Source organism: Girardinichthys multiradiatus, chromosome Y (genome assembly GCF_021462225.1).
Source record: "Girardinichthys multiradiatus isolate DD_20200921_A chromosome Y, DD_fGirMul_XY1, whole genome shotgun sequence".
NCBI lineage: Eukaryota > Metazoa > Chordata > Actinopteri > Cyprinodontiformes > Goodeidae > Girardinichthys > Girardinichthys multiradiatus.
Window position 1 is genome coordinate 1,495,250 of NC_061818.1, and position 72,089 is coordinate 1,567,338.

The following is a 72,089-nucleotide window of genomic DNA, read 5'->3' on the forward strand; positions in this document are numbered from 1 at the left end:
CACCTTATCACAAAACGGCAGCTCCCTGCTGAATAGCAGAAAAATAGCCATACAGGAAGCCCCGAAACCAAAAACAAAGCAGCAAATGATGTCCTTTTTAGGACTTTGTAATTTCTGTAGAGAGTGGCTGCCCGACTATGCAGCCATAGTGCAACCATTACAATCTATGATTTATGGGACAAACATGATATTAAGGAACAAAATTATTTGGACACAAGAAGGGGAAAAAGCATTTATTAACTTAAAGAACTTACTGCAAACCACAGTTACATTAGCCTTACCAGACTGTCTGTCTCTAGTCAAACTATGGATGAGAATAACTCCAAATCAAACTGGCCTCACTCCGTTTGAAATAGTACATGGCAGACCGTTCCCTCTGCCCTCTGACATGAATGAAATAGAGAAAGCACAACAGGAAACTTCATTAGCTGAGTGGATGAATAAAATGCTGCAGACAAAAGAAGCACAAATGTCCAGTTGTCTGCCGATAATCTCTGCTCCTATCCCACAGAACGACCTGAGGCCTGGAGACCTGGTCCTGATTAAGACACTCCACCGGAAGGATTGGAGCACTCCTCGGTGGAAAGGTCCGTTCCAGGTGCTCCTGACAACGCCCACAGCTCTGAAAATAGCAGAGAGGCCTTCCTGGATCCATAAAAGCCACTGTAAGCCAGTTTTCCGTTACAGGAGCCAAACCAACCGACGGGGTAGCAGAGGAAGCCCGGCTACAAAGGGGCTGGAGGACCCATAGGGCCCAGCGTCTCAAACTGGTGAAGAAAACAGCTGATCTGCGCCCAATTATAAAATGGCTCTCTGTAACATGTGGACAGGACTGATAAGCCCGAGCTTTATACTGGCAGCAGTACTTATTCTTCTATCACTACAGGACCCAGGAGAGAGGACACCGCAGAAAAGATGGACAACAGATGGGACGCATCTCAGACCACGGATGGGAGAACATGACGCACATTATCCCATGTTGCAAATGCATGGTACAAAGAATAGTAACTCAGTCAGTCATGGTGGCATATGCAACACTTAACCAGGTAGAAATGCACAAAAATGAAGGGGACGATTATGATGACATGTTGTAAATAAATCACATCGAAAGCCTGAGTGTACTCATACATTGTATTTCATAAAATTACCTTACAGCAGAAAATCGAAAGAAGTTGTTGTTTAAGTGACATAAACAGGGCAGATTTTTTAATTCCTTTAATATGTTTCACTGTTTTCATTAAGTATTATTCTTTTATTTTTATGTTTTCAAATATACGCAACATTTAACTTTTAATGGTCGCCGAGGGCGGCGGGGCCGTATGAGTATTTCCCACAAAATATAATCTGTTTACTGTCCGTGGGTATCTGCTCATATAGAGTATTTTTCTTATTTGTTTTTATATTAAATGTTTTTACTCATGATAAAAAGGAGGGACTGTTGGATGGGTATGAAAACTTGTTATCACTCATGTAAAAACTTTGTGCTGTAGTGCAGCTGCACTCCGCTTTGTATCATGCTCTGGTATGCAGTCCTCCCTGTGTGTGCGGGATCATCGTCATGTATTCACACACACTCACACACACACACTAGGCTGAATCACATCCCGTGGGAACCAGCCTCTTTTCAGCCTCACACACACACACACACACACACACACACACACACACACCCTGTCTGAACTGTCTGTTGAACTGTGCATATAAATAAAGAGATAGGGTGTCAAAACTTTGTAGTCTGCACTGCAAAGTGAGCTACCCTTGCTGCAAGTAAAACTGACTGTATCGTTCTTGCCTCTGAGTTGACTTAATAATACCTAACAATTATCCACACCTGTTATCAGGTCACTGAGCTCTCTTCCTGCTTCTGAGGTGCAGAATGGAGGAATGTAAACACCAACCAGAATAAATGAAGAGAACTCCCTCGGTGAATAAAAGGTTTTGCAGTTTATAAAAAATGACTCAGGGTGAGGACTACATGTCTTTCGTAGCAGTGTGACATCAGACTGCTAGCCTTCGTTTATGAAAATGAGACCCAAATGATCAGAAGTCTTAATAAACAGTTTTTTTAATGTTTTATTTGATAGGCCTTCGAATAGATTTTTTGACTTGGAACCCAGAAAATATGATTTTACAAAGTGAATGAAGCTGTAGTGCGGAGTCAAAATGAAACTTCTCCATCAATGTCATAATTGAGACATTGAGAGAAAATGTAATCTTGGCAGGAACACTGGAGTGGCTCAAGAGTCCTTTCCACAAAGGTTTTTTCCAACCATTGCATTAATAATGAATTGATCCTAGTGCAATGGGCATGACATCATTATTGCAGCTGCTGCATGTGGTTTGTTTTTAGGCATCGATTAAATGTGGACTTTAAGAAGTAGTAACCTTTATGAGGATTCATACCTTTTGCACACCTGGTCCAGAGGCCTTACATTGGTGTAGTTTGAAAATAATTCTTCTACCTGCTAATATTTGTTTTCTTTAGGCTTCATAAACTGATGGCTATGAAGTTTTTATAAAAAGCATTTTCAGTGGACAGTGTTTAATTTATAGGGTCATAGATATTTATAGAAATGATTCATATGCGGACTGCACGATGGTCCAGTTGGTAGCACTTGCCTTGCAGCAAGAGGGTCTCTCCGGGTACTCCGGCTTCCTCCCACAGTCCAAAATATGAGTGTTAGGTTAATTGGTTCTCTCTCAGCTGCCCTTAGGTGTTAATGGGTGTGTGCATGGTGTGTGTCTCTGCCCTGCGATGGACTGACTACCGGTCCAGGGTGAACCCCGCCTTTTCATAGACCGCTGGAGATAGGCACCAGCTTCCCCGCGACCCTGTATGTAAGAAGTGGGTATACAAAATGGGTGAAGGGATTCATATGCTATAATATAATGTTGTTGCATTGATAGATGATGCATCGGTTCTGTTCCATTAAATCGCTTTTTACATTATTAATTGACTCCTTCGTTATCAGCATCTATAAATGGCTTTTTGGTGCCCTAAACATACATTAAATTTCATCAAACTTTACCCAAAATTGTCCCCACTGTGAAATTTTGGATTGAATTGAAAACAGCTCTACAGTGCGCTCTAAACTGAGAAAGGCCAACTGGTAAGTTATACAAATTTAAAATCTGGTAGATCTTTTCAAATCAGGAAAAAATGTCTCTTGGAGATATGCCCAACACAAACAGGAAGTCGGCTATTTTGGATTAAAGGGTAACATTTGGGCATTTTTGATGTTTCATACATGTCAAACATTAGCAAATTCCTCCTAGGGATTTTGAGCTATTGACTTTAAATTTGGTCATTATGCTCTTAAGGCATGTGGGAACAAAAGTCATCAAAATTGTTTGGTTTTGACGGAGGTGCGGCAAAGCGCGACATCATGTTCCTATGTTTGGCTCTAATTTTCATACATATTATATTTTATTAAAGATTGTTGAAGTGGTGTGTATTTACCCTGTTCCTCCAGACATCTTACCACCAACACTTTGGATTTTTCTGGTGTTCCATTTAGTTTGATAAACACTTTGCAGTTGGATGTCCATGAGCTTTGAAATGTCTTCAATTTCCTTAGCTTCTTTACTTTCCTGGTGATATCAGCATTTTGTTTGGCAAGATGTTTATTTAGATAAACATTGGAACCCTTCATTATCCTTCCTTCGCTGAGATATGCAATATTATGCTTGCTATTAACAAACCTGAGGATAATGGGAGGTTTTTCTCCAGAGTTTCTTCTGGGTAGAGAATGACTTGCTTCAATGTTACAACAGTCCAATGCAATCCCTTAGACTGGAGAAATGTGGCGACTTGTTGCTCGGTGTCCAGGTCCACAGGCTCCCCTTCACTGTCACCGCTCACAACCCAATCACGTCATAAATGCTGTTATACTGTTCCAGTTCGGTCACAAGGGTTAGGTTTAGAACAGCTAGTCTGAAGAAGCTACAAGTATTTGACCTAGATCTTCTCCAATAGGGTGTGTAGTTGTTTTTGTCTCTAGTGAACATGGGAGCAATGTGATTTGTCTGCAAATTCAACTCACAAGGGTTTCCTTATCAAATATTTATCCTCATTTTGCATTCAGAGTTGTGAATGTGTAGAGGATGTGAGTTAATAATGTGCAGATTGTGTCCTTCTGAAAGCATGAGTGAGATTATCTACCTGCCGATCTATTCATCTATCCAGCTCTTTCCTGCACTGTATTTTGTCAGTTTAAAAACTGGGCCTGAACCTGAGAGCTAAAAAGCCAGCTGTCTGGTTTGGTTTTGGTGTCTATCACAACAGTATCTACATCATATTCATAATCTAGCCCTAGGCTAAGAGCACTCTCCTCCTTTGCTTTGTTCATATGCTCTTTGTAGCACACCTACTATATATCTATCTTTATTCATAGAGTCTTTAACACAATTTTTTTTAAATAATACATAGAAAGGCAGATGAAGTTTCATGAATATGGTTAAGAAAAGCTCAAAGCAGCCATGTGCATGCAGTGTAAAATGTAATATACCGCTACATTATATGTTGAATCCTATTTGTGTTCTGCAATTCAAAGATAAGATATTTAATCTGTTTTTAGTCAAGCAATACAAACTGGACTGTCTGACAGTAAATCCGACTAACTTTTTCTTTTTTTAGGTCAGTTAGGACTTAAAAAGCTAATAGAAATTTATTTTACTGTCACAATAATTAAATAACATTTTTGTTTAAGTTTCTTCAAATCCAGAAGTTTACATAGGTTTCCTTAGTATTTGGTAGAATTGCCTTTCAAAGTGTACTCGTACTCGTACTCGTCGTCTTCTGCTTATCCAGGACCGGGTCGCGGGGGCAGCAGACTCAGCAGAGACGCCCAGACGTCCCTCTCCCCAGACACCTCCTCCAGCTCTTCTGGGGGGAGCCCAAGTCGTTCCCAGGCCAGCCGAGAGACATAGTCCCTCCAGCGTTTCCTGGGCCGTCCCCTGTGCCTCCTCCCGTTGGGACGTGCCTCGAACACCTCCCGAGGGAGGCGTTCAGGAGGCATCCGATATAGATGCCCGAACCACCTCAACTGGCTCCTCTCAATGTGGAGCTCCTCACCCTATCTCTAAGGGAGTGCCCGGACACCCTTCAAAGTGTATGACGTGTAAACATTTTGGGTTTCCTTCTACAAGTTCCTAACAATACTTCACTGGTATTTTGGCCCATTCCTCCTGAAAGAACAGGGTAACTGGGTCAGGTTCGTATGCCTCCTTGCTCACACACTTTTTCTGCCCCCAAATTTCTATATGACTAATATCAAGGTTTGTGGAGACCATTCAAAAACATTGACTGTGTTTTCCTTAAGATACTTGGGAACTAATTTAGTGATAAATTTAGTTGTTTAAATTAGATTAGATTAGATTAGATTCGATTAGATTCGATTAGATTAGCTTTAACCTCATTGTTGATGTCTTGCAATATTTCCACATAATGTTCTTTCCTCATGATGCCACATATTTTGTAAAATGCACCAGTCTCTTTTGCAGCAAAAGATCCACACAGCATGCTGGTGCCAACCTTATACATCACAGTTGAGATGGTGTGTTCAGGCTTGCAAGCTTCTGTCTTATTCCTTCAAATGTAGGGTGGACAGGTTTCCAAAACCTGAAGTTGTTCTCCCTGTGTGCATTTGTACTGTAGATAAAGTAAGTAAGTAAAATTATATTTGTATAGCATGTTTGAAAGATAAAATAACAAAGTGCTTCACAAAACACATAAGAAAAATACATCAAACCTAAACGTCATATTAATGAAACCCAGTCAGTACAAATATGCTTTTAGCTGTTTTAAAATAATCAATGCAATCGACACTACGTAAAAACAACGGGAGAGAATTTAACAATCGGGGTGCAATGGCCTGAATCAACCAATCCCCATAGGTTTTAAACTGCGTAGGTGGGGCTAACAGTAGACTCTGATCAGCATACCTCAGAACTCTGGCAGAAGACTGAAGCCTAAGCATGTAAATAATATATTGGGGGGCCTGACTATGCTGGACCATAAAAGTTAGAACAAGTATTTTAAAATTAAACCTACAATTAATTGGTAGCCGGTATTTGAAAGTAAGACAGGAATGATATGTGCTCTCCTGTTTATACCTGTTAAGCCTGCCATGGCCTTCTGAACTTCTCACTTAGACATCATACAACTAAGCTTAGAAATATTTCTTAAATGATACAAATTATTTTGAGCTAATTGCTTGAAAAGATCATCACGAGACATAAAACTATCAAAAATGACACCTAGATTTATGAGAGTACATTGAACAGAGGAACCTAAGAGACCGAGGTGTTCCCAGATTTCAGGAATTTTTTCTACAGGCCCACTGATCATTGTTCCAGTTTTGTTGGTATCTAGCAGCAAGCAGGTTACATTTAACCATTTTTTTATCTCAACCAAGCAGTCACTTAGATTTGTCAGTCTTAACACATATGATTCAGAAATTAGAGCAGTTATCCATCAATAGAAAGGATGACATTTTGACCAGAGGCTTCCTTGACCTACTGAATGTTTTAGGTCTTTGGTTCTTCATTTGTCCCTATTTTGTTCATTGCTGTCTGTACATAAAATATATTTTAAGAAAAACAAATATACACACAAAGGTGCACTGAAACAACTGCAACAATTTAGCACCTCATACAACAGAGTGGAAGGATACATTTGAGTGCCAAAAGTGCTGATGGTTAATGGACTCTATTCAATCATTAATTTTTATTGGGGTGCGGCGGTGGTAAAACACGTGACCCGTATTCAGAGGCTTCAGTCCTCAAAGCAGCTGTCAAGTAGCACCGCCAGAAAGCATAATAAAAATAATTGGTTTTAATTGACAGCTATGTTTAAAGAAGCCTTTTAAATCTGCAGGGCTCCTTGAAAACCTATAGTTGCCCCCATCCAACTTTTATTTCTCAGCCAGCAGAAAATCGTCATCAAAAAAAAGCATCTGGAATGCAAAACCTTTTGATCCTGTTACTCATCTGCATTTTTAAAAAGGCCTTATTTAGGGCTGAAACAATTAATCGGATTAATCGAATTATCGATCCATCTATCCATCCATTGTCTTCTGCTTATCCAGGGTCAGGTCGCAGGGGCAGCAGCTTAAACAGAGAGACCCAGACTTCCCTCTCCCCAGCCACTTGGGCCAGCTGGTCCGGGGGAATCCCAAGGCGTTCCCAGGCCAGCTGAGAAACATAGTCCCTCCAGTGTGTCCTGGGTCTTCCTCTGTGCCTTCTCCCAGTGGGACGTGCCCAGAACACCTCACCAGGGAGGCGTCCAGGAGGCATCCTTAGCAGATGCCCGAGCCACCTCAACTGGCTCGTCTCGAGGTTGAGAAGCAGCGGCTCTATTCTGAGTCCCTCCTGGATGACCGAGCTTCTCACCCTATCTCTATGGGAGAGCCCAGATACCCCGCGGAGAGAACTAATTTTGGCTGCTTGTATCCGTGATCTCGTTCTGTTGCTCATCACCCAAACCTCATGACCATAGATGAGCGTAGTAACGTAGATCAACAGGTAAATCGAGAGCTTCGCTCATGGGCGAACTCCCATGAACCCTCCAGGACCCTGCTGAGGGTGTAGAGCTGGTCCAGAGTTCTACGGCCAGGACGAAAACCACACTGCTCTTCCTGAATCAGAGGTTCGCCTATCTGACGGGCCGTCCTCTCTAGAACCCCCGAATAGACCCTACCAGGGAGGCTTGAGAGTGTGACTCCCTTACAGTTGGAACACACTCTACGGTCCCCCTTTTTGAATAGAGGGACCACCATCCTGGTCTGCCAATCCAGTGGAACTGCCCCCAATGTCCACGCAATGCTGCAGAGTCGCATTAACCAACACAACCCTACAACATCCAAAGCCTTAAGGTACTCTGGGTATCTCATCCATCATCTTAATCGGATTAATTGTAATTAATAGATTAATGAAATATTTGCCCACTAATTTAGTAATCCAATAATCATTAACTGGAGTATACAGACGTTAAAACATGCTCAGAGAACAACTCACTCAGCAGTATTTAGGGCAAATTTCACAAAAAATATATACACTTTGCATTTAAGATGAAAAACTCTTTTTCTGTAAATATGCTCTATCCAGCAGTCCTCAAGTAGCATAGTTTTCCCTTCACCTGGATGAAATCCTATTAATCACCTTTTGCTATCTGATCATTAATCAATTAATCAAAACAATTGTCAACAGATTAATTGATTAGTAAAATAATCATTAGTTGCAGTCCTAGTTTTATTTCTGCAGCGTGTGGATTGCTGCATGTATGAATGTGCACATGTTTACCATTAGGTAATAATAGAAAAGTTTTAAACTTATTCAGGTTACATTGTCCAGAATAATCGTAGCTTTTCAGAGGTTTAGCTACATTTTTATTCATGAAGCCTGAGTGCTTCATAAAGTCCCTTTCAATGTTTTATTTTCAATGTTTAAATGCTTCTGCCTCTACTGTGGCAGTGGAACAGTCTCTGTGACTGTGGCTTCATTGTTCTTGTCGACTTCACACCTCTGAAGGTGTAGAGACGAGGCAAGCTTGGCAGAGTTAGCAAAGATAGAGCACCACTTTAATTGAAGAGTCACAGTTATTCAGAGTTGCTTTGTAGTGTTTAGTTGTTTCCCAGATGGAATGGCTTTTAAATAAAACTCTAATTTGTATGTCCAGTGTGCATTTCATTGTTGGTGGATAACAAATCAGGTTGTAACAGTGTCAACTAAAGCTCATTCCCTCTGCTGTCTGAGCAACCTTTTTCACTGCAGCGATCTGTCAGTAGCAGCAGGATCCAACAGTGCCACAAGGCAATATTCCAGATGGGTTCCACACATAACCACTGGCTTGGCGTGTCATATTCTCTAATTTTTGATCACATATAACAAGATGGTCAAACAGAAGATGGTAAAATGGAAGAAATACGCAGCTGACATAAATTTCAGATTTTGCCACAGGATCTTCACACAGGATTAAGACCATGCTACAATGTGGAAAAGCCAGAATGTCGAATGGTTTTGGCAACATATTCTAGGTCATACTAAGGTGTAGAGCTCCTTGGGGACTTATAACATGCACAATATTTAAACATAGGAAACAATCAGTGCTCAACTTTGGAGCTGGTCTCTCACCTGGGGAGAAGTGCACGTACACTATATTGCCAAAATTATTAGTTCACTCATCCAAATAATTGAAATCAGGTGTTCCAATCACTTCCATTGCCACAGGTGTATAAAATCAATCACCTAGGAATGCAGACTGTTTCTGCAAACATCGGGTCGCTCTCAGGAGCTCAGTTAATACCAGTGTGGTACTGTGATAGGATGCCACCTGTGCAACAATATAGAGAGACCAACAAACAATCCTTCTTTTGGACTGTGGAAGGACACCACAGAACATGAAGAAAACCTAGACATGCACAGGGAGAATATGGAAACTCCATGCAGAAAGAGTCTAAGTCAGAATTCAAACCCAGGACCTTCTTGATGTAAAACAACAATGCTACCAACTGTGCCAAAAAGAACTAGAACTCATAATGGTTTCTATGATGGTGAGCTGGCCAGGTCCTGCTGCAGCAAAGCATCCCCTAACCATGATACTTCCAGCTCTGTGCTCCACAGCTGGGATGAGTTTCTTTTCTTGGTAGTCTGGTGTATGCCAAACATCTTGTGGTGTCCATAAAAATCTGTTTTCATCTCATTTATCCAAAGAACTTTATTTCTAAAGTCAAGGCCTTTATCAGAATTCTCTCTGGCAAACTGACCTTCATGTCTTTCTTAGACAGAGCAAGTTTTCCTCCCCCAATCCATCCTGAGGAAGTTAAAGTTGTTCAGTCTCTTTCAGGAGCATTATACAAAATATATGAGGTTAGAACTGGACAAATGATTTAAAATGCAGAGTACTCATGTTCTAGCCATGTTCACTTGCTGTAATACAAATTGTGTATTTTTTAGGCATTTCTAGTGGAAATAAGATGGGGTTGTTTTACTTTATTTTTTTCAGAAATTTATTTCTTTGTATTACATGGAGAGAAGGTTTTAGACTTTTTCTTTCTTCTGTTTTAAATATTGGGTTATATTGTTAGAATTGTTCAATATTCTTAAAAGTTAGATGAAATATTCACATCTCCAAATGTGTGAGAAAAACAGACAGGCTGCTATTTTTTCACATGACTGTTGATGTTATAAAAATTCCGGTATATTTGTTGAATTCCACTACCCCACAATTCATTAAGGTTAAAAATTTTCTGGTATTGCCATAGTTTTAGTTATCCTTCATCTTCAGTTTTCTCATACACAGTTGGTTGTTGCTTTGTCATTTCCACCTACATTTATCAGCCTACTCTGGTCCTTCAGGTCTTCCACACTATGTATTCCACCCCCACCCATGCCACTGTCAGAAGCTAATCTTCACAACCTTCTCTCCCTTTCCTTTTAATGTCTTTAGCATTTTTTTCTTCTTAATTACTTTCTTATTTTTCACATTTTATCTGTCTTTTCTTTAATACCACACTCCCACCACCACCACCCTGCTTCACTTTCTGTCTCCTAGATGTCTAATAAGTATTCAGTGGCAGCACCATTTGAATCCACATCCTCACTCCCCCAAATGCACAGATGCACCCAGCATCCACTGTCTCCATCTCTCTACAGCCTGCAATAGTATCTTAGCAACCCAACTTTACAACCAATAGTTACATCAGCCTGAAATCTCATCTCAGTAGTCATGAACTGTCCATTTCAGTTCTGATAGGTTAATAGTGTAAGTCCTCACTTGAAGTAATATGAAGTCAGTTTAAGTAGTACAACATTAAATGCTGTGCAAATGTATTTGCCCCCTTACAGATTATTTTCCCTTTAGAAATGAAATGATGATTTGAAAGCTCCTTTTTGTATTTATTGTGGTTATCTTATATAATCTCATATTTAAATGTATTTATTTTTCCAAGCACTGTATGTATCTTACGATCTTTATTGCACTACAATTAATGCTAAAAGATAGCTCAAACAATGAAATTTAATGTCTTGAACTTTTGGCATTGTGGTTTAATAAACTGCAACTCAGTCAGTAATTTTTATAATAGATTTAAGCACCAGAATCAGAGCAGTCTCCCCTCATTTTTCTATAAAATCATATTTGTCAATTTTGAGCAAACACTGTGGATTATAAGCAATGGCCTCTGGCTGAGAGAAGTGGTAAATCAGGGAATACTTCATGGGGGAGTGAACATGCATCACTGCTGCATGATCATCCTTGTGATGTGCTTAACGATCAAAGCCTATTGGGCCACTTGAAAAACAGTTACTTCACTTGATGACATTGAATCACTATTTGACAAAACCAGACAGGTTGTTTCCCACACATGAAAATGAGACTACTATAAAACAATGAAATCTCTCTATATATTGTTTTTTTGTAAGAAACAGGGTACTAAAACTGATTTTTATTTTGAAAAATTTATGCTGATGAATCTGATTGAACCTGATTGTGAGTTTTCACAGTCTCAGGAATTCATTAGCACGTTACTTCTTATTTAAATAAGACCCATATGTGGTCAGTAAATGTCATCACTGTGGGAGTACTTTTTCCCTGAATGTTGCCTAGAGGTGGTTTATTGGATTTAAGTTTTATAAGGCTGCATTCTTAGCAAATTATGCACTAGTTCATTATCTACCAGAGTAATCCTTTGTTACACCATGCAAGTGGAGACTGTTTAGAGTCACTCAGTATGTTGGTACTTTAACACATATTCCTGGTGCTGTCTGTAAATGTTTGGATTTTTTTTTTTTTTGCACTACTTAGTATTTTTTCTGCTATACTGACAGGTCTATAACCAGTACTCCTAACCAGATTCATGCTAAAAACTTTTTGGAACCATGTAGAATGGAAAAAGATTAGATCTTAACCTGAGAATCTAACAAAAGAAAGAGGTCACAATGTTCTCAGCTAGCTGGTAAACTGTTGTATTCACCAAAAACAGCTGTTTAAGAGGCCATGGCTCATTCAGTTAAAAATACAAAGACTCAACCTTTACTGTCATCTTGGTTGCTCCACAGAACCATTCTTTTTCACACTTCATGGCCTTCATGGTCACACATTACAAAGAATAGGCTTTATATCAGTGGTGGAGCCAGGGGATCACTAGGGGTGCTATTGCTCCCACTGAACGAGACATAGAACTCGAGTTCAAGTTCAATTCATCGATATCCTGGAGGACACAAAAAAAAACACTGTCACATATAACATCAGTAGTCACTCCCATAACATAACCCAAGAAATGTCTGGAGGGATACACAGAAAATAAAAACTACTACTCTCAGATGGTGTTGATAAAGTTCAGTGCATAGTGAACTGTAAACTTTGCACATACTGTTTTAAAGTGCAAAGCACTCTAAGGATGACATGAACATCAATCCCAACATCAGTCCCATAGCATCCCCAAGAAAATATTTTATGTTTTGATGTACAATTTGATGTAATATTTTCTAAAGTCTAAATGCAATTATATTTGATCTAAAAAGCTAAAATAATCTCTAATATTCAGACAATTTCTATGAACAGAGCTATGAATTAACTTCAGGAATGATGATTCTTATATCTTATGCGGCATTACAAAGACACATTTTTATATTTATATAAGTTATTATCTATATCTTTGAGTCTTCATGTTACATCAGTGAGCTGTGAGCGCATTTTCTCTGGTTTGTCTTGTCTTGTTCCAAGGAACAGCATCGCGGCCAGTTGAACCAGTGACTTGGCAAAACTTTCACCAGGCCCCTGGATCAAGAGAAAAAGCCTTTCCCCTCTCCCACAACAACAGGCACATTTCCAGTTATGAAGACATCTGATACTAAGTGAGGAAATTTCCCCTCTTTACGTGTCATTAGGTTTTGGTGCTGCAGACCAGGTTTATTTCTATATAAATGCTAAAATTGCATGTTTGCAATGCTCATGTTGTTTGTATGGTGTTATTGACAAGCCAGAGATTGTCCATGTATTTATTAGGCATGCTGTTGGTGATTGTAGGGTATGTTGAAGATGTTGTAGAGACATTTAGGGACCAATGATCACTTCTGCAGGTACTCCCCCATAGCACCTGCAGAAGAAGGTTCTGGTCCTGCCACTGCCTTGTATAACTAATAGGTTGATTTGGCTGGTAAGTGTTGCCAGTATAAGTATTGATGATGTAAAATTACATTCGACCAAAAGAAAGAAATGTTAGGGCAATTATATTTTGTACATGGAAACTAATTTACTAACTGCATGGCATTGGTTTCAACATGTTTTATCATTTTTTAGCTCTAGGCTCTTGCAGTCAGATTCAACAGACCAACAGGTGTGTTAAATTCTTACCCATCACTGAAGCTTCAACAGCATCGTATGCTTCAGCATGTTTCTTCTTCTTTTGTCATCCTCTATCCTTGTCTGTCAGTGGGTTTATAACATTTACAGCATCAAACATTGACAAACCATCATCATTATTTAGAAATGTGTGGACCTGTTTTCAGGAAATGAGCTAACCCTCTTAATGTTTCTGCATATTAGGACATTTTGGAGCAATTTCATGGTCCTAATTTTGTTGGAACAGTTTGGTAATGGTCCTGACCCGTTCCACCGTGACTGCACACTGTTGGGCCCAGCCGTGGGAGGAAGGACAGAACTAAAAAAGAGAACAAAAGAGACCGGTAAAAACTCTGAATCCCAGAATGTAAAGCATTTACATGACAGCTCCCGGGGAGAAGGAATCAAAGCTTGAATCCCATCATAGAGCTGCAAAACTCTGCTCCAAACAGCATTTCTTCCTCTTTGCCCACAGCTCTCCACAGTCTACATTGGGGAGGACACACACATGAACGTCTTGATTTCACTAGTCGAGTAAAAGACTGCATCTTCGAAGAAACCTTGAATCAAAGTAAAGTATAGTTTGCGTGTCTGGTGATGACACCCGAAAATAAGACTAACCACCTGAGCTTCTTCCGGAAAGAATCTGAGCTAAAGATTCTCTAAGACGTGATTGGTTGTCTCTAACTACAGACGAGTTTTCCTTCCATTGCCTGAAGAAGATGGCATTTAAAACCGCAGTGCTTGCCCAAGGCACTAGACCCAAAGCAGCTGCCACATCTCAGTGTTCTCTCCTGTGCATCAGAAAGGCTGACAGGAAGACATTGTGTCTTCCTGTGAATTAGTTCAGGTCAAAACAATTTAAATTTTGTTTGTGTCACTGTCGTTTTGCTTGGTTTTGATGCTGGCCTAGAGCAACCCAGAGCTGATGCTGTTTCCCCTTCCTCTCTTCTTACTAACCTTCATAAAATATGTCTGCATACTCCATATAAATGTGCTAAATTTTGTCTTCATTATCCCAGAAGCTAATACTAAAACTCTGCTACTGCAAGATGGTAGCCACGAATAGTTATGCTGTGTTTACACTACAATCGGCTGTAGCACGACAGTGCTCATACACACTAACATTTGTAACAGTGGTTCTTAAGGTACATGTGGAACTTGAGGGGTTGCTGAATAGCACAGCAGCTGCTGTTTTCTTTGTTGTCAAGCTGAGCTGCTAATCCTGTATGGGACATCACCACTCCTGTCATCAGCCTGCCAAATTATGAGTTCATATTCCTTTTTTTATGCCATTTTGGTAGTCCATCACACCATCAGTCACTGTGATGGCTAGTTAACACAACATTAGAATTCAATTGTCCAACATGTTTGTCATGGTTCTAGGTACGGATCGGACCCACATGCAGAAAACACTCAGGAAAATCTTACAGATTTTAAAAGGTTTATTTTCACAGGGAAAATAATGGCGAGAGAACCAGGACCGGAGATCACCAACTGTACAGAGAAGGGGAGAACAAGTAAGTCCAGAGTGAAGATATGGCTATTGTACTCAGTATGTGTTGCTTACTAGAGAAGATGACTGAACCGCCAGGGAGAACGAGATGTGGAGTTTGGGAGCTCAGGACTGGAGACGACTTAGGAGGTGGGTTATCCAAGTTCCTGGGGAGTCCTGTCCGGCTTAGTCTGAGAAGTGTAAGACAGTGGTGTGGAGCGCCGGGTGAGGGTATTTGCATGAGAGAAAGTTGGAGGGTGAATAGGGTTTGCTTATGTTTTGGTCCAGCTGTTTGTGGAGTCAGGAAGCTGCCAGCTTGAAGTTTGTCCAAAAAGGATAACTGGAGACTTGAACCTAGATTGAAAAGACTCCTTGTCCAAGGGTCAGGAAACTCACTTAATCCTGAAGTCAGGAAACAAACTGGAAACCAAGCCAGGGCTTGAAAACAACCTGAGAAGGAGGATACACGTAGGTTAGTTGAGGCTCAGAGAAAACACAATGCTAAGCCACTAAGCAGCGGTCTGGCAAGAGTCTGTTACCACTGTTGGCTAACACTCAGGCAGTGAAGTGATGGCAGCCTCCTGCTTAAATGCACCCAGTAGCAATCAGCAGGATATGGAACACCTATTACCTCTGCACCCATGAGCTCCGACACCACCTATGGACTGAGCAAAGTAAACAGCAGGCAGGAAAAAACAGAAAACAAACAGTAACTCCCAGACCCCGACATCATTGTAGATTTCTATTCAGCAAATTAAGCAAATTTTTGAAATTTTATTAAAATAGTGTTTTATTTTCCCTTCCTCTCTGCACTGTGAACTGGTTATTTGATCACCTAGCAACCATTATTCTTTGTGAGCTTTCAGATCTGATATGCAAATTCCTCCAAGCAAACTCTGGTCACTGGGCTGGTTTCAATAAAACAGTAACTGACAGAGACTAAAAGCTGTTTGGCTAATAATTCATGATGATCAGGTTTTGCCCTGACTTGGTAATTTTAATTAAAGTTACCAACTTTATTCATAATTGCCCTTGGCACTTATTATTAGTTATTCATAGCCAAACCAGACCTATTTATACTAACAGGACTAGTGCACAAAGGTATATTGGTGTGGAATAACTTGACTGGTCTGCACAGACCCTGGTAATTGTTAATGATCAAGGCTTGCTTTGTTTCAGCAAACTTCACAGCTTTTTTGAAATGCAACAAGTCATTACTAAACACATCAAATCTATCTTGTCCTACCTAGCCCCACCCTCTTCAGAACCTGAGAACCCAACCCCTTCAACACAGATAAGACACTAATTTATAATCCACATTTAACATAGTTATTGACCTGAGATTATCATTATATGTTTTATCCTTTCCTGGTTTGGGTATTAAGTTAATAATGCCTTGCTTCATGGTTGGGGTCAACTCACTTTTTTTTAACACATTCCATTGGGGCATTGAATACCAGCTCCTTAATATCAGCCCAGAGCAATTTACGTAAGTCCCAGGTCAATCCATCCTGACCTGGATATTTCCCAACTGGCATCTGTTTTACTGCTGCTTTCACCACTTTAATACTAACTACAGATTAGGATTTTGTCCTGTAACCAGTGGGTTGCCAGTTCGAACCCCCGTTCTCTCCGTCTCAGTCTTTGAGTCCTTGGGCAAGACACTTTAGCCACCTTGTCTGCTGATGGTGTAAAGAGAGCCTGGTGGTGCCGTACGGTATGGCACCCTCACTATTGTCACTCTGCCCCAGGGCAGCTGTGACTACAATGTAGTCTGCCACTGTCAGTGTGTGAATGGGTGAATGACTAAGTGTAGTGTAAAGCACTTTGGGCTCTCTGGGGTACTTGATAAAACCCTGTACATGTGCAGGCCATTTCACATAATTTCTAAATCAAAATTTTCTTTAAATACAAATTTCAATCGAATCCTAAGCTCCCTTAAATCCTTGACACAAAGAAGTAGTTTGTGGTCTGAATCACATCAACAAAAACACAGTTTTTATTTTTGCCTTAACAAAAGAATAGAGGACTTAGAAACAATGTTAAGCATGTTGCTCAGTCTATGGCTGTTGGTCAGATTTAAAGTAAAAGAAGAGAGTCACAAAAAGGTTGCGGGCGGCAAGACAAAGCATTCTACAAAAATAAAAGAGTGTGGGAAGCCACAGATCGGTATCAAATCAAAGACAGAAAGACTACAAGGTAGACAACGTGTTAGGGTAAGCTAATACTAGATTTCTATAGACATTTAGAATATATGCAATAAGCCCAGCGTACAATGATTTCATTGTTGATGATAGTAGTTATTGTGATATGTATGCTGTGTGCGTTGTAGGTGGCTGTTCTGTTGCTAATACATTCATTTTCTTTTTTTTAAATTGTTTTTTTGTGAGTGTTCTGGTATTTTCTTGAGCTGTTCCTGGTTGAACAGCTCTGTTAATGCTTAAAACAAATCTGGCTTTTTTTTCTTTAAATTCAGGAGTGCTCAGTGTCAATGTAAAAATAAAGATGCTGTAAAGGCACTGCTCTTTTTTTCAAGAAACTCACTTGTGTGATACAGACACAAAGCAGGGGAGAAAAGATCTTATTCAGCTACAACTCTAATCTGTTTTAATAGATGTCCTGGAAAAGTTGCCTCCAGTGGTGTGACTCCTAGACTTCTCAAGGAGTGTGCATCCAAATTGGCCCTGCCTCTGCAAATTGTCTTCAGTTGGAGTCTTCACACTGGACAAGTGCATGTCCAGTGGAAAGCATCATGCCTTGTGCCTAGGTCCCTAAAGTAGGGGGGCCGGCAGACGTAAAGGACTACAGACCAATGGCCCTGACATCTGTCGTTTGAAGACCTTTTAGAGGTTTTACTCCGGGTCTTTAAACCACAAGTACAGCAGGCAGTATAGTACAGCAACTGTTTTGCCACTGAGTAACAATGAAACAAAAATAATATTTGGTTGAAATTTTAAATTACAATATAAAACCCAAAAAAATTATCAAACCACATATGCCAATAATCCAGTGATCTGCCAACCAATCAATGTTCATGTTGATGCAATGTTTTGATAAGAAAAAGTTTAAAAATGGCCTAACCAGATTGCAGTCCAATTCTAGTACTTTGCAAAAGCAAGAACTTTTTTCACATTTTGCCATATTACAGCGACAAACCTTTATGTGTTTTATTTTTATTTTATACGGATCAGCATAAAGTAGTGCATAAGCTTAGCCTGGTTCTGCTGGAGGTCTCTTCCTGTTAAAAAAGAAACCCACAGCATGATATTGCCGTAACCATGTTTCGACCTGTGGATGCTGTGTTCAGTGTGATGATGTGTTAGTTTTCCACCACACATAGCAACAAACTTTAATATTTATCTCAGCTAAACATAGAACTTTAGTAGTTGTCCTGTCAGATTCTCCCACCTGAGCTGTGGGTCTCTGCAACTTGTCCACAGTTGCCATGGCCCTCTTGGCTGCTTCTTCAATTGATGCTCGCCTTATCGTGCCACAGAGCTGCATGCAGCCTGGTGTTTGTGTTGTGCTGCTTTTTCTCTTTCACCTCTTCTGTGCAGGGTTGTGACAGGAAGGCCTAGCTCCACAACACCAATCTAATCAGAGAGGAGTTCAAAAGCAGCAGGATTCTTGAAGGGGACGCCAAATTGTTAGCTCTTCCAGCATGGTAATCAGGCCAGCAGACTAAACTTTGTTTTTGATCTTAGCTCTTATCTGAGTTTGTGCTCCTCTCCCTTCAGAAGATCATCAGAGGATCCAAGTCTAGATTTCTCCCTAACGCTCCGAGTCCTTCTCCCTGGGTGGTTGGAAAAACTTTGCGGTGCTAATCCAGCCAACCATTTCTGTGGTTTTACTCTATCCTCCTGGAAATCTACCTCCTACCGCAACAGTAAGACTCCTCCATACCATTCACAGAACCACATCTCCTTTAGCTAGTCAAATATTATTCACTTACTGTACCTCTCCTTCTCAGTGCACGGACCAACCATACTGGAGATCCTGACGTCTTACCAGCTTCCACCTTTTTCAATAAATCTGTTTGAATCAATACTCTGTCTCTGTAATGGTTACCCAAGTAGATTAGTTAACCATTATGTCATTTCTTGCCTAGCCTGGAAATGTAGGTAGGTATTGAGAAATTGTTTTAGAACTTAACTCAGTTTTAAATTCATCATTCAGTTCACTTCAAGTCATTCCAATGCAGTGTTGGGACCACAACCATGTTTACAACATGAAAGGCCAGTACAGACTTTCCTGGAACTTTCAAAATAAATTGCATTATCCTACTTACGGCACAGCCGGGAAACGGGATAACTGCAGACTTCCTGTGACATCACTGTCCAAATAAAAGCACCGCTCTTGCTACATCCTGCCTCTCCATCCAGACTCCGCTGCGAGGCTGGCCGGAGAGACAGCGCGCTAATGTCTCTTTGCTGGCAAACAGACATAACTCTTCAACTGGATCCAAGGGTGTCATATAATCACCGATCATATGCACTAAGTTAAGTACGGATGAATCACTGCATGTGTATCCGGTATTCATTCATGAACGGGAATTATTAAGGTACAAGCAATGTCTGATTTTCTCTCTGAGGCCTGCAGAAGCAAACTATGTTCCAGATAATTCCCTGCAGACGCTATCTATATGAAATCGAGTGGAGCAGTTTCCCAATCTGAAAGGAGGACAATGGCACCGCATTACCGTGGTTACAGCAGTTAACGTGCAGTGAGGTCAGCGGACAGAGCGAGCCGCCAAGCCACTGCTCCGAAGGTTAGCTGGAAGCTAACTCATTGTTCACAGAGCTTTCTTCAAACTTCGTCATCGCCCGGACAATTCCTCCTCAGCACGGTTCATGAGGTTAGGTTTTGGGCAGAGTGATAGAGAGATTTAGGATGAAATGAACTAAACGTTTTTTATTTTATGAAGTTTTGTTTGTGTTGAAACTCAGCTATCTTGGTGCTAGCAGGCTATCTGCAGCACACATGCTCAGTTTTGGGTTCTGTGTTTGTGTGTTTTTAAAGTTAAGACAAACTTTATTTAAAAGGTGATTTTAAACACAAAAGATTGATCATAACGTGCCGTCCACGCTTATGCATTTTAACCCTTTAATTAACGGTATTTTAAAGGTGTGTTTGATTCTGGTGCTAAGCTATCAGCTTCTTTTGTTAGCTTTAACTGCTAACAGCTAAGAACACGTGTTTGCTGCTAAAGAGTATTTACCCAGAAAGGTTGTTAGTTTTCAATCCAGTAAATAACATTATTTTACTAAACTTCATAACTAATGAAACACCATTAAACCCCATTTCTCCAGAATGATTTGGCTCTTTTCCAAAATATTTCTTTAAATATTTTACTATTTCCTTAATATTTCTTTAAATATTATTTTAATAAATAAAGGCAGCTAATGAGACACCTTTGAGAATTAGTCATCCAGAAGGTTGGTTTTATTCAGCAGATCATTATTTAAAACATTATTTTAATAAAATAATATTTTATCTGATCTTACATTGTGAATGGTTGTCTAAACGTTTGCTGATTATTTTCTAAGTTGGTTCCAAGACTAACTTAACTTCATTTCCAGATTCTTCAAGATAATCCTTGGTTCTCAAACATAAACATTGCATAGTAATGTTGCATCACTCTTTTGGTCATAATTTAAATTAGAGTTTGTTGATTGAAATATGGTTGACTTTGAGTTGACTTATTTTTGTTATTAAATTCTTGTATTTTAAGAAATTGTGTGAATTTATTCCATGTGTGTGCAGAGTTTTGCTGTTCAATTATGTCAGAGCTTGGCTCACCCTTTTGATTTTGTCCTAATACCATCGCCTTACTGGGCTGGTATTCACAGGACAACCCTTAACAGACCGAAATATTATTTGATAAGATATTAAAATATGAAATAATATTTTCAGATTCATAGTCACAACAGCAGTCAAAACACAGGCAGGAACTAGGGACAAGCATAGTGTAGACTTTAATAACAAAAATAAAGAACTTACAGGAGGGCACCATTAGAACGGGATAAGGGGCACGGGTAGTGAAACAGACGGATAAACAGAGCAACAGAAGAATCGAATAATGAACTATGAAAACCAATAAGCTTAAATACCGTGGGAGGTGTGGAGAAGGACGCTGAAAGCATGTCAGTTAATCAGGAGACCATGAAGGCAGGGAAGCTGAGGAAGGGAGACTAATTAACACAAAAGGAGCTGAACTAAGACACCAAGAAACTACTTAACCAAGGGGAAAAGACTAACAGATGTACAATGAACAGAACACAAGAATAAACTAAAAGACAAAACAGAAGAATGAATTAATGTGGCAAAATCCTAATAGCTAATTTACAAATTGAATATGGCAAGACATCTTAGAACATAATAAACAACAAATACAAACAAAAGAAATCTAAAGCCCAAACACCTGTGGGTTGTGAGAGTAACACACAATACTGTCAAATACAGTGGTTTTATTAAAAAAAAAGTTATATATCAGAAAATCAGCGGACTGCATTAAGTCTCATTTCAAAGTCTCATTTTAAAGAGATTTCATCTCATTACATTTACATTTTAATTGCAGATCTGCGTTTGAAAAAGCGAGTTCTGTGGAAACATTAGGTGGTCTGCTGCCATCGTGTGGACAAAGAATGAATGTGCATTAAAGCCTCTGTGCAGAGCGTGCCTTGAGAAGTTAGTTCTTGTAAACAGGATATGGTTTATTTTATGCTGCTGGTTCACAACATATAATAAACTATTTGGTTTGTATAAAACCGAATAGGAGATCACTTTCGTTTATATTGACTGAAACTGCTGTTTTTATAACGTGTTGCTCTTACAGAAGGAGTGCCTTAACATCTTCAGATTTTATTAAATGAGTCATGCTTCCAGGGAGTTCTCTGACACACATGCAGAATCAAGTCAGGACTCAGAAGGTGTACAATAAGTAGTTTTATTTATTGTTTGTTTTGTTTTGGTTTTTTTTTTTGTTTTTTTACAATAAATAGGGTAAATAGATGGTTGCTGGACTTCATGGGTTGTGGGAAAAGAGAAACAGTTCAGCTGAAGTGGGAAAATTCAGTGACGAAATTAAATCCAAATAATCCATTAAAAATAAGCAGCTTATTGTGTAAAGGTGATAACTGGGCTCGAGGAGGGGGATGGTGTGTCTCACCCATGGGATGAAGCATGGACTGAACACTTAAACACCTAAAGAGACTTGTGGGAACTCTGAATCCAGCCCAGGAAGGAGGAGTCACAGCTGGAATCCCTGTGATGTTATTGAACCATGAACAAAAAACTTAAACGCTTAAATTACGTTACATCCATTAACTTTTGCAATGGGGATTTTTTTAAGTGATTTATATTCTAATAAGGTTTCAAGTCCTCCTTCACACTGTGACATCAATGCCCATTCTCATTGTTGCTCTTGTTTTATATTTTCTAAAATTTAACTCTTCCCATAATTTGTATCCACCTTTCTTTCAGAAACTTTTTTTCTTTTATATTTTCTGGTATCTGAATATTTCTTGCTATGGACATTTTTGACCGGTTTTGATCTTGAAAGCATCCATAAATTTCATAAAGATGGCCTAGGCTACAAGATGATTGTCAACACCCTGAAACCAAGATGCAGCCTGTTGACTAAGACCATACAGCGGTTTAATAGGACAGGTTCCACTTAGAACAGGCCTCCCCATGGTCAACCAATAAAGTTGAGTCCAGGTGCTCAGCAGCATATCCAGAGGTTGTGCCAGCTGTGGGGAGCTAGAGTTCAGAATGCCAAAATGTACTGTGGGCAGAACACGATGCCCTCTCTTCAGAAACTGGGCTGCAGGGCAGTATTCCAACATGATAATGACCCCAAACACACCTCCAAGACGACCACTGCTTTGCTAAAGAAACTGAGGTTGAAGGTGCTGAACTGACAAAGCATGTCCCCTTATCTGAAACCTATTGAGCATCTGTGAAGGATCCTATAACAGAAGGTGGAAGAGCACATTATTGACATTTTGGGCGCAATTTGAATATTTTTACTTAAGGCTGTACTCACTTTTACTGCCAGCATTGTAGACATCAATGGCTGTGTGTTAAGTTATTTTGAGGTGACAGCAATTTTATACTGTTTTTCAAGCTGTACACTGACTACTTTACATTGTGTCATATCTACAGAGTTGTGTCCCGTGAATAGATAAAATATTTAGAAAACTGTGAGGAATGTACTCACTTTTGTGAGATACTGTATCCTCTAATGTGATGGAAACTGGCAGATACATTTTGCCTCTATGAAATTATTTAACTAAACTGACTTCTGTGTAATAATTAGAGTTGTTAATAACATTGATGTAGAAGTTATTTTCAGGATCTATCTCTTGCCCCATGTGCTTTTAATTCTGTGTATGCAAAGGCTTACAGTTTCAGTTACAGTTTCATTTAACTATTAGCATATTGCTAATAGTTTTTATGGTTTAGAGTTCTGTCGCTGATTAGTTGTTGTCCTAAAGATACTTTTCCAGATCTTCCATGTTCTTAATTCTAAGTACCACGGCCCCTTCGACTGTTTTATTTAATTTATTAAGAAGTCTCACTTTAACATAAATTGTGTAGGTTTCAGTGAAATGAGGTGGGAAAAGTAGCTAAGAATTGTAATCAAATAAGTTCACCTCAAAATAATTTCACTCAAGTAAGAAGTAAAACGTTTGCTGCAGTAAAACTACTATTGGACGTAGCCTACATTTATTTAAACAAGTTACTAAAGTAAATCAAATAGTTACTACCCACTTAGGATTATAAATAAAATGTGTTTGGCTTTTTGCTTATCAATATTTTCTCTGACGTTCGGGAGGAAACTGAGACGTAAAAACACGTATCTAGAAGTCGTTAATAGATTGGGCTATCTGGAGTCTCTTTTTCAGACATCACCTGAACGCCTCACTGTTGTCTGTTGACCCGGATGCATTTCTGTTCGACTTTATATCCCATAATTCCTTTCTCTGCCTTCCTCTTTCCCTGCCGCAGCAATGTCCAAGAGAGGTATGAAAACCAGCCTGTGAAATCCACCTCCATCCACTGTTTTTATCATAGAACACAGGTTCCGATGTTACTTAAATGTGAATAAGTTGCAACTATGATGCATTTCTGCTGCTCATTGTGAACTTGTTAAAGTAGCTTACGATTAAAGTACTATAGCATTTCGGCTCTCTGTCGACGGAAGCCATATTTGAATGTCAGGGCCATGTAGCATGGCAGCAAGATTAAAGCTGTACATTTTGCACATTTCTTTCGAGATTAGCTGAGAACACACTGGACAATTGCTCGCTAAATTTCCGTCTGAACTGGGCTATAATTAACGCTGTTATAATTTATTGCATGAGTTAAACGTGTTTACCAAAGTTAACGTAGGCTAACAGGGAGCTAGCAATGTGGATTGTTTTGGAAATCACGATTGAAATTCATTTAGAATCGGACTCCAGCAGCCCTATAACAGATTCACGGTGCGATGTGACGCCAAGACGAGTGGTTCTGTGTGACTTTATGGCCGATTGTATTACGAAGGACTGACTGATCAGGCAGACTAGCAACTTTACATGTTCCAATGCAGCGGTTATTAATGTAAATGCGTTTGCTTGGTTGGTTATCATGCTGTTCATTTGCAAAGTCATAACATTTCATACATAACAATCCTTATTACTGAAACGTTCAAGTAAACTCGAGTATACGTTGCAGTTGGGAGATCATGCTGTCTTCTTCATTTCAGGACGTGGTGGTTCATCTGGTGCAAAGTTCCGTATCTCACTGGGTCTCCCAGTGGGAGCGGTTATCAACTGTGCGGACAACACAGGTATGTGCTAAACACCCTACAGAATGGGTATAATTCACATGCAAGTGTGGTGATTGAAGATGCATGAAACTTGTGTATTTTGAGAATGGGTAATTAACATATTGTTACAATAGAACATGACTGTAATATGAATTAGGCATCCTGTCAGAACAGTACCCCATACTGATATATGAAAATCCAAATGTGATTGGGGTTTCTGCTGTTTCAACAGTTTTTTTTTCCATTGTTGGTTTCAAATAGTCACTAGTAAATGCTGAGTTCTACGTCGCTGTCTCGGTTTACTTTTTAGACCAGTGTTTAGGGCTCAAAATGTAGTGATACAGTTAAAGACGGATGAATGTTTTTTTGAAAAATGCTGTTTTTAATCATTGGTTTTTGTTTTCATTGCAATAAATGCCAGAAAATATATTGGTAATATTCAATCATTTATCTGAAAGAACGTCTCGATCAGGAATTTTTGTCTGAGGTGCAAATGAGTCTTAATAATGTGCATCAATCGATGTTGAATCTCAGGTTGAAATTTCAGATAAAATAATGAACTTGGCGCCATGTTTACATTTGAAGATTCTTTAGCTTCAAAGTGCAGCAAAAAAAAACAGGCGCTCATTGTCCTAAAAAGTCATCAAGTCCTAAATATAGTAATGTCAATTTAACGCCTTAAAGACTCTTTGGCTTATGAAGTTAGTTTAAGTGCATCATGAAAAGCTGTAGTTGGTTAGCCATTGTTGAAAGTTCCTTATGAAAGAAAGTAGTAATAGGTTTTGTAGTTGCTTAATTCTTCCATGAAGTCCTCCTTCCAAAAGCACTTGCTCTGTCTGCCTGGTGGCTGGGTGAGTTGTCGTGGAAGGAAATAGTAAAATCATCACTGTGGGTGAGACGGCAGCGTTTGCTGTGGCTGACTGATCTCAATCAGGGATGAGACAAGCTGCTGAACAAACAGCTGGTTTTCAAGGTCTTCCTTTTTGCCATCTTTGTTTTCATCAATATGCCCTATCTGCCTCACAGGTGCCAAGAACTTGTACATAATCTCTGTAAAGGGCATCAAGGGTCGTCTGAACCGTCTGCCAGCTGCTGGAGTGGGTGACATGGTCATGGCCACGGTCAAAAAAGGCAAACCAGAGCTCAGGAAGAAGGGTAAGTCCTCAACAAACATCACAACAGTTTTATTAATTTGTCTAAAACGTCTTTAGAATTTAGCACATGGACTGCTGTTAATTTACATCGTCAACTAATTTTGTTACATTTTGTATATGTGTTGATTCTAAGGTTTAAGTGACTTTTCAGTTTAATTGAAAAATGTCTGAAGTCTAAAGATGTTTCATACGCCTTTAAACTGACCATCATATTTGAATTGGATGGTCTTTTTTGTGTCTACATTACTCTGAAGAGTTACATAGACATAGACGGGGACATGGTGAGCACAAACAGCTGCAGCAGAAAGAAACTCAATAGTGTTCACTCTTAACTCCAGTTTAGATTTTTTACTCCCATTTTTTTAAAAACAAAAGTTAAATCTTGTACATGTTGCATTCATTGGCTTGACGATGTTTTCTTGTCTTCAGTGCATCCTGCGGTGGTGATACGGCAACGGAAGTCGTACCGACGAAAAGATGGTGTGTTCTTGTACTTTGAAGACAATGCTGGTGTTATAGTCAACAACAAAGGAGAAATGAAAGGTGGGCTTTTTGTATCCAACGATTCTTTACTGATGTCATACACAGAACTGCACTGTCTTGGGTTTTCTGGTTATTCATCAGCATAATGATTTTTAGAAATCTTTGAGTTCTGTCCCGGTAAGTTTAAGTTCCCTTCTGAAAGCACTTGCCTTGTCTACTCAGTGGCTGGGTGAGTTGTTGAAGGGAATACTAAGTTCATCTCTGTGGGTGAGACAGCAGTGACCCACAGTGACTGACTGATCTCAGTCAGGGATGAGACAGCTTATTTAGCCAGATAGAACTGTTAACCGACTAGTGAAGTCAGCTTTCATATCTCACCACATTCCTTCATTCTTCTTACAATTTAGAATGTAATATATTTGAATTGTAGTTGGATTTCTTTGTCGTGGCTCTGTTTGTAACCAGCCTGATGTTTGGACAATCCTAACAGAATGTTTTTGAATCTATGTACAGGTTCCGCCATCACAGGACCAGTGGCCAAGGAGTGTGCTGACCTGTGGCCTAGGATCGCCTCCAATGCTGGCAGCATCGCCTGAGCAGAACCTGTTTGTTTTCAATAAAAACTGTTAATCAAGCTGCTTGTCTTGGTTTTTTATTTCAACACTCATACCTGACTGGAACAAAGGATCTTTGTCTTCAGTGTCTACAAAAAAACTGAGCTCCCATCAAATCCGGGTTTTTGGGAAATTCCCAATTAAGCAGTTATTTATTTGGTCGTCTAAAAATGTTAAATGAGAACCACCACTAGATGGTGCACTGAAATTTGATGAAAACTTAGAACTTACAGTTTTATAAATGGTAATTCTGAGCACAAGTCAGGGTGAAGGTTATAAAAAGGCCTTTGGCCCAAGAACAATGGTCAGATATGTTCATGTGAAAATGCATGGACAATTAGATCTATCATGTTTTTACTGGAAAATGATACAAATCATTCAGCTCAAAAATGTTCATCAAAGATTAAATGAAGAAAACTATTCCAACCTTTGTATCAGAAATGGGATTATTGTAGAAAACAAGTTTTCAGTAATGTCTTCATTGTTCTAAGATGCGGACAGAGTGCTTTCACAGTGATGTGCTGTCTTCACATTTAAAGTGAAACCCACTTTTAAGCATTAAAATGAAGTAACTGATTTTATTTCAACAGTCGGGAGATGCAGCAGTACAGATTCAGATGGTAAAACATTGTTAAAAATCTCTTAAAAACCAGACCCCTTCACTTCTGCATCAATGAGGTCGCTTCACACTGTTTTATACATTACTTCATTAGTTTTAACCAGACACTTCTTTAGACTAGAATTATAAAAGTCCTGGCTAATTGACGAGTTAATATAGAAATAAGGTTCTGGTTTGGACAAAGTAATGCCCATCCTACCAGCAGGGGGCGCCTTCAGAAAGGTTTTCAAAGAGGTGTCCAGATGAGGTCCATTAATCAACATGTCCCGAATTTACAGCCGTAACAGAATTTAAGAGATTTATTATACTGTAGGGGGATGGGCATTCAGAAGTAGCTAGTCATAAAGGATAGAAACAGATAACTGCTTGAATAAACAGCATGGTAAAACTAAATTCATAGTCATGAAAATGATGCATTTAAGACTTGGACAGTGGCAGGACCAGCTAATTTATAAAAGTGGTCACTGGCCCCTCGGTGGGTCCCTAACAGGAAACATGAGAAGTTCGTATTGGAAAGGTGCAGCTCTTAATGCTGGTCCTAATTAAATAAAATCAGAACTAAATATATACACATTATTTACAGATGCCTGCAATTAAAAGAATAAAATTAAAAGTCAGGTGTTAAAATCACATTTTCAATATTTTCTTATGTTTTTATTTTATTTTTATTTCATTGTCCAACATAAAATACCTGAAACTGTCACTGTGGCCCATCACTTTAGTTAACCTGTACAGAAGGTTCATTTCAGTTTATTTAAACCAGATCAGTGATAGCCCAACTCACTGGGTTTAATAGGTAAGTCAAGTTGTGTTCTATGGAAGCAAATGTGTCCCAATATTCAAATTAAAACATAATAAAAGCATTTTATTAATACATTTTAATCTGAATATTGGGACACATTTGCTTCCATAGTGTTCCAGCATGTGTTCATTAAACAAGTTAATAGTAAAACAATCAAATATGTTTCTGTAAATAAAATATTTGTAAATATTTATTTGTTTATTATATTATTCATGTGTAAGTAATCGTATTCCTGTTGATTTGTGTCTGCAAACAGCAGATGTGGGCCACATCTGGAGTTCCACCATGCTACAGAACTTCAGCTGCATTATAGCTATCTACACGGTTTACTACTTTTCCTACCTTTTCCAACACCTTTTAACATTTTCTCGCTACATTGTGCCACAGTTTCTTTGTTAGTGACTATAATATGATCTCATTTTACATTTCAATATTTATAAGTAAATCTCAGAACCTAAATAATGCTGAATGTGGGTAAGATGTACAAACCTTAACAGAGTTATTCCCTAATACTACAATAGACATATGTGTGGGAGGACAGCAAGACTCAGGAACCAGGTGTTGGAGTCATAAGAAGCTATATGATATCTCAGAAACTAATTTTTATGGGTCCCATTACTTGAAAACTGGGGTTTGATTGTAACTTAACAAGAGCTCTGCTTCAGTCTAATTTAGGAGATCAGATCTAGTCTAGGAAACAGTTTCCTCCCTGTGTCCTCATCCCTGGGGGGCTCAGTGCGTGTACTGAATGTTGGGCTAGGCTGGGGTTGCTGTTCGCAGGTGGCATGGGGGTGGGGGTGCCACGTTCCGTCCCTGTAGGTGCAGTAACACACCGTCTGCCCATCAATGTTCACACGTTCCCCTGCTGGGATCACCCTGCTTCCAGCAACGCAGTTGGGACCTAAGAAAACAGAGAACAGTAAAGGCTTTCAGGAGTTCAGGTCTGCTCCCAGAGGTTCTAGTTACAGGTGCAATTACAATATCCCTGAAAATGTAATTCAAAAAGTAAAACATATAGATTCACTAAACAAAGCATTTGTTTCTGTTAATTTAGATTATTATGGCCCACAGATAATGAAAAGCAAAAATTCTGTTTCTTAAATACAGAAATGTTGACCTAGTAAAGGGCTGTGAAAAAGCACTTGCACCCTTAGAGATTTCTAGTTTTTTTGTCACGCCTAAATGTTTTAGTTCATCAAACAAATAATCCCAGTTGATAAACATAACCTCAGTAAATACAAAAAGCTATTTTCAATGATGATTTTATTTAAGAGATAGAAGTTATCCAAACCATCCCTATGTGAAAACTGAAAGTAAGTTTGTGATAACTGGCAATTAGACTTTTACATCCCTTTGGTCCACTCTTAGCAGAGTTGTTTTAATCCAGCCACATTCAATGGTTTTTCAGCATGGATGGCATGTTTAAGGTTCTGCCACAGTGCATCAGTATAATTTAAGTCCACACTTCAATTTATTCATTATTGTCCTGCAGCATAATGCAAGTCTGATAGAGTTTATGGTCACAAACCTTCTTCTTCCAGATTTCCACATAGAGAGAAGAATTCGTGGTTCCATCAGTTGTCCAAGTCATCCAGGTCCTATAGGACTAAAGCAGCCGGAGACCATCACACTTACAAATGTGACGTTATTTTGGCAGGGAGACCTGCAGAGCTTTAGGCTACGTTCACATTGGAGGTCTTAATGCTCAAATCCGATTTTTTTTGTGTGGTCGTTCCCATTAGGCTCCAAACTGACCCGCATAAGCACAATATCACCATTGTGCACAACAGAAGCCATTTATTGTGTCAGCGGGTGCTGTGTGGGAAACACGTGAATAAAAGGAGACTGAAACTCTTTATTGCTCCGTTTTAGGAACATCTGACTGCCAGTTCAGCACAACAAATTGTTTGGATGCGGAGACACAGCCAGCAATGGTGGGGCAGGGATGTTAACAACTTAACAGAGACCAAGTTTATTCAGAACTTTATCATGTCAGCGTCTCTCCTCTCAACTCCGCAGGCAGAAGACTTGATGCAATCCATTGTATTGGACTGCAGCAGGGGCAGATCATCACATGCTCGGTGAACTCGATAGCATTAAGTCCTCTGTTTGAACGGTCGTATACACATTTTATAATACAAACTACGTCGTCCCACATCCAGACGGTTCCTATGAGTCTTTTCAGTTCAGTCTGTTTTGCTAACTACCGTTTCCTGCTGGGTGGCGCAAAGTTGTGACAAATGCGAAGGACAGTGACGTCAAAGTCACATCTAGACCTGGTCACTTAACCCCAAAAAAATCGGATTTGGGACACATTTGCCTGCAGTGTGAACAATGGTCTTGGTTTTTTGTGACCTCCTGGATGACTCGATGTGCTGTTGGAGGAATGTTGGTAGGCCAGCTACCCTCAGCTGACGGGCTTAAGTACTTATCAAGCCCTTAATTTTACACTTCTTAACGTTAGATTCCTTAGTAATCAAACTATCATCATAATTGATGTAACATTTAATAAGCTTGACTGTAGGTAAGGATACTGAAACTTGGCTTAACGATGCAGGCAATATTGAATTGGAACCATCTCCTCCAAACTTTTCATTCGTACATTACCCAAGGTCAGATGGGAAAGGTGGTGGTGCTACCATCTTTTTTGCATAGTCTATTATAAAAACATGTCTTCTTTTGGTCCTACTCCACGTTTGAGTATTTAGCTCTTGTTCTTAGAAAAATTAAGTCCCTTTTTAGTAATAACTGTTTATCATCCAAGACTCAAATCTAGATTCTTAACCTGTTAAGCCCTTCCACCTGGAATTAGATAACTGAAATAACTCAAGAATAGCTTCACAGTTATAAAGTCTACATGCTGTTGGTACCTATGTAAAGGTAAGATATAAAAGAATAATGTTTCAGTGGAATCACTATTGCAACTCTTACTATGTCTGATTAATTTGTGATTAAACAAAGACATAATCAAATTTTTTGAATCCCATCATGTCCCGGACATGGGGGTTTGCTGCAAAAAGAAAGGGGTTTTATGTTGCAATTTGTGCAGTCACCCCTGTCTGAAGGACCTTTCAACGTGATCTTGGGTGTTTAAATTGCTGTTAAACTGAAAGTATTTGTGAAAACTAGTTAGGCGAATTGTTGTATTAACATTAAAGCCACCTCTTGTGAGGGAGTTAGAAAAAAAACCCCAGCTGTGTCCAACGTGAGTCAAGAAAAAACCGTGTTTCAGCTGTACCCACAGTCCAACATGCACCGGGAACAGGTCCGTCTTAGTGCCGGCATTATTAGACACAAAGTCCTGCTGGCCCCCTCTAGCTGTGAGGGACCAAGCCGGTCAAGCATGAGGACACAGTAATAATTTTCAAAGAACATGGGTTTTATTTCCCCAAACTAACAAAATTCAAATAACTGTTACAGGGCCCTTAAAAGAGGTCCAATAAAGAAGCTAAACTCAAGACAAAAAAATCTGGGTTTAACATAACAAAACCTCAAACTAAAAGCTCAAACAAACAAACTGACCTCCTACACAACAAACAAAGGGGACCTAAATACTGGCTGATCAGACCAGACTGACACACTGAGGAAGAGGGAAGGAAAACATCTACAGAAATTTAACTAACAAAAATAACTAAACACAGTTAGCTTAAAATTTTACTTGAATGACTAATAACAAAACAAAATAAGCAAATCACAAAAACAAAAAGAACTTATGCAAAAATTAGAATAAAGACTCCATGGTCTTCCCCCATGGTGGAACTCCAGATGGTATCACCCAATCAGTCAATCTGGAATTTGAGTGTGCCAGCCAGAGTCCATTGCTTCTGTTCAAGGTACTCCCCCACAGCACCAGTAAAGAAAACACAGAAAATGTTAAATATTTGACAAAATTAAATATACAAAAGTTAACCAAATGTGCCTGCTACAATTAGAACTAATGTATTTCAATATTGTCAAATGAAAATATAAACAGAAACCCATGTATTTATGCTGCAATGAATGTGTATATAAAAACTCAAAATGAAAAAGTGTTGGTGTGTGGGGTTACCGACTGTGCGGCTGCAGGTGTGGCCATCACACTAGCCAAGACCTACAGCATGCGCTGTGGCGGTTCGCAGCCGAGTGTGAAGCGGCTGAGATGAAGATCAGCTCCTCCAAGTCCGAGGCCATGGTACTCGACCGGAAAAGGGTGGCTTGTCCTCTTCAGATTGGAGGGGAGTTCCTGCCTCAAGGGGAGGAGTTTAAGTATCTCGGGGTCTTGTTCACAAGTGAGGGAAGAATGGAGCGGGAGATCGACAGACGGATCGGTGCGGCTGCCGCAGTAATGGGGGCACTGTGCCGGACCGGTGGTGAAGAGAAAGCTGAGCCGAAAAGCAAAGCTCTCAATTTACCGGTCGGTCTACGTTCCTACCCTCTCACCTATGGCCATGAACTTTGGGTCATGACCGAAAGAACGAGATCCCGGATACAAGCAGCTGAAATGAGCTTCCTCCGTAGGGTGGCCGGGCACTCCCTTAGAGATAGGGTGAGGAGCTCGGCCATCCAGGAGGGGCTCGGAGTAGAGCCGCTGCTCCTCCACATCGAGAGGAGCCAGTTGAGGTGGTTCGGGCGTCTATATCGGATGCCTCCTGGACGCTTTCCTCGGGAGGTGTTCCAGGCACGTCCCACCAGGAGGAGCCCCAGGGGACGGTCCAGGACACGCTGGAGGGACTATGTCTGGGAACACCTTGGGCTCCCCCCGGAGTAGCTGGAGGAGGTGTTTGGGGAGAGGGACGTCCGGGCGTCTCTCCTGAGTCTGCTGCCCCCGCGACCCGGTCCCGGATGAAGCGGAAGACGATGAGTACGAGTACTGTTAAATAAACATATTTGCATCCACTCCTAGAATTTAACAGCTTGGCACTGAAACGACCAATATTGCACATTCATTGAGGCAAACATGAACTGGGCAGCTGGTGTTATTTTTGCTTCTGACCTCATTGCGCTTGCTGTCTGGTTTTAAGAGCCGCTAACTTTTCATAAATCTGGTCCAGAGACAAATAACGAGAGCAAATGCGATAGAGAGAAGACATTAGAAATGAAAAACAAACTGGCTTCATGGTCTTCCAGTGAGTGTCTTCTTCTAATAACCAAAATTAATTCTAGATAAGGTCTTGGTTCTTGTAGTTATTATGTTCCTGGCCTCTGGACGTCTGTTCCAAAGCACTTTAGATCAGTTTCCACAGTGTCTAAAGTTAAAAGCAAACCCAAAACATACTTATTTTCTCAAGCTTTTATATCTATCTTATTTAACAATTTTTACTTTGATCACTTCCTGATTTTATGGAATCTTACCTCTGTATGATGTCCTAAATCTCTATGTGCTTGCAGTCCTATTATTTGTATTTTATATCCTTCCTAGCACATTCAGTCTACAATTGTATGAAATGGGCTCCATAAATAAATTTGACTCAACTTGTTGCATGTGTTCTGTTCTGCACCTGTTCATTTGTTTATGTGATGGCTCCCACTGTGGTTCAAATCCTTAGAAATTGAATTGTAAACCTTTCCAGACTGAAAGATTTAAGCGACTTGGTTTTTATCTGTTCTTGAATTTCTTTAGACCAAGGCATGATGTGTGTCTTTTAGAGATCTTTTAGCCTACTTCATGCTGCAATACTGGTTCTATTTAAGTAATTTATTGATTCTATATGTCTGGCAGTAATCAGGCCTGGATGTGAGTGGTGTAATTGAACTCGGCTGTCCAGAAGTGTGGATTTTTACAGTTAAATCATGATTTAACAAGGGGGACAGCGACATCTTCACATAGGGTCAGGTTGGTTTAGATCATTTTTCCCCTAACAAATAAAATTATTATTTGAAAACTACATCTTCTGTTACTCAGGTTATCTTTGATATAATATTTGTTTTATGAACTGAAACATTTAAGTGCGACAAAAAAAGCAAAAATAGAAGAAATCTTAAGGGGACAAACATGTTTTCATAGCCCTGTAGATTTAAACAATAGAAAACAAATATTTTTATCATTTGCTTCTCTCAGTCACAGGTGGAGATTCCTTTATTTGGCAGCTACCTTTAAAACAATTACCAACAGCAGACAGAGGCAGCACAGGAAGCTCAGTTTGTGTGAAGCCAGATCCCACTGCGTGCCCAAAAAAACAATGACGTAATAAACCAAACCATCTGTTCCACTGTCTGTCCAGCGGTAACTGGATGGTCCAAATTTACTCTCACTGCCAAAGCAGCATGACCCAGGAAACAACACTCCTAGCATGCTCGTGTTCCAGTTGAGAGGTTGCTTGATGTAATTTTTATTTCCAAAATAAGGAATGCAGCAGTGCAAAATGATTTAATTTCTGCAGCTCTTGCTGTCTACAACACACACTAATTCCACTAATATTTAAGAGGGTCTTAAAGGCTGTAAGAGCATGCATGACATAACACGGACGCTTCTGTAAACTGCAGGGAGATTAAGGTGATGTAAGCAGCACTGCAGTTTGAACACACACAACAGCTGCACGGACAACCCCAACTGATAGGAAGTTTGGTCTACAGTGTGTGTGTGTGTTAAGGATTTGCCAGGAAGACAGATTAGAACAAAAGGGAATCATTTGGAGCCCTGACTGAAACTGAAGAAACCAATCAGAACTCAGCCAAAAAATATGACCACATGTCAGTTAAGATGGTGGCCTGGACTGGTAAATTATATGACACCAGCATACATGTACATCAAGGAGTGGCATTTAATGCCACTCCTTCTTGACGTACACTGTACCGCCAAAGTATTGGGTCATCCCTTGAAATCATTCAGGGGGCATTAAATGGAGGTTGATTTTATTTGACTTATCTTTGACTATTCTTTGCTAAATATTGAAAACAATTTAACAAATTTTTATTTGTAAAAAACTGGTCTTTGTGAACAAAAAGATGTAGTGAAAATGTGCAAACCTCACTCATCTGACCATCTGCTCACATGTTTTTTTTAGTAAAAAAACTAATGCAGTGAAATTGGGGAAAGAAATGCGACAGAATTGTTCTTAAAAACATCACAGAAAATTACGAGATTTTGATAGGGATTTAGAAGATACACCTTGCCTGACTCTGTGTCTACCTGTGACACCTTCCTGGAGGAGGGCATTGTCCAAGCTTCTGCTGCCAACAACTTAATGCTCACCTTTTACCGATGATACACTTGGCCCTGTCTTTCAGTGTTTAACCCTATTTTTCTCCTAGACATACCTACTGACTGAGCTTTTACTGTGACTAACTGTATGTGCTCTCTCTCATGCTCTAAACTTGAAAACTGGCTCAGATTTTATTTGTTATCTCTTCCTAGATGAAACCACTAAAGGAGCTACATCCATTATCATTTACTTTTCCTTCCCATAGAAAGTACTACTGGATCAGTGCTTCTGTTTTCTGCTTCTAGGTCTTTTTTTGTCTCTGCTCAGTTCTCTCAAACCTCCACTCGGTCGTGACAGATGGCCGCTCACACTGAGCCTGGTTCTGCTGGAGGTTTCTTCCTGTTAAAAGGGAGTTTTTCCTCTCCACTGTCGCTACATGCATGCTCAGTATGAGGGATTGCTGCAAAGTCAACACCAGTGACTGTCCACTGTCTCTACATGCTCATCCAGGAAGAGTCAATGCTGCAAATCTCTGACTCGATGCAATCTGCTGGGTTTCCATAGATAGAAAGACTTTTTAACCAATTTGAATAAATAACTAAATCGGACTGCACTATTTGATGGTTAGGATTAATTGGAATGTATGAACCTGACTTCCAATCTGTATGATTCGATTGAATTGACTTAGCCCATTTTAAACTGAACCTTTTACACAATGCAACAGGAAACAACACTTGCCAATTATTTTTACCTCTGCCTTCCTCTATGTTGGATGGAGTAAGGGGGAGTCAGGTTTAGCCTAAACCGACTCAGTTATGGTTGAGGTGAAAACACACCCTCCATTTCTGCTACCTGTTTGACCCCTTCTATTTAAATTCAAGTCAGTTTATTTATATAGCGCCAATTCACAACACATGTCCTCTCAAGGCACTTCACAAAAGTCAGGTACATACATTCCAATTAATCCTAACTATCAAACATTTCAGTCAGATTTAGTTATTTATTAAAATTGGATAAAAAGTTTTTCTATCTAAGGAAACCCAGCAGATTGCATCCAGTCAGTGACTTGCAGCATTCACTCCTCCCTGATGAGCATGTAAAGACAGTGGACAGTCACTGGTGTTGACTTTGCAGCAATCCCTCATACTGAGCATGCATGTAGCGACAATGAAGAGGAAAACCTCCCTTTTAACAAGAAGAAACCTCCAGCAGAACCAGACTCAGTGTGAGCAGCCATCTGCCACGACCGACTGGGGGTTTGAGAGAACAGAGCAGAGACACAAAGGGAACAAAGAAGCACTGATCCAGGGAGTACTTTCTATGGGAAGGAAAAGTAAATGTTAATGGATGTAGCTCCTTTAGTCGTTTCATCTAGAAAGAAAGAACAGATAAACTCAGAGCCAGTTTTCAAGGTTAGAGCCTGAAAGAGAGCACATAGAGTTAATTACAGTTAAGCTCAGTCAATCACCATGTCTAGGAAAGAGAAAGGGTTAAACACTGAAAGACAGGGCTATGTGGATCATCGGTAGAGGGTGAGCATTAAGTTGTTGCCAGCAGAAGCTTTGACGATGCCCCTCTCCAGAAAGGTGTCACAGGTAGACACGGAGTCAGGCCAGGTGTAGCTTCTAGGAAGAGAAAAGAGAGAACATAAAGTTAAAAGCTGAAATAACAGCAAATAATGCAAACTTAGAGAGTAGTGTGAGAGTGTAGCGAAGAGAGTGAAAGTGGTCATTATGTCCTCCAGCAGCCTAAGCCTATAGCAGCATAACTACAGAGAAAGCTCAGGATAACCTAAGCCACTCTAACTATAAGCTTTATCATAAAGGAAAGTTTTAAGCCTAGCCTTAAAAGTAGACAGGGTGTCTGCCTCATGGACCAAAACTGGGAGCTGGTTCCACAGGAGAGGAGTCTGATAACTAAAGGATCTGCCTCCCATTCTACTTCTAGAGACTCTAGGAACCACCAATAAACCTGCAGTCTGAGATCAAAGTGCTGTTAGGAACATATGGACCAATCAGATGTATGATGGAGCTGATCATTACGGGGTTTATATGTGAGGAGGAGAATTTTAAATTCTATTCTGGATTTAACAGGGAGCCAATGAAGGGAAGCTAAAGTAGGAGAAATATGATCTCTCTTTGTAACTTTCATCAGAACTCTTGCTGCAGCATTTTGAATCAGCTGAAGGCTTTTAACTGCATTTTGTGGACATCCTGATAGTAAAGAATTACAATAGTCCAGCCTTGAAGTAACAAATGCATGGACTAGTTTTTCAGCTTTACTCCTGGATCATGTCCTGGTCAAAAATAACACCAAGGTTTTTTACTTTATTACCGGAGGTCAATTTAATGCCATCCAGGTTAAGTGATTGACTAAGCAGTTTCTTTTTTAAAGACTCCGGTCCAAAGATGACAACTTCTGTCTTGTCTGAATTTAGAAGCGGAAAAATTAAAGTCATCCAAGTTTTTATGTCTTCAAGACATGCTTGTAGTCTATCTAACTGGTTGGGTTCATCAGGATTTATGGATAAGTAAAGCTGAGTATCACCAACGTAACAGTGAAAATGTATCCCATGCTGCCTGATAATTTTACCTATTGGAAGCATATATATAGTAAAGAGAATTGGCCCAAGTACTGAACCCTGTGGTACTCCACAATTAACCCTGTAGTTTAAAGATGATTTATCATTTACATGAACAAACTGGAATCTGTCAGACAAATAAGATTTAAACCAGTTTAGCGCTGTTCCCATGATCCCTACAGCATATTCCAGCCTTTGTAATAGAATATTGTGATCGACAGGATCAAATGCAGCACTGAGATCTAAGAGGACCAGTACAGACACAACTCCATTATCTGAGGCCATAAGAATATAATTAGTGACTTTCAGCAGAGCTGTTTCAGTGCTATGATGAGCTCTGAAGCCTGACTGAAACTCTTCAAACAGGTCATTGCTGTGTAAATGCTCACACATTTGATTAGCAACTATTTTCTCAAGAATTTTAGATAAGAATGGAAGATTGGATATAGGTCTGTAATTTTTCAAGTCATCTCGATCAAGTGAAGGTTTCTTAAGTAAAGGTTTAATTACAGCTAACTTAAAAGCTTGTGGTACATATCCATTTACTAAGGATAGGTTAATCATACCTAAAATGCGACTGGTAATCAGAGGGAACACTTCCTTGAATGATTTGGTTGGGATTGGATCTAACATACAAGTTGAAGGTTTAGATCCTAATATTTCTGATAACTCAGGAAGCTCCACAGGATCTAAACAGTCCAAACACAAATCAGGTTCTGCAGTTACTTCCATTGTAGTCTCACTTATTGAGGATGAAGTAATTATCTTCGGGAGTAAGTCAAAGATTTTATTTTTAATAGAATCAATCCTATTTAAGAAGAATCCCATAAAGTCATGACTGCTGAGAGCTAAGGGAATGGATGACTCAACAGTGCTATGACTATGTGTAAGTTTAGCAACTGTACTAAAGAGAAACCTAGGATTATTCTTGTTCTCTTCTATTAATGATGAGAAATAAGCTGTTCTAACTTGGCGAAGTGTCTTTTTATACAACAATAGACTATTTTTCCAGATTAAGTAGGAATCCTCTAGGTGTGTAGAGCATAATTTTCTCTCCACTTTTCTAACATTGTGCTTTAAAGTACGCAGCTCTGAATTAAACCAGGGAGCTAGCATCCTATGAATAATTACGTTATTTTTCAAGGGGGCTGCATTGTCTAATGCACCAGGCAATGATGAAGTAACACCATGAACAAGAGAATCAATTTGTGAAGGGGAAGAAACAAAATTATTGCCCTCCACTGTGTTTTTCTGTGATAATGAGGAAATTAAAAGTGGAACAGATTCTTTAAAGGTTGTAAAGCATTGTCTGATAATGATCAACTATAATGAAATTTCTTCTCTTTTCCAATGGTTATAATCGCTCTGACAGAGAGAGGTACCCCCAGTCCTTGTGGTTTTTAGTATAACAATGGCCACCAGTGGGCTCTACATGGACAAACTTAGACAGTTTATTATTTTACTTAGTACCTCTACACATACAGTACAGTCCAAAAGTATGGACACACCTCATTCAAAGACTTTTCTTTATTTTCATGACTATAGATATTGTAGCTTCACACTGAAGGCATCAAAACTATGAATTAACACATGTGGAATTATATATTGAACAAGGAAGTGTGAAACAACTGAAAATATGTCTTATATTCTAGGTTCTTCAAAGTAGCCACCTTTTGCTTTGATTACTGCTACGCACACTCTTGGCATTCTGTTGACGAGCTTCAAGAGGTAGTCACCTGAAATGGTTTTCACTTCACAGGTGTGCCCTGTCAGGTTTAAAAAGTGGGATTTCAAGCCATATAAATGGGGTTGGGACCATCAGTTGTGTTGTGCAGGAGGTGGATACAGTACACAGCTGATAGTCCTACTGAATAGACTGTTAGAATTTGCATTATGGCAAGAAAAAAGCACCTAAGTAAAGAAAAACGAGTGGCCATCGGTACTTTAAGAAATGAAGGTCAGTCAGTCCGAACAATTGGGAAAACTTTGAAAGTGTCCCCAAGTGCAGTCGCAAAAACCATCAAGCGCTACAAAGAAACTGGCTCACATGAGGACCGCCCCGGGAAAGGAAGACCAAGAGTCACCTCTGCTGTGGACGATAAGTTCATCCGAGTCACCAGCCTCAGAAATCGCAGGTTAACAGCAGCTTAGATTAGAGAACAGGTCAATGCCACACAGAGTTCTAGCAGCAGACACATCTCTAGAACAACTGTTGAGAGGAGACTGTGTGAATCAGGCCTTCATGGTAAAATAGCTGCTAGGAAACCACTGCTGAGGACAGGCAACAAGCAGAAGAGACTTGTTTGGGCTAAAGAACACAAGTAATGGACATTAGACCAGTGGAAATCTGTGCTTTGGTCTGATGTGTGCTTTGGTCTGATGAGTCCAAGTTTGAGATCTTTGGTTCCAACCACCGTGTCTTTGTGCGGCGCAGAAGAGGAACCACAGGAAATTGCCAGGTTTCAATACAAAAAAAAAATCAAATCCACGATGTAAAAAATATCATGATAATATGGAATAAGAGAATAATACAAATATAACAGAGCACAAATAGTAAATAATAAAATATATTACAGATAAATTGCAGAGCAGATAAATTGAGGACATAAACTTAAAATGTATATGGTAATACAGAAATTAATTGTTATTGTCCTCTGTGGAAAACAAGGAGGAGTTGAAAAGGTTGATAGCCACCGGAGGAAGGACTTCCTGGGGTGTTCTCTAGAGCACCTCGGTAGTCTCAGTCTACAATTGAAGATGCTGCAGTAAGAGACCAAAGTGACATGAAGGCAGTGGGACTCAATGTTCAGGATGTGGAGCAGTTTCCTCAGCATCCTCTGCTCGGACCCCTCTGCCAAAAATTACAGTTACACTCCCAGGACAAAACCAACTCTTCTGATGAGCTTATCAAGTCTGTTGGCACCAGCAGTCTTCACCCTGCTGCCCCAGCACAACACAGCGTAAAAGATGACACTGGAGACCACTGAGTGATAAAACCTCTGCAGCACGGTCCTGCAGACATTAAAAGTCCTGAGTCTCCTCAGAAAAAAGAGGCGACTCTGCCCATTCTTGTACAGGTCCTTCTCAAAATATTAGCATATTGTGATAAAGTTCATTATTTTCCATAATGTCATGATGAAAATTTAACATTCATGTATTTTAGATTCATTGCACACTAACTGAAATATTTCAGGTCTTTTATTGTCTTAATACGGATGATGTTGGCATACAGCTCATGAAAACCCCAAATTCCTATCTCACAAAATTAGCATATCATTAAAAGGGTCTCTAAATGAGCTATGAACCTAATCATCTGAATCAACGAGTTAACTCTAAACACCTGCAAAAGATTCCTGAGGCCTTTAAAACTCCCAGCCTGGTTCATCACTCAAAACCCCAATCATGGGTAAGACTGCCGACCTGACTGCTGTCCAGAAGGCCACTATTGACACCCTCAAGCAAGAGGGTAAGACACAGAAAGAAATTTCTGAACGAATAGGCTGTTCCCAGAGTGCTGTATCAAGGCACCTCAGTGGGAAGTCTGTGGGAAGGAAAAAGTGTGGCAGAAAACGCTGCACAACGAGAAGAGGTGACCGGACCCTGAGGAAGATTGTGGAGAAGGGCCGATTCCAGACCTTGGAGGACTTGCGGAAGCAGTGGATTGAGTCTGGAGCAGAAACATCCAGAGCCACCGTGCACAGGCGTGTGCAGGAAATGGGCTACAGGTGCCGCATTCCCCAGGTCAAGCCCCTTTTGAACCAGAAACAGCGGCAGAAGCGCCTGACCTGGGCTACAGAGAAGCAGCACTGGACTGTTGCTCAGTGGTCCAAAGTACTTTTTTCAGATGAAAGCAAATTCTGCATGTCATTCGGAAATCAAGGTGCCAGAGTCTGGAGGAAGACTGGGGAAAAGGAAATGCCAAAATGCCAGAAGTCCAGTGTCAAGTACCCACAGTCAGTGATGGTCTGGGGTGCCGTGTCAGCTGCTGGTGTTGGTCCACTGTGTTTTATCAACGGCAGGGTCAATGCAGCTAGCTATCAGGAGATTTTGGAGCACTTCATGCTTCCATCTGCTGAAAAGCTTTATGGAGATGAAGATTTCATTTTTCAACACGACCTGGCACCTGCTCACAGTGCCAAAACCACTGGTGAATGGTTTACTGACCATGGTATCACTGTGCTCAATTGGCCTGCCAACTCTCCTGACCTGAACCCCATAGAGAATCTGTGGGATATTGTGAAGAGAACGTTGAGAGACTCAAGACCCAACACTCTGGATGAGCTAAAGGCCGCTATCGAAGCATCCTGGGCCTCCATAAGACCTCAGCAGTGCCACAGGCTGATTGCCTCCATGCCACGCCGCATTGAAGCAGTCATTTCTGCCAAAGGATTCCCGACCAAGTATTGAGTGCATAAATGTACATGTTTATTTGAAGGTTGACGTTTTTTGTATTAAAAACACTTTTCTTCTATTGGTCGGATGAAATATGCTAATTTTGTGAGATAGGAATTTTGGGTTTTCATGAGCTGTATGCCAAAATCATCCGTATTAAGACAATAAAAGACCTGAAATATTTCAGTTAGTGTGCAATGAATCTAAAATATATGAATGTTAAATTTTCATCATGACATTATGGAAAATAAGGAACTTTATCACAATATGCTAATATTTTGAGAAGGACCTGTATAGGGCATTGGTGTTAACTGTCCAGAACAGTGTATTGTCTATGTAGATCCCCAGGTACTTATAACAGTCCACCAGCAGCTCTTTAGTTTTTCCTATATTGAGTTGCAGGTGGTTCTGGCCACACCACTCTACAAAGCTGTCCACCATGCCTCTGTATTCAACCTCCTGGTCACCGGTGATGCAGCCCACAATGGCAAAGTCATCCGAGAACTCCTGCAGATGGAAGAATTGTGTGCTGTACCTGAAAGTTTAGAGTGTGAACAGAAAAGGTGAAATAACCATCCCCTAAGGAACCACTGTGTTGCTCAATATAGTATCCGAGGTGGTATTCTGAGGCTGAGGTCCGTGATGGGGAGGAGGTGTGTGTAGAAAGTATGATGTCCCCAGGGGGAGGTGTTGGAGGAGTTGGTGCGTGGTTGGCATTGTCCGCAACTTGTTTGTCTCCTGTTGGTCTCCTCCCATCACTGCCGTGGTTTTTGTCCCCAAACCAGTGATGCTTTTTATCCCTGCAGGGTCTCCATAGCCTCCTTTGGTACCTCCGTACAATTCTCATGGTCACCCGCTGCCACTGAACGCAGGGATGTACTAGGGCTTGAGGTGAATTAAATTGTGGTCTGATTTGCCCAAGGGGGGGTGTTATGGAGCTGTATGACTCCTTCACATTAGTATATATCAAGTTTAGTGTTTTATTTTCCCTAGTTTTACAGTCCGCACACTGTTTAAATTTGGGCAAAGATGAGTCCATTGTGACATGGTTAAAATCCCCAGACATTGCAATGGAGGATTTAACATGCTAAGTCTGAAGTCCGGCAGTCACGGAGATGATGACATCCAGTGACCAAACATTCCCCATAATAATTGATGGAAGGTACGGTCTGTAGCTCCTCCTCGCCAGTCGTCATCTGTTTCCTGCTCTACAACCCCAGTGTTTTCTTCTTAGCTTCCCGGGGATTTTATGTTTCTGGCCGAAGACACCACAGTGTTGGAGGCCTATCAGCTGATTCCTTGTGTGAACAATGGAGCTCCAGTGCACCTCCACCAAGACGGGGGGCCGATATGATTTAAAAATTCTAAACATGATAAAAAAGCAGAATAAAAGTGCAGAAAATGTGCATAGTTGCAATTCCAAACCCAAAAGAGACATGGGGGAAACTGGCAGGCAGCCGCTCGTAGCAGCGTACTTCCGCGCCACAGAGTTTCTTTAGTTAGAGGCTTCTTCACATCCACTGCAAGACAGACCCCAAGAGAACCTTCTTGCCCACAGCCATCAGTATCTATAATAATTCTTCAAAGAATAATTTACAATATTTAATTTTGCTTTGGGATTAATAAAGCATTTCAAACTGAAATGATCATAGCTATTTTGTGCAGCCTCAGAAGCCAGTCTCCAAAAAGAAAACTAGTGGCCAAGGTAAGAGCCCTGAAAGATGCACACTCTAACAATTGTTTTTTAAGTGGTAACGGTCCTTCTCTAAGAGTTTGCACCATCTCTGTCAACTTAAAGGAGAGTTGCACACTTCTTCCATTTTAATTCCAAAGACCACTGTTCCTCTGGTGTACAACACACAAAGTCTTAGATAACTGAGCAAGGATTGACACACAACAAAGAGCCATAGGATAGGACAAATCCAGGTCTGTTGCCACAAAGATAACACACTGTCTTTGCTAAATGTTTACTAGGAGCAATACAACTTATTAACAGTAACTTATAGTAGCTTCTCTGTTAGATTTATTGCTCTAGGTGAAGTCACTTTCTGCTCTTAAATAATCAGTACTTTAACTAGTGGACTGTTGTTGGGTCCAGCCATCAGAAAACACAGGAATGCAAAACTGAGAACAAAAGAAACTAGTAAAAAACATCTCCGAGCATGCATCAGGTTATCAATATGACATTATGAAGATTTAAAACCCAGCATGGAGGAGCACTCTCTCTTTCACAGTGACAGGTGGACAGGAGAGACCTCCGTGTATGAACGTCCTAATCTCGCTGGCCGAGACTATATCTTTGAAGAAGAACCTTGGATCCCAAGTTCTGTTTGCTGTCTGCATATCTCGTGACTGTATTGGCCGAAAAATAAGACTAGCCGCCTGAACCTGGCTATCTTAGCTCCTGCAGAAAGAGAATCTGCGCATAGATTCTCCAAGATGAAACTGGTGTCTCTAATTACGTCGACAAAACAGTGTCCCCAAACCTACGCTAGTATTTATATCAGTGGAACTTAGAGCTGGCTGCAAACTTGCGCTGCAGAAACTATTTTGTTGTCAATTGAGCTGCTACGTCCAGATGTGATATCACCACGCATTCTGACCAGGCGCCATCTTGTTAGTCCATTGCTCCCTTCAACCCGTTACCCCAATGGCGGATTAACACAGCATTCAGAGTCTATTGTCTGTTAACGTTTTATTTTCCTTTCTTGTTTGCACTGTGAACTGCTTGTTTGAAAACTTAGCAACAGTTGATCTTTGTTAGCTTTAAAGCTAATTTGTCCTCAATTATCCCCAATTCCTCATAACACACTTTGGTTCTGACAGATACATATTCACTCTGAAATGTGATGTTACTGCGTTGTTATTTCCCTGTTGTCATTGTTATTAGTGTTAGCCTTGACTTGGTAATTTCAGTTAAAATCACTAACTTTATTAATATTTGTCCTGGGCACTTATTAAGCTTTATTGATAGCCAATAAATACTGTCTATACGTTTGTAGTTAACACATTTATTCCTTTGGCAGCATGTTGAACAAAGTTCAGGTTGCCAGAGAAAGACTTGTGACACTCGAAGCACTTGGAATGCACAACTGTTACCATTTTTACAGATGAGACAGCAGTGGTTGGGCTCGTAGGTGGGGTTTACGCAGTGAGGGGCCGGGCAATCGGAAATGCTGCAGTACACCCCTCTGTTAGCTTCACAGCGACACCTCTCACACCTTGACACCTGAAATACACAAAACCTTGGGCTCATGTCAACTTTATTTGTACAGCACTTTAAAATAAACAGCAAGAGGAATAAAACTAATTCCATTTGAAAAACAGAAACCAATGACATTAATCCAAATCAATACAAATAAAATAGAAAAACATTGTACAATATAATGCATTACTAAAAATGAAGATGTCAGGCTCTACTTATTGAAAAGATGTATAAAAATGCAAAAGATCATTTAGGTATTATGGGACAAGATATTTAAAATCAATCCTGAAATAAACACGAAGCCAGTAAAGTGAGGCTAAAACTAGAATTTTATGTTCCCGTTTTGTAGTTCCTGTTTGCAGACCTGTAGCATCATTTCTTACCACCCATAAGCAGTGAAGGAATAACTACTCTAAGCCCCCCCCCCAACAGTCTACCGAGCAGCACTGGGGGGTGGGGGTGATGAGTCATGGATGAGAGGCGGGGTACACCCTGGACAGGTCACGAGTTGATCACAGGGCAACACAGACCAGGACCAACAGCCATGCACACACACATACAGGGGTTGGACAATGAAACTGAAACACCTGGTTTTAGACCACAATAATTTATTAGTATGGTGTAGGGCCTCCTTTTGCGGCCAATACAGCATCAATTTGTCTTGGGAATGACACCTACAAGTCCTGCACAGTGGTCAGAGGGATTTTAAGCCATTCTTCTTGTAGGATACTGGCCAGGTCACCACGTGATACTGGTGGAGGAAAACGTTTCCTGACTCGCTCCTCCAAAACACCCCAAAGTGGCTCAATAATATTTAGATCTGGTGACTGTGCAGGCCATGGGAGATGTTCAACTTCACTTTCATGTTCATCAAACCAATCTTTCACCAGTCTTGCTGTGCGTATTGGTGCATTGTCATCCTGATACACGGCACCACCTTCAGGATACAATGTTTGAACCATTGGATGCACATGATCCTCAAGAATGGTTCGGTAGTCCTTGGCAGTGACGCGCCCATCTAGCACAAGTATTGGGCCAAGGGAATGCCATGATATGGTAGCCCAAACCATCACTGATCCACCCCCATGCTTCACTCTGGGCATGCAACAGTCTGGGTGGTACGCTTCTTTGGGGCTTCTCCACACCGTAACTCTCCCAGATGTGGGGAAAACAGTAAAGGTGGACTCATCAGAGAACAATACATGTTTCACATTGTCCACAGCCCAAGATTTGTGCTTCTTGCACCATTGAAACCGACGTTTGGCATTGGCATGAGTGACCAAAGGTTTGGCTATAGCAGCCCGGCCGTGTATATTGACCCTGTGGAGCTCCCGACGGACAGTTCTGGTGGAAACAGGAGAGTTGAGGTGCACATTTAATTCTGTCGTGATTTGGGCAGCCGTGGTTTTATGTTTTCTGGATACAATCCGGGTTAGCACCCGAACATCCTTTTCAGACAGCTTCCTCTTGCGTCCACAGTTAATCCTGTTGGATGTGGTTCGTCCTTCTTGGTGGTATGCTGACATTATCCTGGATACCGTGGCTCTTGATACATCACAAAGACTTGCTGTCTTGGTCACAGATGCACCAGCAAGACGTGCACCAACAATTTGTCCTCTTTTGAACTCTGGTATGTCACCCATAATGTTGTGTGCATTTCAATATTTTGAGCAAAACTGTGCTCTTACCCTGCTAATTGAACCTTCACACTCTGCTCTTACTGGTGCAATGTGCAATCAATGAAGACTGGCTACCAGGCTGGTCCAATTTAGCCATGAAACTTCCCACACTAAAATGACAGGTGTTTCAATTTCATTGTCCAACCCCTGTATATGTAGGGATAACTTAGAGAGACCACTGAAATGATTTGGACTGTGGGAGGTAGCTGGAGCATTGCGCCGTTATATTTGTGCCACCAACCTTATTGCGTGGCAAAGCATGCATCGAGCGAGTGATATTTAAACGCACACACCACAAATAATTGTTTGTTCACATAACCCTAACCCTAATCAAAGAAGCAGCCAATAGGCCTATGGTAACTCTGGAGGAGCTGCACAGCTGTTTTTCCATCAGAAAAGTGGCCATGAAAATTAATTGTTAGAAGAAAACTTCAGAATCAAATTTAGTTGCCAAAAGCCATTTAGGGAACACAGAAAAACATGAAAAACGTGCAATGCTTTGATGAGATAGAAATTGATGTAGCCACAGTGGAATGACTTGGCTTATGAACTACACCAGGACAGAACGGGACAAAGATCACACGGAGAGAGGAGGGACAGATTACCGGTATATCTGTCTCACCCTGAACTCCTCCAGCAGTCTGTAGGTTTTCCCTCCGTAGACGCAGACCTTGGCCATGGCCTCACACACAGGGCAGCACGCCTTATACCTGATCCGCGTGCACCGCGGGTGGATGCGGGGACACCTGGGTCGGACGCATACGGGGCCATCCACGGTGCACGTGCACGGGCAGGCCGTGGGGCTCGGATAGTAAACCTCTCCGATGCTGTATACGAAACCGTGGTCATCAATGCACCACTTCCCTCTGTAGTCCCCAAACTCGTAATCCTGCTCGGTTTTGGTGTAGTACTCCGCTGCCGCCGGAGCCTCCCCGGCGCGCCCAGCACGCAGAAACTGTGGAACAAGCAGCAGCGCCGAGAGCGCGATGGAGAGACCAGAGAACGCGCGCTTCACCATGGTGACCAGGTGTCCCTCTAAAGTTAACGGCTGCTTCTGCTGCACTCCGGTGAGCGTCTCCTCCCATCGGGGGACGGGGGGAGGGGGGGGCAGTGACGCGTTTATGGGCGTCACTGCCGCCCTGCATCCTGCTGTTTTATCCATCAGTCTTAACAGACAGTTTACTTCAAGTGCTGCCTGTGAAAACTTATGCTGCCATGCTTGTCGGAGTTATCACCCAACTATCTCCCAACCCAGCTGTTTATGGAACCAAAAATGTAAATCTGATTAAACTCAACTCTAAGCAAAGGGTTTTTTTTCCTCTGTTCTCGAAAAAGAATAAACAATCTGCCACCTCATGATCAAGTAAATCAAAAGAATTTACAGGTCCTAACTTGATTATTCATCAGCTTTGTTTTCCATTTTGTAATTTGCAACCACATTTCTGACTCATGTTTATGTGACAGACCAGCATAAGCATAAGTGCAGAATTGAGAAATGGAAGGAAAACTATCCATTTATCAATTTTCTATACCTGCTTAATCCTTGCAGGGTCACAGGTAGCAGTTCACCACAGGGCAACAAAGAGACACATAGGACAGACTCCTAAGAGCAATTCTGAGTAACCTCATAAACCTAACATGCACGTTTTTAGACTGTGGGAGGAAGACGGAGGATGGGAAGAACATGCAAACTTCATGTCATGACCCCATGCCAGGATTTTAAGGGTCTTCTTGCAGCAAGAAAACAGTGTTAGCAGCTGTGCCACCGGGCATCCCAAGGAAAAAGATACTGGCTTTCATTTTTTCCTTAGAACTAAAAATCTTAGAGTGTTACTATTCAGCTCCCTTGAGTCAATATTTTGTATGTAGATATCAGGCTTCTGGAGTATTTCCAAGTGCAGACAGGCAGGAGCACATGGTGTGGTGAGTCAAATAGATTTAATAAAATGAAATCGAAAAGGAGAGCTGTCAGTTCACGGTGGTAGCAGATGGACAGGTTTTGCATGAACAAAAGATTACATGGCATGAAAAGAGCATAATAATCCAGGAAGAAAACAAGAAATAAAGAGTTTATATAGTGCATGGCACAGGTAAGCTGACTGAGGCATGGAGTGGCAACAAAAACACGCATGAGCTAAATCCAAAGACATAGTCAAACCATCGGAAACTTTTGCAAATGTAACAGAACTAAATTACACTATAGACAGAAATACAAGAAGAATAGGAACCACAATCAAAAGAATGAACTAAAGCACCACTTGGAAAACAATCATGATCAGGAAGGAAAAACCCTAAACAAAACAAACTCCATCAAATCATGACAGTAACACTATGTTTTGCTAAAGAAAAAAAATAGCAGAATGTCTTTGGGGTGTGTCTCTAACACGTTTTCTTTCAGGATTATCCAGTATTTAGCTACGTCTATCTTCCTATTAACTCTGACCAGCTTCCCTGTCACTGCTAGAAGAAAGACATCCTAACAGTGTGATTCCACCATCACCGTGTTTCGGCATGGAGATTGTGTGTTTGTGTTCATGTACAGTGTTAGTTTCTCACCACACATACCACTACATTACATGTAGGTGAGAAGGATCAAATTTGATCTCACCTGACCTTCTTCCATATTGTGTGTTGTGCCCCCCTACATGGCTTACAGCTTACTGCAAACAGGACTTTTAAATAGTTTTTTTTGCAATTCTTTCATAAAGGGCAGATTTGTGGAGTGTAAATCTAATACTCGTCCTGTCACCAGATTTGTCCACTTCAAATAGAGCATCTGTAATAATCAACATTTTTGTTGACTGCCAAGTATTCCAAAGTATTGCATATTTTGTGTGTTATTTAAAACGTAAACACACACACACACACACACAAAGCAGGGTATAAGTCTAATGAAAAAGCAGAAACTAAAAACAAAATAATAATCAATAAATGGCTAAATAAAGAGCATCAAGAATTTGTGAATGAAGTAAAAGAGTAAAAAATAAATAAACGGGGTAAAAAATACTAAAAGTGTATCAAAAAATCATTATAGCAGTAGATGTACAATGAAAACAGCAGGTTGTGGCTTAGAGATTTGCAGGAGTCTTAAATGGAAGCACAAATACATAAATAAAGTGAAAACAACCCTGAAAAAAATGTTAAAAATAAAATAAATACAGTAGGAAAGGCTTCGTGCACAACTGAACTCATTAGCCTCCAACTCCAGTCTAGGCAACGTTAATATAAGGCTTCCTTTTAATACAGCGCAGTTTAAAGTTACATTGATAGGTGTAGCTCTAGGTTTTAGCATTTTGTTAAAGTTTCCTAAATAAGTTTCTTGTCCATGTGGTTTTATCAGATGCTGATAAGTATGATTGTTACTGGAGTGATCTGATGCCACAGGTGGCCAGTGGAGGCTCATAGTCATTTTCTGCAAAGAAATGAAGCAATTGTCTTTTGACACAAAAAAAAAATTATGCAAACAGACAATAACAGCCTGTAACTTGAGGAATATGCAATCTCTTAGGGTTGGTAAACTGTAGGAAAATGGCACATGATAATCCTTTATGCTGGCACGTAAGAAAAAAAACTGAATTTATTAAGATGACCATGGTGTAGTTGATCGTTACATGTCTGTTTTGTCTGGGTCTGTATTATGTATAGCTCCCGTATTCATTATTGTCTCTTTCCCTCAGCCCTCACCTTTCATTTGTCTCAGCTTTCCCTCATTCTCACCTGATGACTCTCTCCTACCATTCATTTTCTCCTCATTTAACGTTGTTGTTCTCATTGTTCTCCACTGGATCTTTCCATTACCACCCTCATTTCTCTTGCTGATTTGTGCTATTTGTTAATTTCGCCTGTGTTCCCTACTATGACCTTAAGGTGCCAACCTGTAAATTCTGTTTTTGTATATTCTTTTCATTTTTTATTAAAATACCTTTTACTCACTATGCTGCTTCATAGTCCCTGTGTACACTTTGATCCAGCTTTAAATTCACTATTCATGGCACCTCTGTTATTTGACTTTTTAACCCCTGCAAAGCTTAACTTTCACTAAGACAATCATGTGTAGGAACAAAGAAAACAAGGAAAGACCAAAGACCAAACTGTATCATTAACAGAAGATACAAAGAATGAGAAAACTTGACATGGAGACTGAAAAAGGTGGAAAGGAAAAACGTGCTCTCAATGATACACTGGAGTTGCATTTCAATTCAGTTTCAATTCAGTTTATTTATATAGCGCCAATTCACAACACATGTTGTCTCAAGGCACTTCACAAAAGTCAGGTTCATACATTCCAATTAATCCTAACAATTGAACAGTGCAGTCAGAGTTAGTTATTTATTCAAATTAGATAAAAAGTTTTTCTATCTAAGGAAACCCAGCAGATTGCATCCAGTCAGTGACTTGCAGCATTCACTCCTCCTGGATGAGCATGTAGAGACAGTGGACAATCACTGGTGTTGACTTTGCAGCAATCCCTCATACTGAGCAAGCATGTAGCGACAGTGGAGAGGAAAAACTCCCTTTTAACAGGAAGAAACCTCCAGCAGAACCAGGCTCAGTGTGAGCAGCCATCTGCCATGACCGACTGGGGTTTGAAAGAACAGAGCAGAGACACATAAGAATACAGAAGCACTGATCCAGGAGTACTTTCTATGGGAAGGAAAACCCCTTCCAAAGGAGCCCTGGTTTGTTTTTTCTTCAGACACATCTGTGTCACCTGTTAAAGCTCATCCATGTGTGGAGGCTGATGAAGGCAGCATAGAAGTAATGGGTGGCTCATCTGCAATAGATGAATCACCTGGAGTGGGAGACTGTCTGGGGTTTGCTCTGTCTAACACAGATGGTACCAACTCTGCATCTGGGAAATATCGCTGTTGTATGGGAAGATCCCTGTGGGCCTGAATCCAGAAATTATATTCCGTGGTGTCATTGCTGACATGAAAGCCTTGATCACACAACCGATCTGCTTCATAGTGGCTGTTTTACCTGGGTTAGACCTCCACCCATCAAGAGTTTTGTGTTGGAACGTCGGAGACTCTGTCTCCTTTTTGCCTGCTGCTTACTTTGTTTTATCACTAGGTGGCGCCTGATCATCCGGTGGGAGAGAGCACAGGTGCAGCGCATCATCTTCATCACCTCAGGAGTATAAAGGGAGCAGGCTGTCAGCACTTCAGCACCTGAGTGTTAGCCAGCTGTGGTAAACCAAACTGGCCAAAAGCTATTGGTTTCTATGCTAAGAACCTTTAGTAGCCTGCCTCCTTGTTTGCGCCATCACAGGTGACTTCCTAGTCCTGGCTCCAGTTCCAGTTTGTCTTCAGACAAAGATCAAGATCCAAAGATTCCAAGTACTCCTTCTCGGATCAAGTTCCAGCTGACAGCCTCTAAGCTCTTCGACTCCTGGGCCTCAAGTAAGCGAACCTTGTTCGACCTCCACCGTGCTCCTCTCTTAAAACTTTCACCAGGTGCAGCACCTACCTCAGACTGGTGCCCCTCTTCCTGAAAGACAGTTGCACTGCCGTAGGTTCACCCATAACCACCACCTGTGACGACAATAACTTACCTTGGATCAGATCCACCACTAAGCGGCTCTGCAGCTCTCCTCCTAGGCTCAACATCGCCCTCCCCTTGGCAGTTACTCCTCATCTCTCCTGTAAGCAAAACCCGTCTTTACTAACAAAACCCACATTCCTGAAATATGTTTATATATGGTGTGTTTCCAGTCCCGGGTCCATCTCCAAATTCAGTTATGTAAAAATTTATTTGTTAAACTTTTCTCTGCCTCCTGAATGTTTCTCAAGGCAGCTTCCTCATTCGTGTGACGTCACTTCCCCAAACCCCAAAGTTTTCCGATGAGGTTTTTAATTGTGGGGGTTTTCTCCTACAATGCTCGCTTGTTTTCAATTGCTCCCCGCAATCTTTTCCACACGATGATGTAAAAATATCATTTATTTTAGGTCTGCTCACAGAAAAAGCCCTTTGATGGGTCGAAGGATTTATAGTATAGTGGAACACATTTTAACAAAGTCATACAACAACTAGGTAAATGTTTTAAGATTGACCTGAAAACACATTGTAGTTACCACCACCAGAGTGCAGGGTTGATCGAGCAAATGGGACAGTTAAAAGTAAGAAACACAAAGAAATTGGGTTGAATGTTTATATATAATAAAACTTAATATGAGGATAACCCCATCAGCTCAGGGTGGACTAACACCTTTTGAAATAATACATGGCAGACCTTATTAAATCCCTGATGTACAAAAAGACCTAAAAGATTCACAACAAGATGCAACGTTGGTAGACTACATGAGGAAGATATTACAGTCTAGAGACATACAAAATGTTAATTATCTGCCAAATGATGTTTCTGAAGCCCTACAGGTTCCTGGTAATGTGAAAGAAGGCCATTAAGAAGAAAACGTGATCTGATCCAAAGTGGGAGGGTCCATCCCAAGTGTTTTTGACAACTCCTGTGAAAATCCAAGAGGGGGCTACTTATACAAAGCACACTGTAAAGAGGTGAGCCTGTCAGTCTTTCCACCCACAGGCTGGGAGGTGATAAAGTCTGACTACAAAGGGTTGTCGCCATCTAGTGGAGGCTTCATCTCAATGTCAGTGAAGAAACCAAACTTTTCTCTGCCTCCTGAATGTTGCATGTTGGTCAAGACAGTAAAAAAAACCATGACAGAACACTCAGGCCATTCTGAACCAGCAGATACACTCAGGAGGACTCTTTCTGAGCACAGTCATCAGATTCAGTCTCATGGAACAACTCTCCGGTCTGTCCTAGAACAACAAAGACACACAAACCAGCAACTTGACCAGATGGCCTCCCTGCTACAACATGCTCTGAGTAACTATACCGCCTCGACAGCAGAGGGCACCACTGATCCCCGGGTCTCAAGGCAGCTTCCTCATTCGTGTGACGTCACTTCCCCAAACCCCAAAGTTTTCCGATGAGGTTTTAATTGTGGGGGTTTTCTCCTACAATGCTCGCTTGTTTTCAATTGCTCCCCGCAATCTTTTCCATACGATGATGTAAAAACATCATTTATTTTAGGTCTGCTCACAGAAAAAGCCTTTTGATGGGTCGAAGCTAGATTTACTAATTACAATCAGTTTGGCTGTTCTTATGAGGAGTTTATACAAGAATTTAAACAAACCTTTGCCACAGAAACTGATCAAACAAGTGTACCTCGCCGTTTGTGGGCTCTAAAACAAAGAAGCAGACCTGTTTCGGAACATGCCATTGAGTTCCGTACTCTAGCAGTCGCTTCAGATTGGGATGAATGCACTCTTAAAACAGCATTTTTTCAGTTCTTAGATGAATCACTGTTGAAATTAATCGAAGTAGAACTGAGTTCTTAACAATAGTTTTTAATGAAAAAAAAATCAACTCTTAAAATGGGAAACTGTGTTATGTAGCAGCCACTGTTAAAAGGAGAGTTTAGACAGAGCAGATTATACAATTTTTAATCAGACTAAACCAAAATTAGGGGAGCCAATCATTGAGTACAGAATAACAATGCTAGAAGTGTTTAAAAGGAATAGTGGACTGCAACACGATATTGCTGATGACAGTCCCTATCAACAGCAGTTAAAAAATGACCACCAGGCAAATGCTTTACCTGAGATTCATAACTGGGTCACAAAACATAATATTGATCTACCCACCTGCTCAGTTAGCAGTTGGCAGAACTGGGCAATGCATGCTGAAAAGGTGGTCAGTGGAAAGAAAAAACAACCCCCTACTGATATTTTCTATGCTGAAGATGACATATTTTATGCAGGACCAGTAAGTAGGGGGAGGGGTAGAATGAGAGGAATTTTCAGAGGAAGAGGAGGCCTTAGGGGGCGTGGTCGGAGGCAAGTGAGAAGGAGAGTTGATGGAAAAGATTATGCATGCTGGGCTTGTGGACAGCATGGTCATTGGGCTAGAAACTGTCCAAATGGGCACCCCAGTCAACTATGACTAGATGATAGAGGGGACACTATAGATAATACTCATGATGAAGATGAAGAAATGATAGACGTTGCAGCAGCATACATGGATAAGCTGAGATCCTCTCCAAGTGCAACAATATATGTCAGTCTACATGAGATACTAATAACTTCACCTACTGGAATATTTTAAGATCTGATTGAATATGTGAAACAAACTGACTAATATAATAATGAAAGTTTTTCAACAGGTGATGCTCATCCAGGAGGAAGATAGTGGGATGCAGTGTTCTAGGAAATGCAGCTCATTTATTAACAATTAAGTTTTCTCCGATAGGTGGAAGCTGGAGAAATAACATCACACTGTGGAGGTTTTGCTGACTAATCATAGGTTGGATCTATGAGACATTTTGTGCACAGAGCAAATGACCAAACGACCCAAGACCAAATGACTAAGGTTCTGACTGACTTAAGAACCTCACTGACCTGACAATGATAACATGACACTTCTCCAGACTGGACGGACCCAACAGACAACACCTTCAAAGTGGACCCCACTAATACCACCTTATTGATCCTTGGTGGAGAAAAAATAATTGAAACATGCAAAACAGACCTAGTGGAAACAAAAGGGGTTATAAGAAAACAATGTGTATTTTAAGAATCTAAAATTATTATATTGGAAATTTGGCAAATGAAATTGCTCTGATAGAGAAGTAAGTAAAATGTATTTGTATAGCACATTTCAGCGGCAGGGCAATTCAAAGTGCTTTACATTATAAAAATACAAAATCCTAAAAACCATTTAAGTGGATGTTCATGACAGCCATAGGGGGAAAAGTTGTCAGTGTGTGAATGTGTGTGAATGGGAATAACTGATTTCATTATAGAGCGTCTTTGAGGGACCTTTAAAGCCCCAATAAAGGTCTGATGTTCTGATGATCATTGCCAAACTTTTATCTCAATAAGGTTTCCAGAATTCTTCCAAAATCATGTAAAGATAGCAATAGTTCTACCTGTACTGATAAACATAAGATAGCTCATAGACCTGTCATCAATTTTTCACAATTCTTTTACAAACAGAGTAATCAAACGTTTATGTGGCCAATGTCTGTCCATTTTGTCTGTCTGTTTTTGTAAAATGTCTGTTTCATGTTATGTAAAAATTAGGGTATACAGGTCCTTCTCAAAATATTAGCATATTGTGATAAAGTTCATTATTTTCCATAATGTAATGATGAAAATTTAACATTCATATATTTTAGATTCATTGCACACTAACTGAAATATTTCAGGTCTTTTATTGTCTTAATACGGATGATTTTGGCATACAGCTCATGAAAACCCAAAATTTCTATCTCACAAAATTAGCATATCATTAAAAGGGTCTCTAAACGAGCTATGAACCTAATCATCTGAATCAACGAGTTAACTCTAAATACCTGCAAAAGATTCCTGAGACCTTTAAAACTCCCAGCCTGGTTCATCACTCAAAACCCCAATCATGGGTAAGACTGCCGACCTGACTGCTGTCCAGAAGGCCACTATTGACACCCTCAAGCAAGAGGGTAAGACACAGAAAGAAATTTCTGAACGAATAGGCTGTTCCCAGAGTGCTGTATCAAGGCACCTCAGTGGGAAGTCTATGGGAAGGAAAAAGTGTGGCAGAAAACGCTGCACAACGAGAAGAGGTGACCGGACCCTGAGGAAGATTGTGGAGAAGGGCCGATTCCAGACCTTGGAGGACCTGCGGAAGCAGTGGACTGAGTCTGGAGTAGAAACACCCAGAGCCACCGTGCACAGGCGTGTGCAGGAAATGGGCTACAGGTGCCGCATTCCCCAGGTCAAGCCACTTTTGAACCAGAAACAGCGGCAGAAGCGCCTGACCTGGGCTACAGAGAAGCAGCACTGGACTGTTGCTCAGTGGTCCAAAGTACTTTTTTCGGATGAAAGCAAATTCTGCATGTCATTCGGAAATCAAGGTGCCAGAGTCTGGAGGAAGACTGGGGAGAAGGAAATGCCAAAATGCCAGAAGTCCAGTGTCAAGTACCCACAGTCAGTGATGGTCTGGGGTGCCGTGTCAGCTGCTGGTGTTGGTCCACTGTGTTTTATCAAGGGCAGGGTCAATGCAGCTAGCTATCAGGAGATTTTGGAGCACTTCATGCTTCCATCTGCTGAAAAGCTTTATGGAGATGAAGATTTCATTTTTCAGCACGACCTGGCACCTGCTCACAGTGCCAAAACCACTGGTAAATGGTTTACTGACCATGGTATCACTGTGCTCAATTGGCCTGCCAACTCTTCTGACCTGAACCCCATAGAGAATCTGTGGGATATTGTGAAGAGAACGTTGAGAGACTCAAGACCCAACACTCTGGATGAGCTAAAGGCCGCTATCGAAGCATCCTGGGCCTCCATAAGACCTCAGCAGTGCCACAGGCTGATTGCCTCCATGCCACGCCGCATTGAAGCAGTCATTTCTGCAAAAGGATTCCCGACCAAGTATTGAGTGCATAACTGTACATGATTATTTGAAGGTTGACGTTTTTTGTATTAAAAACACTTTTCTTTTATTGGTCGGATGAAATATGCTAATTTTGTGAGATAGGAATTTTGGGTTTTCATGAGCTGTATGCCAAAATCATCCGTATTAAGACAATAAAAGACCTGAAATATTTCAGTTAGTGTGCAATGAATCTAAAATATATGAATGTTAAATTTTCATCATGACATTATGGAAAATAATGAACTTTATCACAATATGCTAATATTTTGAGAAGGACCTGTATGTGCATGATAATAATTAAAGATTACAAGAGCAAGTCTGATCCTCAACATACCATAGTAATATTAGGTCAGTTCTTTATGGTAAAACAAAATGATTTTAACAGATGTTTAGACTATTTCCAGTCAGGTTCAGAATGATCAATTTAGACTCAAATTTAACACAAGATGAAATGTACCTTAACAGAATTACTGGACTGGAATGAAATGGAAAAACTTGAGTTAATTGAAACAAACTTTAGTTACTTGAAATAAATACAAAGTGTAATTAAAAGGGAAGAACTATAGATGACTGAAACTGTACAGGTGTGTTTATAAAACTGGGTAAGACAAACTAAGATTATAAGACATAACATGCTCTTCATTTTTGTGTTCATCAATTTTATTAAGCCTTCTAAACTGAGGAAGAGTGAGATTTTTTTTTTCAGCACTAATGGAACCTAAACTAAACCAAGCAGTATTAAAATAATAGCAACTAACAAAAATAGTGACCTCATTCTTAAATATAATGAGGACTTACTGCATTTAATAAAAAAAGGCTAGATTAGAATAGATGCATCTAAAAAAAGTTAGATAGAATAGATTTTTCAGAACTGTTATAATCTTGCTGATGAATACCACAAAAGAAAATTGCTATGGAACCAGATGATTAAAAGAGAGGAACTTTATCATGGCCAAACAGAAACATTTGCAAGAAAGATCCAATTTAATTTTATTTCACCCTATCTATCATGACACCATACAGGTTTTATTAACATCTTGGATGGCACATATTATGTATGGAAAGAAATAAAACAAATGTATAATTAGCAGTACAATGGAAAAATACAGAGTTATTACTGAAATTATTAGATGCTGTGCTGTTATCAGCTAAATTAGCTGAGTGTAAATTTGAAGGGATTACTAGATGCCCTGAAGGAAAGCCTATATTACCTAAATCAATGTTCCACTGGGTTGTAAATGTGAGCCATGGGCAGAGCCATGTCTCAACAGGGGGGATGATTGGCCTAGTGAAAAACACTACATATGGATTTAATACTTACTAAAAACTTACAAAAGAAAATGTTTTGTGCATCTTGTTTGATATGTCTGAAACATAACTCCCAAGGAAATCTTCCCCTGCAAAGGACCATATGCTATAACGGTGGCAAAAGCGCTTTGTAAATATATAATACCCACATTTGGAATTCCAAGAAAGATTTATAGTATAGTGGAACACATTTTAACAAAGTCATACAACAACTAGGTAAATGTTTTAAGATTGACCTGAAAACACATTGTAGTTACCACCACCAGAGTGCAGGGTTGATCGAGCAAATGGGACAGTTAAAAGTAAGAAACACAAAGAAATTGGGTTGAATGTTTATATATAATAAAACTTAATATGAGTATCAGGTTTAAACAACCTAACAATATTTATAACAACACAAAAAGGAGAGAGAGAGACAAAATGTTAGTTATTTTACTCGTACGAGGAGAACGATCAGAAACATGTTCAGTTACAAGTCCCCAATCATTCTGAACAGCATCTGTCCGCCTCCTCTTTTGATTGTCTTTCGGGGGTCCCTAGTTTACATAAAACATTGTTCTCTAAAGGATGGGGGAAAACAACAGCTGCATCGTAAACAGGTCATAAACAGCTTTATACATTAACAACACATTTCCCACAGTCTCCTCCAACTTGTAGGGTCAGCCGTGCCTTCATCTTTATGACCTCCTCAACTTGTGGGGTCAGCCGTGCCTTCATCTTTATGACCTCCTCAACTGGGCTGCTTCCTTCTCTGCTAATTCAGCTCCATTTATGATCTTTGCCTGCAGACAAACTCACACATCCTTTACTCACACATACATCATGAAAGGTTATAAGATCAAATAGTCAAGTTAAAGAATAGGAGAAAATATAAGATAAATCTATATTCAATTATTCCAACAATGAGGATAACCCCATCAGCTCAGGGTGGACTAACACCTTTTGAAATAATACATGGCAGACCTTATTAAATCCCTGATGTACAAAAAGACCTAAAAGATTCACAACAAGATGCAACGTTGGCAGACTACATGAGGAAGATATTACAGTCTAGAGACATACAAAATGTTAATAATCTGCCAAATGATGTTTCTGAAGCCCTACAGGTTCCTGGTAATGTGAAAGAAGGTGATTGGGTGCTGATTAAGACCATTAAGAAGAAAACGTGATCTGATCCAAAGTGGGACGGTCCATCCCAAGTGTTTTTTACAACTCCTGTGAAAATCCAAGAGGGGGCTACTTATACAAAGCGCACTGTAAAGAGGTGAGCCTGTCAGTCTTTCCACCCACAGGCTGGGAGGTGATAAAGTCTGACTACAAAGGGTTGTCGCCATCTAGTGGAGGCTTCGTCTCAACGTCAGTGAAGAAACCAACGATCCTACCTAGCCCTCAGGAGAGAGAGAGACTGACAGGTAAATCTAAAGGAAAGATGTTGAAACATTTAGTTTTGTTTATCATATATGCCCTGATTTTGTTAATAATATGCTAGAAATTTCCACAATCTTGTAATCTCCAGAAATTAAAGAGGTGGATAAATGAAGATTTCCATGGAATGTTTATATAAGATATAAATTACTTGTATGAGACTAACAGCTGGTACCAATATGAGTAAGTGTAACTAAGTCCAGGAACATTTCTGGTTGTTATGTATGCACTGAACTTCCTATCTCTTCCAGCCAGCCCAGGTTGACAGCTAGACCAGTACCAGTGCCAAGAGATGAGTGTTTTATGAGAAACAGTGTTTCTGGTGTCAGTACCAGTTTCCACGTGGTAATGGGTTATGTAACATTTTACAACTGTGATGTTACAGAGTTTAAACAGTTTAATGTTACAACCCCTGTGTCCAACTATGTGGAGCTTCTTGCAGGTTCCCATTTTTCTCATTGTGTCGTAGGCACCGGTTCCATCCCGGTGGGGACTATTCCAATGCGCATGTGTAACATGACTTACTATTATTCTTCCCACTAAGCTGAACCAGGGGGAAAGGTCCATGATCTAAAGGACACATATGCAATAGATGGATTTCACTGGATGTGTGGAACTGCCATTTATTTGCAGTTTCCTCCAAGTTGGAGTGGTGTTTGTGCACCTGTTTATGTCACTGATCACACTTATGTCATTTCAGTTCAACCTTCCCTTAATAGGAGTAAGAGGGAACTCATCCGTGTGAAGCCACATGACAGTTTGTGGGGATCAGATGTTCCTGAGGAATTTAAGCATAGATCAACGGGAAATAAGATATTGCTAAGTTTATTCCAATGGTTGGGAGTAGGAAATAACATGCTTAGATTAGAAACTATAGATTATCGACTGGGACTGTTTGTTGATGCAACCACAAAAACTCTTACAGGACTGTCCTCAGAAGTCACAGCTCTTCAAACCGTGGTGTTGCAGAACAGGATGGTGTTGGACCTTCTGACGGCTTCGGTTGGGGAAGTTTGCGCTCTCCTGAATGAGTCCTGCTGCACCTACATCCCTTATGAGACCAACGGCGAAGATGGACACAGAGTGAGCGATGCTATACGCCAATTAAATGAAATTTAAAGGGGTATGCAGCAGGATGTCCATCCCGGCCGAGGAAGCTTTTTTTGTGGCTTACTTCTGGACTGTGGTGGCAACTGTTTTTGAAAATCATGACCCCTGTCATCGCTGTGTTATTGTTGTTCTGCCTTTTTACTCTGTGCGTTGTTCCCTGTATCAGAGAGAGACTAAAACACACCCTTTAATCAAACTTTTGACAGGTGACCTTTGACCTTAAGGGGGATCATGGTGCCATGGGGGCGGGGAGGTCATGGGGTCAACAGGGGTGTGTCCGAGGGGCGTAACCGTGCATGCTGATTGGTTGTCGTCATTAGGAGCGATACCTTAAATGAACCAATTATAATACAGGGGTGTGTTTAAGGGTGTTACAAGGAAGGCCTTAAATGAACCAATTAAAACACAGGGGTGTGTTTGTTATAAATAGAACAAGACAAATATGGTATTATCAGAAACTGTATGGCATCAGCACCCATTAAAAATAGAGGGGGTGTGTTTGTAAGCCTCATTAAACCTTGAATAACCCAATGAAAACAATGGGGCGGGCTTTAGTGTTTACTTTAAATACAGGCATAAAACTCTGCACTTTACATGCAGCATTCATTGGAAAAGAACACCCGTTCAGCAATGGCTAGAGTTAAGAGAGTTAATTGTCAAGCGGAGGAGAAACGCAACGCGTGCCAAGATGATGAACCAGCAACTGCATCATCTATATCATCTACTTCCTCATCTGAGATACCTATCGGAATTCCCGTCATGACATACTCTACCAATGATGAGGATCCAACATCCACTTCAACAACCACGGTTGAAAATCAGACCTCGGGTCGGCCAAGAGGTACGTCAGTTCGTGCAGAGCCCCAGTGACCGTCTACCAGCATTCATCCCGTGAATTGAATGCTCCTAAGAAATCAACATACTACATCTGCAGGGTACAAAGACCCCCGTTCGACACTCTGCAGGAAGAATGGTCTTTGGAGCCATATGGTCTGAGTGGTAGCTGGGGTTATATTTTCATGTATGAAATAGAAGAGCTTTGCCTGTATCAATTGGATCAAGACGAGGTATTTAATGGATCATTGACTGTGTACTCTCACCCACAGCGACTGAGCTGTGTTAAGGCTTGCGTCCCGCACCTTAATGATAGCCCTGAAACAGTCTCAATGCAGGAGAGGGAGGAAGAAGAAGAAAAAGACCTGCAAAACGGGCGAGAATGTTTCATATACCATCCGATGTTGAAACAGCTGAGAGGGAACCTCTCTTTAGCGCAGTGTGGGGGTCAAAAACCACAGAAAATGGTCGCTGGTCTTTTCGGGCAAGCAGACACAGGAACAACTGGACGAACCCCTCAAATCTGTTTGTGTTGGAGGCTTTCAATCAAGACTGCGGTGTATTCAAGACAATGCTGGCTCTGCCGTTTGAAGCTTGGGCAGAGAAGATGAGTGAAATTGAACAGCGTCTTTTCGACCTTTTCCACAAATCACACAGTTGGATCGATGTCATGTCAGTGAAAAAAACGCTGACGTTTCCTGTTTTACGTCTAAAACAAACCCTCTTCTGAGGACCCGCCCCCTTCCTATGATATATATACGGGGGGATAACAGCAAGCTCACAGACACTGAGAACCGAATCCTGAGAATGAGTGAGCCAACATCATACAGGGATCTCTATAACAACCGAGCAGAGATCCACTTCTCTCCTGAGCATGATGAAAGCTTCAATATTGGACCATATCATCCGCCTTCCCCGGACTTCTTCTCACCATCCACCTCAACATCCTCATTCTCAGAGACCCACTTCAGTCCTGCATCACCTACAGGATACAACATGAAATATCTACCGCTTTCTCCAGACCTCTGCTCACCATCGCCGCTATTCATGGCTGAGTCTGTAGACGTAAATGTCCTGCCTGAAGACAAGAAAATGGTCGTGGAGGATGAGGTAGCTACCAGCTACTTACCCTCTACCGAAGCCCCTACACAAACCCTGGAACTGATGCAGGACCCTCAGCCTTCAGCGGAGGATGAGAGTAACCAGGATGACGAAATTGATGGTTGGTTCTCAACCACCCTCATCAATACGGTGAAAACAGCGATACTTCATTTATTCAACATAACCTCTTTGAACTATCTCAGAGAAACCTGCTATGGGTGTATAACGAACCACCCAAGCCAGCGTCAGCACCAATGCCTGGAGGTACTGGGGGAGGATTATTACCAAGTCAACTTTCAACGCATCGTAAGACGACTCGTAACCCCCAAACTCGTTCCTGCTATTCAGAATCTTCTGGTACTTCGACGCATACAAGCGGATGACTTCAGAGTGAAAACGATTGCAGAGACGGTTTTATATGAACTGAAATTGGTACAAGGCATCCACAGTGCAATAGCGCACGTTTATGATTGCATGGTCGAAGAGAAACACCTCAAACAACTTAACTCTGTTTCAGAGTGCTATGGACTGACAAACTGATCTCACATGTTTGATGACTTGTATCATTTTTAGTATTCCAGTACTTTAATTAATTTGCATTATATGATTTTTCTTCTTTTTTTTCTTTTTACTATTAAATACAATTAAAGTAGGAACATAGTAACCTTTCCCAAAAGTGTTGTTTAAAAGCTAGTAGTGTTTGAATTCATCTGCATTAATCTGCATTTTATCTGATTTGTTTTTACTATTAAATACAAAAAAAAAAAAGGGATAAATCTACCCTCCGGTGTGTTTTTTTTTTCTCATTATTTAACAAGTAATCGTCAGAGCATAAGGCAGAGATGGCAGGAAGACGGCTGATGAAGAAAGTATATTATAGCCCTTCAAATCCGGGAAGTTTTGGGGGTGTAGATAGGCTGAGGAGGGTTATGCAAGATGAAACGGGAAAGAAGGTTGCGGTTGAAAAAGTTAAAGATTTTTTATCAGGAGAAGATACCTATACTCTACATAAACCTGCAAGAATAAAGTTCCCGAGAAACAGAGTTTTTGTCACCAGACCATTGAGGCAGTTCCAAGCCGATCTCTGTGACATGCAAGCTCTGGCCATGGAAAATGATGGTTATAATTATTTATTAACAGTCATTGACATCTTTTCAAAAAGGGCATATGTACGAGTTTTGAAGAGGAAAACAGCCGCTGAGGTGGTAAAGGCATTTAAATCAGTTTTTACAGAAAGTCAGATCCCCAAAAAACTTCAGACTGATGCCGGTAAATAATTTTTTAACAATAAATTTAAGGTTTTAATGGAGAAAAACGGTATTGAACATTTTGCGACAGCAGTGAAGCAAAAGCTTCAGTGGTCGAGAGATTTAACTGCACATTAAAAACAAGGATGTGGAAATATTTTACAGCTAACAATACCCGGCGGTACGTCGATGTCCTGCAAAACCTAGCTAGAAGCTACAACCATTCCTACCACTCCAGCATTAAAATGAGCCCTATGGAAGTGACCCCAGAAAATGCCTTTCAAGTGTTTCAGAATCTGTATGATGTCAAGTCCAACAGATATTGCAAGGACTCAGTGACAACGTTTAAACAAGGGGATCTTGTCAGAATATCCAAGGTCCGTGGAGTGTTTGACAAAAAATACGAACAGAGTTTTACGGATGAAGTGTTTACAGTGTATGAGCGGATACCCCGTTCTCCTCCTGTATACAAACTCAAAGATTTGGATGGAGAACCTATCGAGGGTTCCTTTTACGCAGAGGAGCTTCAAAAAGTAAAAATATTTAACGACAAGATGTATCAAGTGGAAAAAATATTAAAACGACGTACGGTCAAGGGAGTCAAACAGGTTTTTGTAAGCTGGAAAAACTTTCCTGAGAAATTCAACAGTTAGATCAAGTTTGATGAACTTTGAAACGTATAAAAAGGTTTGCACTAAACCTCACAGTTGACACAGCATCATGAACCGTCAGGTAGAAGATGATGGCTTTCACGTTACTCTTCCATCTAATGCTAGCATGGAAGTGTTTAAAAATAATACCAGTTCGAGTTTCCGTGTAAATTTAGCTCAACATATTGATTTAGAAGGCCAATGGATGGTTGCATTAGCAGAGATTTCATACCCTCATACATGGCATAATTTACCGGATTATGATGCCTACTTTGAATGGAGGAAGGTTGGCGATGTGGAGATCAATACGCAAAGGATCAGAAGTGGCTACTATAACAGCGTTATTGAACTCGAGACAGAGATGGAACTGTTTTTCAAAAAAATGAACTTTGGTATCCGCATTAAATTCAGCAAAGTTCAAAAGAGATTTGCATTTCAAGCAAACAGTCCGTATTAAATACTCTTCTTCAACACTCTAGCTTATATGATGGGCGTGAAACCAGGGGAATGGATTCATGTATCTGAACCAAAACTGGCTCCTTTTCCGGTGGATATAAAGGCCGGTTTCTATCACCTATACTGTTACAGCGACGTGGTCAGCCCACAAATAGTAGGCGACACTTTTGCACCTTTACTGCGGACCGTCAAAGTACAAGGCGACTTCAGTGATATGATTACTCTGACGTTTAACCCCGCCCACTACCTTCCAGTCTCCAGAAGACATATTGAAAATATCAATATAGAAATTAAATCGGACCAAAACGTTCCTGTAAATTTCGTCTATGGAAAGACCGTCATAAGACTACACTTCAGACCGGTGATATCACAACGTAGCCTGAGATAACTTTTATTTGTATAAATTATTCCAGACATATATATAACCTCTAAGACTGATTGGTTATCATTCATATTACGCTGGTCATTCAACACTGCATCAAGCAGGCAAGAGAGAACATGGCACAGCCAGTCTGAGACGTGATCCAAATCGCTTTGTAAATTACTATGTAAGTCAATCAGGCGGTAATCTGCCAGGGTTTTATGGGGCCCCGGTCATGTACGGACGCGGAATTGGATCATTATTTTCAAAATTATTCCGTTTCGTATCCCCTCTGGTTAAAAAAGGATTTGCTATTGCAAAACCCCATCTTAAAACGGCTGCATCAAATATCGCTTCGGATGTCATAGGTAGAGCCGTGAGTAAAATGAGTGGTTCTACACGCACCGAAGGTCAAGAAGGTTCAGGAATTATGGTTTTATCCAAAAGACCCAGAACAAGACCCCCTGGTGATCGTTTAAGGACGGTTAAAAAACAACGGCTAGCACAAAAAAGGAGATCAGTCACAGCTGACAAATGAAGAGGACGGAAGTCTTCCGCAAGTTTTGATATATTTAAATAATGGCTCTTTTACATAACAAATCATCAGAGTGCACGCTGGCAGAGCTGGACTTATTTTCTGCCCCGATGACGCAGCTATCGATCGAAGATCAAATTTACACCGAGATCCAGCCTTTATCAGCAATCACCGATGGAGGCCCGATTGAGTTTTTCATTCCGGGAGACGGAGAAAAGTATCTGGATCTCAATACGCTGTTGTATCTCAGAGTGAAAATTACTAACGAGGATGGAACAAACCTGCCAGATGATGCACCTGTAGGGCTCATCAACTACCTGTTAAATACCATCTTCAGTCAGTGTGACGTCACTCTCGGAGATCGATTGATTTCACAATCCAGCGCCACACATCCATATAGAGCCATGATTGAGACATTGTTAAACTTTTCTGAGGATTCTTTAAAAACCCAGTTTAGCTCTGGTCTTTTTTATAAAGACACTGCAGGGGCTCTGAACTCTATTGTTACAACTAACGGCCCTAACCAAGGTCTTAACAGCAGAGCAGGCTTTACGGAAAATTCCAGGGAGGTACATCTCCTAGGCCCCCTGCATGCAGACATATTTTTCTGCGAGAGACTTCTTTTAAACTCTGTTGACCTCAAAATTAAACTTACAAGAGCCAACGATGCCTTTTGTCTCATGGCAGCAAGAGACTACTTACAAACTCAGGATATTAGGAGCATCTCTTTTCATCAAAAAAGTTACCGTCTCTCCAGCTGTACGATTGGGGCACGCTTCAGCTTTAATGAAAGCAAATGCTCTGTATCCACTTTCACGTGTGAATGTAAAAACATATTCCATCCCTGAAAATTCAAGGGTATGCAACCAAGAGAATCTTTTCTTAGGCGTCTTTCCCAAGTATGTGGTGATTGCGTTACTGGATCATGACGCTTTTACAGGAACACGCAATCTCAATCCGTTTGACTTTAATCATTTTGATATGGAATATTTAGCTTTGTGTAAGGATGGCAGACAAATTCCTGCTAAAGCCTTCCAGCCCAATTTTAACCAAGGTCATTCAGTGAGAGAGTATTACAACTTGTTTACGGCTACAGGACGACATCTAAAAGATCTTCCACTGAGTATAACACGTCAGGAATTTAATCAAGGATACTCTCTATTCACATTTAATCTTAACCCGGGCGAGGACACAGATGCTCTATCTCCAGTTTCCAGTGGAAATTTAAGATTGGAAATGCGCTTCAGAAACCCGTTGCCTCATACCACCACGCTGATCATCTACGCTTGTTATGATTCTATTTTAGAGATTGATTCAAAGAGGCGTGTGCTGGTGGATTATTATTAATCTAATCAGACATGAATAATCATGAAATTGAGAACCTGCAGCATCATCTGCTGGGAGATTTGTTTTGTGGTGTATGGCCGTGCGACCAGCTGCCGCTGCTAGCTGACAAATTCCCAGGGCCGGCCTACTTTATTGTGAACACACATCCTTCACACATGCCGGGGGAACACTGGCTAGCTCTGACATTGGATGAGAATGGTCAATCCAGCTTTTTTGACTCTTATGGATTCTCTCCGGATTTCGAGTTCTACCCGTCAAGCATCGTAACATTTTTAGAAGACAGATCCTCAAAAATATTGTATCATAATAATCAGCTTCAAAACACTCTGTCCACTGTGTGCGGTCACCATTGCATTTTTTATCTATGTCATAGAGCGTGCGGATTATCACTGCAGCAAATGTTGTCAAAATACACCGGAGATGTGATTAAGAATGATTTAATGGTATCTAACTTTGTGAAAAAATATCAGAAATGTGTCGTTAATCAAAGTTATACATTTTATACTCACGGAACATGCTCTTTGGAGATATTTATGGATTGTTATGGAATTTAAATTGTCATTTTCCATTGTTTGTTTTTTCTTATAATTTAATATTTGTGTAATGACATCAAATGTTAGTGTGTGAAGTAGAGAACGAAGCTAGACTTGAAAATATAATCAATAAATATTTTATTGAATACAAGAAATAGGCTACATGTTTCATTTTCTTATAATGGTTTATGGTGAAAATGTAATCCATCGGGGTGGTAGTGTCATCTTACAAAGAGACTTTTTTTGATCTCCCATCAGCATTTTTAGGATCTTCCAGCTCGGATCTCGACCAATGGGGAGAATGAGTTATCTGCCTTCTTCTTCTTTTTCTTTTCTGCTTAACGCTGGGGGGTGTACCCCCATTTTCAATCGATGTACCCTCTATTTTGAAACGTCTATATTCTTCACGAGCATAAGGGTTAATGACTGAAGATATAGGTATGTTTACCTCTGACAAGGTGTGTAGAAAGTCTGACCACCCTTGGGGTAGCCATGCTCCAGATTTTTTAAACAGAAGGATGAGATTTTTCAACAAGTCAATCATGTGGGACCCCTTTACAACATTTCCTTTATATACAAATTCACCTCGCGAAGTCCAACTCTCACTTTTTTCGGATAATTTCTTCAAAATGTACTCAGCATTTTTACGGTTATGCTTCGGTAGGCCTTTCAGTACTTCCGTAACAATCTGATCCTTAGGGGCCTCGTCCTGCCCCGGGCCTTGTTTTTCTTGGGACCGCTCATGTTCAGGAACCTCTGTGTCACGCTGCAGCGTTAAACTTACCCGCTGTTCTTCTTTCACACCTTGCTTGAGTAGAGTCAGATACCTCTGCAAAAGCACATCGTATTTCTTGATTTGTTTTCGTAAGAAGTCAAACCCGGCTCGTTTAATATCGCTCTCATTTCAGCATCCAAATTCTCCTCTGCCATCTGTCTGATGGACGTGTCTGACTGGGTCAGACGCTTGAATTGATGAGGTGAAATGAGAAACATCTTCTGCGATGTTCTGAGAGACATTATCTCCTGATTATACCACCCACTAGATCACCGATCAAGGGAGCAAGAGCCGTTAAGATGGGGAGAATAAAACCACCTCGTTGCTTTTTGAGAGCCAACTGTTTAGTTTTTATCCCGGTTCTTTTATCACCCAACAATCTGATGATATTTCTTTGTTTCTTCAATTGTCGGTGTTGAGAGGGTGATAGTTTAATGTTACCTTTTAAAATATTCAGAGCAATCTCACACAGAGCCTGAAGAAAGTCGGGAGAGCAGTGTGCGAGAATATCTTTGTGCGTCTGAGGAGTAGCCTGGTACAAAGCTCTGAATAATGGTAAATTCCTTTTTATACGCGCTGACATGATGACTTACTTTGTTCTGAGTACGTACACAGCAGGCCACTGGTGAGGAAGTATGCCCGTTCTCAGTCTGAAATGTTCTGGGCAGGTAGGCGTAAAATCGATGATTAAATATGCATGAGCGTCTCTCGTCGCGTCTTCAAAACTCTCCAAGAAGAGACCCTTTTGAGACGGAAACATTTGACAGGCCAATATATTCAGCTGGAGTTTATCTCTCGGGTTTTTAAACAACACCATATAATTAGCGTTCAGGCTGATGGTGCGACTGAACTTTCCCTGATGAAATACATTCTGAGTCAACATCATGACGCTCATATTACGATGATGACGAAACTGGGTAAAGACCTTCATCACGTTTTCATCATCTGAGGCTTGAGCAATAACATCGTCTAGAATAATCAGATGATTCTGATCAGGAGGAATGAGGCAATCCTTCCACAAAAGTAATATTTTTATTCATCTTCTGCAATTCAGCATACATGGGTTGAAAAGATGTGTAAATCCATACAATATTTTCAGGTGCAACATCCATGACATGATTACAATTTTGTAAAATACTTTTTACAAAGAAACTTTTCCCGCAGCCGCTGGGTCCAACAATCAAACATGAGAAAGGTGCTCTAAATCTAGGATCAAAATCAATCTCCTGTCTCTAAATCCATGGAACTTTTTTTGAATTATTATTATTTATTTCTTCTTCTTCTTAAGCTCTAATAACCAAAAGGCAGAGTTGTCCCGTCAGAAAAAAGACGTCTCTTATCATAGACCAATCGAAACCTTTTAAGAAATGTTGCGTTTGTCAAGCAGAATCTCTTTTTATCCTTCCTGATCGTGTGCTGAGGGATTTCAATGACTTGATTTCAATTACCCCTGTAAGTAGCCCTCAACCAGCCCTTTGATGCTGTCAAAATTGACCCTCTCGCTGCATTCACGCGTCTGAGTGATGCCTTTAGCACGTATCACTACTTTTTCTGGTTTTTGGTTTGATATGCATAACTCTTGGGTCCTGTTGAAGCAAACTCCGAAATGCTGTCACCAGAAAAAAAATTCATCTACCTCGTCAGTAAGATCACCCAGATAATTTCCCAGTTCCAGAGGAGTTTCACTTTTTGTCACATAAATCAAACTGTCCGTGTCAATATAAATCAATCTGTCCTGTAACTTTTCCATGCTGCTGAGAAGTTTTAAACGCGCATAAGCGGTGGTGAATGCTGCTATAAACAGATTTTTTACCTTGCTTGGGGGGGAGATGACACGTTTGCTGTAGTTCCACTGCACTACACACATTTCAGGGTTGAAGAAATGGAAGTAGTTAACCCTGTATTTACTCAAGAACATGAAGCTGAAAAATTCATCAGGGTTAGTGATGACTGTGGTCTGAGGCAGATCACTTCGCTGCGCAAATTTTGCCACCTGCCTTTTGGCAGGGTTCACCTCGATTTTCTCAGGGTCTAATTGGATACCCTGATGGAGTTTGTAGTCTCTTACATACTTTTACCTGCTCTCCTGATCCACTGCTTCAGACGGGTAGCCTGAAGCCTCCTGCTTACCCTTCAGGAAGGTGTTGATATACCCTTTGAAGATTGTGTCACTGCTCTTTTCAAAATGCCAAACTTCAGTGATTTTGGCAAGGCGATAACCACACTGCAACGCTTTACAAAACTCTACACTCACCCACACACCCGTCAGAGCTCTGTCCTCATCACTATGCATGCAAGGACCTGACTGGTAATTTAATTCAGCGCATGTGCGGCAGAGAGTGAACACAAGTTTACCTTGGGATGTTCTGTAAGGTAAAACAGGGAACAACAGGTTACGTGGTGGGTAGACCACAGCTTTGATTATACCGAAGTAGCTGCTGGGGTCATCAAAATCTTTGTAAATGATGGTGGGGTGACCGAGGGGAAAAACGCAGTTGGCGTTTACATAAGGGTACAGAGATGTGTAATCCACATAGTGTACAGTTTCACTCGGTCCCGCTGTGTACCTGTCTCATAGCGCAGTTGCGTCCACCATACAGAGCATCCCGGGGTGATAACGGTTCGGGTGCGTTAACTTTCTCAAGAAAGCTGATCACCCCCGGGT

At 40.6% G+C, this 72,089-nt stretch overlaps 2 protein-coding genes across 2 annotated transcripts; one reads left to right on the top strand and one right to left on the bottom strand.

Annotated features, from left to right (window-relative positions):
• The first annotated feature begins 23,787 nt into the window (after nt 1-23,787).
• LOC124864565 (60S ribosomal protein L23) lies at nt 23,788-26,922 on the top strand. Its single transcript, XM_047359394.1, has 5 exons — nt 23,788-23,864; nt 24,589-24,672; nt 25,678-25,806; nt 26,235-26,348; nt 26,802-26,922. Exons 1-5 carry the CDS (start codon nt 23,852-23,854, stop codon nt 26,882-26,884), a joined length of 423 nt encoding a protein of 140 aa, XP_047215350.1. The 5' UTR covers nt 23,788-23,851; the 3' UTR covers nt 26,885-26,922.
• A 1,789-nt stretch (nt 26,923-28,711) lies between these two features.
• Nucleotides 28,712-48,319, bottom strand: LOC124864696 (von Willebrand factor C domain-containing protein 2-like). Its single transcript, XM_047359568.1, has 3 exons — nt 47,924-48,319; nt 45,517-45,646; nt 28,712-29,224 (listed from the first exon to the last, which is right to left on the bottom strand). The coding sequence occupies exons 1-3, from the start codon at nt 48,317-48,319 to the stop codon at nt 28,995-28,997; spliced, it is 756 nt and encodes a 251-aa protein (XP_047215524.1). The 3' UTR covers nt 28,712-28,994.
• Nucleotides 48,320-72,089: the final 23,770 nt, after the last annotated feature.

Bases quoted from the DNA above. Each gene is read 5' to 3' on its own strand.
- LOC124864565 (XM_047359394.1), top strand. The intron at 24,673-25,677 runs GTATGTGCTAAA...TCTGCCTCACAG, and splicing joins CAACTGTGCGGACAACACAG to GTGCCAAGAACTTGTACATA. The intron at 26,349-26,801 runs GTGGGCTTTTTG...ATCTATGTACAG, and splicing joins CAACAAAGGAGAAATGAAAG to GTTCCGCCATCACAGGACCA.
- LOC124864696 (XM_047359568.1), bottom strand. From the start codon at position 48,319: ATGGTGAAGCGCGCGTTCTCTGGTCTCTCCATCGCGCTCTCGGCGCTG. The intron at 45,647-47,923 runs GTGAGACAGATA...TGTGTATTTCAG, and splicing joins GACTGCTGGAGGAGTTCAGG to GTGTCAAGGTGTGAGAGGTG. The intron at 29,225-45,516 runs GTAACAGTTGTG...CTGTTTTCTTAG, and splicing joins CTGTCTCATCTGTAAAAATG to GTCCCAACTGCGTTGCTGGA.